Below are 72,089 nucleotides of genomic sequence, written 5' to 3'. Positions count from 1 at the left end.
ACAAGGAACAACAGACACGGGCAAAGATGTGGAGAAAGGGGAATCCTCTTGCACTATTGGTGGGAATGTAAACTGCTACAGCCATTGTGGAAAACAGTATGGAGGTTTCTCACAAAGTTAAAAATATGAGTATCCTACCATCCAACAATTGCCCTCCTAGGTATTTACCCAAAGAATACAAAACTGCTAATCCAAAGGAATACATGCACTCCAATGCTTAAAGTAACATTATCTATAATAGCCAAATTATGGTAACAGTCAATTATTTGCCCATAAACTGATGAATTGTTAAAGAAGAAATGGTATTTACATATACACAATGGAATATTACCCATTAAAAATGAAATCTTGCCCTTTACTAGGAAATGAATGGAACCAGAGAATATTATGCTAAGGGAAATAATTCAGAGAAAGATAAATACCATATGATGTCACTCATATATGGAATTTAAGAAACAAAACAAAAAGCAAAGTGGAAAAAAGAGAGGCAAACAAAGAAACAGACTCCTAACTATAGAGAACAAATGGATGGTTTCTAGAGGACAGGTGGGTGGGGGTATGGGTGAAATACAGGACGAGGATTAAGGAGTGTACTTGTGATGAGCACCAGGTGTTGTATGCAAATGTTGAATCACTATATTGTATATCTGAAACTAAGACTACACTGTATGTTAACTAACTTAAATTTAAACAAAAACTTTAAATAAAAGAAGTTGTGGTTTGTGTGTGTGTGCATACACACACACACACACACACACACACAATGGAATATTACATCACAATTAAAAAGAATGAAATCTTTCCACCTGCAGCAAGATGGACAGACCTAGAGGTTATAATAGTCTGTACAATAATTCAAAGAAAAATACCATATCATTTCACTCACATGTTCAATTTAAGAAACAAAACAAATGAACAAGAAAGGCAAATTAAAAAAACTGATCCCCAGGAGGGACAAGATGGCAGAAGAGTAGGGTCTCCAAATCACCTGTCCCCACCAAATTACCTAAAAGACCTTCAAATTATCCTAAAAATCTATGAATTCGGCCTGAGATTTAAAGAGAGAACAGCTGGAATGCCACAGTGAGAAGAGTTCACGCTTCTATCAAGGTAGGAAGACGGGGAAAAAAGAAATAAAGAAACAAAAGGCATCCAGGGGGAGGGGCCCCGTGAGGAGCCAGGCTAAGGCCAGGGCGAGTGCCCCCAGGACAGGAAAGCACCGTCCCAGAGAAGCAGGAGCTGCACCGAACTTCCCGGGCGGAAAGGCGCTCCCAGGGAGTTGGAGCAGGACCCCAGGAGGGCGGGGATGCCCTCAGGCTCCCTGGGACACTAACAGAGCAACTGCTCCCCAGAGAGAGTGCGCCAAGCTCCCTGAAGGGCTGCAGCGCGCACGGCGGAACCCGGGAGCAGCTCGGAGGGGATCCGGCAGTGGCTCCGCAGAGGGGGCTGTGCGGCCTGGAGCCCGAATCCAACAGCGCAGGCCCGGGAGCACTGGGCGCCGGAGACACAGCCCAGGATCCAGCCTCCCCCCCGGGGCAGGCAGAGGCCAGGAGGGCCCAGGACAGCAAGGACGCTCCTGCCCCAAGCTGAGCAGATCAGCAGCCCCGCCCCCGGAGCCTCCAGGCCCTGCAGAAGGAGAGCTCTGGAGTTACTGCAGGAGCTGAATCCAGGGCTCCAGAGCTGGCCCCCGCCACTGTGGTTGTTCCTCCTGCGGCCTCATGGGGTAAACAACCCCCGACTGAGCCCTGCACCACGCAGGGGGCAGAGCAGATCCCCCAAGTGTAACACCTGAAAATCAGCACAACAGGCCCCTCCCACAGAAGACCAACTAGATGGACAAGTTCCAGGGGAAGTTCCATTTTTAAAGTATACAGAATCAAAAGATACTCCCCCGTGGGTTATTTTTTCTTTTTCTTTTTCTTTTTCTTTTTTTTTTTTTTTTTTTTTGCTTTTTGAATTGTTTCCTTCCCCCACCCCTTTTTTCCCTTTCTTTCTTTTTCTTTCTCTTTTTCTTCTCTTTTTTTTCTTTTTTTCTTCCTTTTCTCTTTTTCTCCTTTCTTTCCTTCTTACTCTCCTCTCTTTTTCTCCTTTCCCAATGCAACTTGCTTTTGGCCACTCTGCACTGAGCAAAATGACTAGAAGGAAAACCTCACCTCAAAAGAAAGAATCAGAAACAGTCTTCTCTCCCACAGAGTTAAAAAATCTGGATTACAATTCAATGTCAGAAAGCCAATTCAGAAGCACTATTATACAGCTACTGGTGGCTCTAGAAAAAAGCATAAAGGACTCAAGAGACTTCATGACTGCAGAATTTAGAGCTAATCAGGGAGAAAAATCAATTGAATGAGATGCAATCCAAACTAGAAGTCCTAACGACGAGGGTTAACAAGGTGGAAGAACAAGTGAGTGACATAGAAGACAAGTTAATGGCAAAGAGAGAAACTGAGGAAAAAAGAGACAAACAATTAAAAGACCATGAGGACAGATTAAGGGAAATAAATGACAGCCTGAGGAAGAAAAACCTACGTTTAATTGGGGCTCCCGAGGGCACCAAAAGCAACAGAGGGCGAGAATATGTATTTGAACAAATCCTAGCTGAAAACTTTCCTAATCTGGGAAGGGAAACAGGCATTCAGATCCAGGAAATAGAGAGATCCCCCACTAAAATCAATAAAAACCTTTTAACACTTCGACATTTAATAGTTAAGCTTGCAAATTCCAAAGATAAAGAGAAGATCCTTAAAGCAGCAAGAGACAAGAAATCCCTGACTTTTATGGGGAAGAGTATTAGGGTAACAGCAGACCTCTCCACAGAGACCTGGCAGGCCAGAAAGGGCTGGCAGGATATATTCAGGGTCCTAATTGAGAAGAACATGCAGCCAAGAATACTTTATCCAGCAAGGCTCTCATTCAAAATGGAAGGAGAGATAAAGACCTTCCAAGACAGGCAGGAACTGAAAGAATATGTGACCTCCAAACCAGCTCTGCAAGAAATTTTAAGGGGGACTCTTAAAATTCCCCTTTAAGAAGAAGTTCAGCGGAATAATCCACAAAAACAAGGACTGAAGAGATATCATGGTGACACTAAAGTCATATCTTTCAATAGTAACTCTGAACGTGAACGGGCTTAATGACCCCATCAAAAGACGCAGGGTTTCAGATTGGATAAAAAAGCAGGACCCATTTATTTGCTGTCTACAAGAGACTCATTTTAGACAGAAGGACACCTACAGCCTGAAAATAAAAGGTTGGAGAACCATTTCCCATTCAAATGGTCCTCAAAAGAAAGCAGGGGTAACCATTCTTATATCAGATAAACTAAAATTTACCCCGAAGACTGTAGTGAGAGATGAAGAGGGACACTATCTCATACTTAAAGGATCTATCCAACAAGAGGACTTAACAATCCTCAATATATATGCCCCGAATGTGGGAGCTGCCAAATATATCAATCAATTAATAACCAAAGTTAAGAAATACTTAGATAATAATACACTTATACTTGGTGACTTCAATCTAGCTCTTTCTACCCTCGATAGGTCTTCTAAGCACAACATCTCCAAAGAAACGAGAGCTTTAAATGATACACTGGACCAGATGGATTTCACAGATATCTACAGAACTTTACATCCAAACTCAACTGAATACACATTCTTCTCAAGTGCACATGGAACTTTCTCCAGAATAGACCACATACTGGGTCACAAATCGGGTCTGAACCGATACCAAAAGATTGGGATCATCCCCTGCATACTCTCAGACCATAATTCCTTGAAATTAGAAATAAATCACAAGAAGAAGTTTGGAAGGACCTCAAACACGTGGAGGTTAAGGACCATCCTGCTAAAAGATGAAAGGGTCAACCAGGAAATTAAGGAAGAATTAAAAAGATTCATGGAAACTAATGAGAATGAGGAAACAACTAATCTTTGGGATGCAGCAAAAGCAGTCCTAAGGGGGATATACATCGTAATACAAGCATCCTTTCAAAAACTGGAAAGAACTCAAATACAAAAGCTAACCTTACACATAAAGGAGCTAGAGAAAAAACAGCAAATAGATCCTACACCCAGCAGAAGAAGAGAGTTAATAAAGATTGGAGCAGAACTCAATGAAATGGAGACCAGAAGAACTGTGGAACAGATCAACAGAAACAGGAGTTGGTTCTTTGAAAGAATTAATAAGAGAGATAAACCATTAGCCAGCCTTATTAAAAAATAATAAATAATAATAAAATAATAATAATAATATAATAAATTAATAAAATCATGAATGAGAAAGGAGAGATCACTACCAACACCAAGGAAATACAAACGATTTTAAAAACATATTATGGAGATCCCTGGGTGGCGCAGCGGTTTGGCGCCTGCGTTTGGCCCAGGGCGTGATCCTGGAGACCCGGGATCGAATCCCACATCGGGCTCCCGGAGCATGGAGCCTGCTTCTCCCTCTGTCTGTGTCTCTGCCTCTCTCTCTCTCTGTGACTATCATAAATAAATAAAAATTTAAAATAAATAAATAAATAAATAAAAACATATTATGAACAGCTATACACCAATAAATTAGTCAATCTAGAAGAAATGGACGAATTCCTGGAAAGCCACAAACTACCAAAACTGGAACAGGAAGAAATAGAACACCTGAACAGGCCAATAACCAGGCAGGAAATTGAAGCAGCCATCAAAAACCTCCCAAGACACAAAAGTCCAGGGCCAGATGGCTACCCGGGGAATTCTATCAAACGTTTAAAGAAGAAACCAGACCTATTCTACTAAAGCTGATTGGAAAGATAGAAAGAGATGGAGTACTTCTAAATTCGTTCTATGAGGCCAGCATCACCTTAATTCCAAAACCAGACAAAGACCCCATCAAAAAGGAGAATTACAAACCAATATCCCTGATGAACATGGATGTAAAAATTCTCAACAAGATACTAGCCAATAGGATCCAACAGCACATTAAGAAAATTATTCACCATGACCAAGTAGAATTTATCCCCGGGACACAAGGCTGGTTCAACACTCTTAAAACAATCAGTGTGATTCATTATATCAGCAAGAGAAAAACCAAGAACCATATGATCCTCTCATTAGATGCAGAGAAAGCATTTGACAAAATACAGCATCCATTCCTGATCAAAACTCTTCAGAGTGTAGGAATAGAGGGAACATTCCTCAGCATCTTAAAAAACACTTATGAAAAGCCCACAGCAAATATCATTCTCAATGGGGAAGCACTGGGAGCCTTTCCCCTAAGATCAGGAACAAGACAGTGACAGTCCACTCTCACCACTGCTTTTCAACATAGTACTGGAAGTCCTAGCCTCAGCAATCAGACAACAAAAAGACATTAAAGGCATTCAAATTGGCAAAGAAGAAGTCAAACTCTCCCTCTTTGCTGATGACATGATACTCCACATAGAAAACCCAAAAGACTCCACCCCAAGATTGCTAGAACTCATACAGCAATTTGGTAGCGTGGCAGGATACAAAAATCAATGCCCAGAAATCAGTGGCATTTCTATACACTAACAATGAGACTGAAGAAAGAGAACTTAAGGAGTCAATCCCATTTACAATTGCACCCAACAGCATAAGATACGTAGGAATAAACCTAACCAAAGAGGTAAAGGATCTATACTCTAAAAACTATAGAACACTTCTGAAAGGAATTGAGGAAGACACAAAGAGATGGAAAAATTTTCCATGCTCATGGATTGGAAGAATTAATATTGTGAAAATGTCAATGTTACCCAGGTCAATTTACATGTTTAATGCAATCCCTATCAAAATACCATGGACTTTCTTCAGAGTTAGAACAAATTATTTAAAGATTTGTGTGGAATCAGAAAAGACCCAGAATACAAAAGCAAAAATGAACTATTGGGACTTCATCAAGATAAGAAGCTTTTGCACAGCAAAGGATACAGTCAACAAAACTCAAAGACAACCTACAGAATGGGAGAAGATATTTGCAAAGGACATATCAGATAAAGGGCTAGTTTCCAAGATCTATAAAGAACTTATTAAACTCAACACCAAAAATTAAAAAAATAAAAAAAATAAAAAATAAAATAAACTCAACACCAAAGAAACAAACAATCCAATCATGAAATGGGCAAAAGACATGAACAGAAATCTCACAGAGGAAGACATAGACATGGCCAACATGCACCTGAGAAAATGCTCTGCATCACTTGCCATCAGGGAAATACAAATCAAAACCACAATGAGATACCACCTCACACCAGTGAGAATGGGGAAAATTAACAAGGCAGGAAACAACAAATGTTGAAGAGGATGCAGAGAAAAGGGAACCCTCTTACACTGTTGGTGGGAATGTGAACTGGTGCAGCCACTCTGGAAAACTGTGTGGAGGTTCCTCAAACAGGTAAAAATATACCTGCCCTATGACCCAGCAATTGCATTGTTGGGGATTTACCCCAAAGATACAAATGCAATGAAACGCCGGGACACCTGCACCCCGATGTTTATAGCAGCAATGGCCACGATAGCCAAACTGTGGAAGGAGCCTCGGTGTCCAACGAAAGATGAATGGATAAAGAAGATGTGGTTTATGTATACAATGGAATATCACTCAGCTATTAGAAATGACAAATACCCACCATTTGCTTCAACGTGGATGGAACTGGAGGGTATTATGCTGAGTGAAGTAAGCCAGTCGGAGAAGGAGAAACATTATATGTTCTCATTCATTTGGGGACTATAAATAATAGTGAAAGGGAATATAAGGGAAGGGGGAAGAAATGTGTGGGAAATATCAGAAAGGGAGACAGAACATAAAGACTGCTAACTCTGGGAAACGAACTAAGGGTGGTAGAAGGGGAGGAGGGCGGGGGGTGGGAGTGAATGGGTGACGGGCACTGGGGGTTATTCTGTATGTTAGTAAATTGAACACCAATAAAAAATAAATTAAAAAAAAAAAGAAAAGACCCAGAATAGCCAGGGGAATTTTAAAAAACAAAACCATAGCTGGGGGTATCACAATGCCAGATTTCAGGTTGTACTACAAAGCTGTGGTCATCAAGACAGTGTGGAACTGGCACAAAAACAGACACATAGATCAATGGAACAGAATAGAGAACCCAGAAGTGGACCCTCAACTTTATGGTCAACTAATATTCGATAAAGGAGGAAAGACTATCCACTGGAAGAAAGACAGTCTCTTCAATAAATGGGAAAATTGGACATCCACATGCAGAAGAATGAAACTAGACCACTCTCTTTCACCATACACAAAGATAAACTCAAAATGGATGAAAGATCTAAATGTGAGACAAAAATCCATCAAAATCCTAGAGGGGAACACAGGCAACACCCTTTTTGAACTCAGCCACAGTAACTTCTTGCAAGATACATCCTGGAAGGCAAAAGAAACAAAAGCAAAAATGAACTATTGGGACTTCATCAGGATAAGAAGCTTTGCACAGCAAAGGATACAGTCAACAAAACTAAAAGACAACCTACAGAATGGGAGAAGATATTTGCAAATGACATATCAGATAAAGGGCTAGTTTCCAAGATCTATAAAGAACTTATTAAAGTCAACAGCAAAGAGACAAACAATCCAATCATGAAATGGGCAAAAGACTTGAAGAGAAATCTCACAGAGGAAGACAGAGATATGGCCAACATGCACATGAGAAAATGCTCTGCATCACTTGCCATCAGGGATATACAAATCAAAACCACAATGAGATACCACCTCACACCAGTGAGAATGGCAAAATTAACAAGGCAGGAAACCACAAATGTTGGAGAGGATGCAGAGGAAAGGGAACCCTCTTACCCTGTTGGTGGGAATGTGAACTGGTGCAGCCACTCTGGAAAACTGTGTGGAGGTTCCTCAAAGGGTTAAAAATAGACCTGCCCTACAACCCAGCAATTGCACTGTTGGGGATTTACCCCAAAGATATAGATGCAATGAAACGCTGGGACACTTGCACCCCGATGTTTATAGCAGCAATGTCCACAATAGTCAAAAGGTGGACGGAGCCTCGGTTTCCATCGAAAGATGAATGGATAAAGATGTGGTTTATGTATACAATGGAATATTACTCAGCCCTTAGAAACGACAAATATCCACCATTTGCTTTGCTGTGGATGGAACTGGAGGGTATTATGCTGAGTGAAGTAAGTCAATCGGAGAAGGACAAACATTACATGTTCTCATTCATTTGGGGACTATAAATAATAGTGAAAGGGAATATAAGGGAAGGGAGAAGAAATATTTGGGAAATATCAGAAAGGTAGACAGAACATAAAGACTCCTAACTCAAAAAAAAAAAAAAAGACTCCTAACTCTGGGAAATGAACTAGTGGTGGTGGAAGGGGAGGAGGGCGGGGGGTGGGGGTGAATGGGTGACGGGCACAGAGGGGGGCACTTGACGGGATGAGAACTGGGTGTTATTCTGTATGTTGGTAAATTGAACACCAATAAAAAATAAATTTATTTTTAAAAAATAAAAAAATAAATATAAAAACTGATCCTTTTTTTTTATTCAGGAGACACAGAGAGGAGGCAGAGACATAGGCAGAGGGAGGAGCAGGTTCCCTGAGGGGAGCTTGATACAGGACTTGATCCCAGGACCCTGGGATCACCCCCTGAGCCAAAGGCAGATGCTCAGCCACTGAGCTACCCAAGTGCCCCGAAACCTGATTCTTAAATACAGACAGGAACCAATGGTTGCCAGGGGGGAAGTGCAGGAGATGGGTGAAATACATAAAGGGTATTAAGTGTACACTTATTGTGATGAGCACTGACTAATATATAGAAATGTTGAATCATTATATTGTACCTGAAAGTAATATAACACTGTATGTAATTATATTTAAATTAAAAGAAAAATTTTAAAAAGGAACAAGCTCAGAATTAAGTTTCATTCTCTCTGCTACCCTTTAAACTGGTCTTATCTTAGTCATACAGTCTTATCAAGTAATTATCTTGAGATCTTGAGCCACATATGCACATATAATGGCTTTAAGTCATTGCACATCTCTGAAAACTCGAAAGAACTAAAAATCCTTCCTGAAGAGGAAAAATAAACTGAGTGGAGCCTCATTCTTTGTCTATGCCAAACCAAGTGTATCAGCCAGTTAGTTCAGGAGGAAAAAAATGAAACTCTTACTAGCTAGTATTAATTATGTGAACCAATCAACTCACTCCAAGCCAACGCAGGCTGCATTGAAAGAGCCAATCCTCCCACCCACTTCTCCTTCATGGGACTTAGGTGAATGATAGGGAATAAAAGCAAAGTTACAAATTACACTATTGAGAAAATTGTGAATAGTGTTTCACCACACCTTATTTATATAAATTGGATTTAGTGAATCATCCCAACAGAATGACAAATCAGGACAATTAATTCTTTCAAATTCAGATATTTAGACTTTAAAGCCCTTTGGAGATGATGTAATCCAACTTCCTTATTTTGCAGGTATGTAACCTGAGGCCCAGTGGACCTATACAGCAAGCTAGTGGCAAAGCTCAGTTTAAAAGCCTAATTTTCAGAAAACTCATCCAGTGCTTTATTCAAGTAGTCTGCTCTCTGGATTTTTAGGACAGTTTCTTTTCTACTATTCTTGGGAAGACTGGTGCTTTGTGATTTAAATCTGAGGATAGCCATGGACTATCTTTCCACCTGCACCTCCAAAATGTAAATATGCAGTGTGACCACAATTTTGTATACATTGTCACAGTCTAAGAGACCTCAGATTAAGAACATTTGCCTCAAGGTATATTCTGATCCTTAACTGCTTCAACTTTCTGAGTCTATCTGGTGTTTTAGTTGGAAAATGTCAAGACAACTCTATCCCATTCCTGCTGTGCATCCCATTCTTAGCCCACCTAAATTGACTCTGATGTGGGCATATGTATTTGAAAAGAGCTTTACTAAATAAATTTTAAAAATGCAAAAAGGGAAAGGAAAAGCACAGACAGAAAGGAATCCTTGTTGTATGTACTTTTGAACCCAAGATGATATAAGTCTGGATGATTTGCTTGATGTAGGTTTCCAGATATAACAGTCTTGATTCTCACCTTGGAGAAACCTCAACCTACAAAAGTTGTCAATATTCAAGTTGCTGTAATAGATCCTAATAGGTTTTCCATTTCTCAAAATGAACACTTTCTCCCTATATGTAGAATCTGTTCATACCACTTCTTCCTTATCCATTCATCTGTTGATGGACATAGGGATGTTTCCATAAATTGACTATTGTAGATAATTCTGCTGTGAACATTGGAGTTTTATGTATCCTTTTGTATACTTTTGTATTCTTTGAGCAAATACCTAGTAGTGAAATTGCTGGATTCTAAGGTAGTTCTATTTTTAACTTTCTGAGGAACCTCCACATGTTTTCCACAATGGATGCATTTGTTTGCATTCCTACCAATAGTGCAAGGGGGTTCCTCTTTGCATACTCACCAACACCTGTTGTTTCTTGTGTTGTTGAATTTAACTATTCTGACAGGTGTGAGGTGATGTCTCAATGTAGTTTTGATTTGTATTTCCCTGATGATGAATGATGTTGAACATCTTTTCATGTGTCTGTTGGTCATCTGCATGACTTCTTTGGGGAAATATCTATTCAGGCCTTCTGCTCATTTTTTATTTGGATAATCCTTTTTTGAGGGAGTTGAGTTTTATAAGTTCTTTGTATATTTTGGATACTAACCCTTTGCCAGCTGTCATTTGCAAATATCTCCTCCTATTCCATAGATTGCCTTTTAGTTTTGTGGATTGTTTCCTTCACTGTGCAGAAGCTTTTAATTTTGATGTAGTCTTAATTGTTTATTTTTGTTTTTTTTTCCTGCTTGTATCAGGACACATATCTAGAAAGAAATTGCTATTGCTGATGTCAAAGAGGCTACTGCCTGTGTTCTTCTCCAGATTTTTATGGTTTCAGGTCTCAAATTTAGGTCTTTAATCCATTTTGAATTTATTTTTATGTATAGCATAAGAAAGTAGTTCAGTTTAATTCTGTTGTGTGTTGCTGTCCAGTTTTTCTAATAACATTTGTTGAAGAGATTGTGTTTTTCCCATTGAATAGTCTTTCCCGTTTTGTCAAAGATTAATTGACCGTACAGTTGTGGGTTCATTTTGGACTTTCCATTCTGCTCCATTGATCTACGGGTCTCTCTCTCTGCTTTTTAAGATTCTTTTATTTATTTGGGGTCTTTTGTGGTTCCATACAAATTTTAGAAATGTTTGTTCTAGCTGTTGACATTTTGATAGGGACTGCATTAGATGTATAGATTGCTTTGTATAATATAGGTATTTTGACAGTATTTATTCCAATCGGTGATCATAGAATGTTTTTCCATTTCTTTGTGTCATCTTCAATTTCTTTCATCAGTGTTTCATAGTTTTCAGGGTACAGGCAGGGTAAACCTTTTAGGTTTTCAGGGTAAACCTCTTAGGTTAGGTTTATTTCTAGCTATCTTATTGTTTATGATGCAACTGTAAATAGGATTGATTCCTTAATTTCTCTTTCTGCTGCTTTATTACTGGTGCATCCAACAATACATTAAAAAATCATTCAACACAATCTAGTAGGATTTGCTCCACTTCTGGGCTGCAAGAGTGGTTCAATATTTACAAATCAATGTGACACATGGAATTAAAAAAGGATAAGAACCATATATTTCAATAGATACAGAAAAAGTATTTTACAAAGTATAAAATCCATTCATGATAAAAACACTCAATGAAATAGGGCTAGAGGGAACATAGTTCAACATAATAAAGATCATTTATGAAACACCCACAGCTAATCCTTAATGGGGAAAACAGAGCTTTTCCTCTACAGTCAGGAACAAGACAGGCAGGTCCACTCTTTCCACTATTATTGAACATAGTACTGGAAGCACTAGCCACAGCAATCTGAAAACAAAAAGAAATATAGTGCATCCAAATTGGCAAGGAAGAAGTAAAAATTTTGTTATTTGCAAATGACATGATACTCTATATATAAAACTTCCAAGACTCCACCAAAAAACTGCCAGAACTGATAAAATCAGTAAATTCACAGGATATAAAATCAGTGTATGGAAATCTGTTGAATTTATATACACCAATAATGAAGCAACAGAAAGAAAAATTAACTATTTTTGTAGTAAAAATTCATGCAGTATAAAATTTGTCACCTTGATAATTTTTAAGTATACAGTTAAGTGACCTTAAGTTTATTCACGTTGTTGGGCAAACCTCACCACCTTCCATTTCTAGCATTCTTTTCATTTTGCAAAAATTTAAGTCTTATATTCTTTAAACAATAACTTTTCATCCTTCTTTCCACCCAGCCCTTGGCAACCACAATTCCACTTTTTTGTCTCTATAAGTGATTATTCTAGATACCTCATATAAGTAAAATAATACAGTATTTGTACTATTGTAACTGGCTTGTTCACTTAGCATAATGTCCTCAAGGTTCATCCATTTTGTTGCATGTGTCAAAATTTCCTTCTTTTTAAGGATGAATAATATTCCATTGTACGTATATACAGCATTTTGTTTTCCATTCATTGATCAATGTAAGTTTGAAGGTCTTCCACCTTTTTATTTTTATGAATAATGCTGCTGTAGACATTAGTGTACAAATGTTTAAGACCCTGCCTTTAATGCTTTGGGGTGTATATCCATAAGTAGAATTGATGGATTATATGGTAATATTATTTTTTAATTTTAAAGAAACCATCAAACTGTTTTTCCATTACCAGCTGTACCATTTTACATCCCCACCAACAGTAGTCAAGAGTTCCAATTCCTCTAAAACCTCATCAATACTTTTTTTTATAGTAGAGATTCTAATGGGTATGAAGTGGTATCTTATAATTTTGACTTGTATTTTCCTAATTAAGAGCGAGATTGAGCATGTTTTAATGTGTTGTCTGTCCATTTGTATATCTTCTTTGGAGAAGTTAATTGCTCATTTTTAAATTGGGCTGTTGTTTTATCATTGTTGAGTTGTAATAATTATTCATATATTGTGGATAAAACACATTATCGGCAAATATTTTCTTTCATTTAATGGATTACCTTTTCATTCTCTTGATTGTGTGCTTTGTGGCACAGGATTTTTTTTAACCATTTTATTTAGGTTTGATTGACACTCAAAAAGCTGTACGCATTAAATGTACACAACTTAATCAGTTTGAAGGTAAATACATATCCATGAAACCATAATCATAAGCTATATCACAAACATATATATCACCTCCAAAAGTTTACTCCTGCCCTTTTTATTTCTGTTGTTATTATTACTATATTGCTATTATTTTGTGATAAGAACACTTAACATAAGACCTACCCACTTTGCAAATTTTTAAGGTAGAATACAGTATTGTTTTCTATAGGCACTATGCTGTACAATAGGTTTCTAGGAGTTATTTATCTTACAAACTTAAAATTTGTACCCTTTGACTAATACTTTCCTGTTTCCACCTCCCAGTAGACCTAGGCAACTGTCATTTTACTCTGCTTTTATTACATTGACTATTTTAGATTCTTTATATAAGTAGCAACAAGTAGTATTTCTTCTGTGTTTATTTCATTTAGCATGTTAACCAGTTTCATTCATGTTGTCACAAATGGCAGGATTTCCTTTTTTAAAGGCTTAATTATCTATAAAAAAAGTCTATGGTATATACTAGAGGTTTCATGTTTTATACTTATATCTGTGATCCATTTTGAGTTTATTTTTTAGTGTGTGAGGAGTGTAAAATCTATTTATATTAATTTTTCACATGCCAATGTCCATTTTTTCCAACAATGTTGTTGAAAAGATATTTTATTATTTTCGATGCTATTGTAAATAGGATTTTTTCAATTTCCTTTTTAGATAATTTGTGGCATACAGAATCACAACTGATTTTTGCATGCTGACTTTTTTTATCCTAAACCTTTACTGAATTTATTCAATAGAGCTAACAGGTGTGTGTGTGTGTGTGTGTGTGTGTGTCTGTCTGTCTGTCTGCATGTGTGTGTGTGCGCCTGTGCCCACGTGCATGCATGTGTGGCATCTTTATCATTTTCTACATTTAGGATTATGACATTTGCAACCAGAAAATTTTACTTCTTTACAATTTGGATGCATTTTGTTTCTTTTGCTTTCTTAATTTATCTGACTAGAACTTGTAGTACTAGATTGAATGTAAACAGAAAAAGTGAACATTATTGTAATACTCCAGATATTAAAGGAAAAGCTTTAATGGCACCTGGATAGCTCAGTGGTTGAGTGTCTGCCTTTGGCTCAGGTCATGATCCTGGGGTCCTGAGATCAAGTTCTACATCAGGCTCCCCACAGGGAGCCTGCTTCTCCCTCTGCCTGTATCTCTGTCTGTGTATGTGTGTGTCTCATGCATAAATACATAAAATCTTTTAAAAATTAAAAAATAAAGGAAAAATTTTAGCTTTTAACCATTGAGTATAATATTAGCTGGGGACATTTCATATTTGGCCTTTGTTCTATTGAGGTGAGTTCATTCTATACCTAAATTGTTAAGTTTTTTTTTTTTAATCAAGAAAAGTGTATACTATTGTCAAATCTATTTCTGCATCTATTGAGGTGATAATGTGATTTTTGTGCTTCATTACTTTATTGTTGTGTATAACATTTATTGATTTGTATATATTGAACCATTCTTGAATTACAAGGATAAATTCTACTTGGTCATGGTGCCATGATCCCTTAATGTGTTGTTGAATTTTATTTTCTAATATTTTGTAGAGGATTTTTGCCTGGTATGTAGTTTTATTTTATTTGTATTTTTGTATGGCTTTGGTATCAGGGTGATGCTGACCTCACAAAATGGGATTATAATGATCCCATCTTCTATATTTTATAAGAATTTAAGGATTGATATTTCTTATCTTTAAATGTTAGGTAGAATTCACCGGTGGAACCTAAGGTCCTCGTCTTCTCCTTATTGAAAGGCTTTTAAAAAATATTTTATTTATTTATTTATGGGAGACACAGAGAGAGGCAGAGACATAGGCAGAGGGAGAAGCAAGCTCCCTGTGGGCAGCCCAGTATGGGACTCAGTCCCAGGACCTCAGGATCACACATTGAGCCAAAGGAAGACACTCAACCACTGAGCCACCCAGGTACCACAAAAGGTTTTTAATTATTCTTTAAATATCCTTTATTATTGATCTCTTCAGATTTTCTTTTATTTTCCATGATTCAATCTTGATATATGGTATATTTCTTGGAATTTATCCATTTCTTTTAGTTTATCCAATTTGTTGGCATATATTGCTCATTTTAGCCTCATGATCTTTTCTATTTCTGTAGCATCAGTTGTAATATCTCTTTAACTACTTTTTTAAGATTTTATTTATTTATTCATAAAAGAGGGAGAGAGAGAGAGAGAGAGAGGCAGAGACACAGGCAGAGGGAGAAGCAGGCTCCATGTAAAGAGCCGACATGGGACTCCATCCCTGGTCTCCAGATCCCGCCCTGGGCTGAAGGCAGCACTAAACCGCTAAGCCACCCGCGCTGCCCATCTCTTTAACTTCTAATTGTATTTATTTTAGTTTTTTTCCTTCCTGGTTAGTATAGCTAAAGGTGTTTTTTTTGTTTTTGTTTTTGTTTTTGTTTTTTAATTCAAGTATAGGGATGCCTGGGTGGCTCAGTAGTTGGGCGGCTGCCTTCAGCTCAGGTCGTGATCCCCGGATTCGGATCAAGTACTGCATCAGGCTCCCTGCAAAGGGCCTGCTTCTCCCTCTGCCTATGTCTCTGCCCCTCCCTCTGTCTCTCATAAAAAAAAAAATATATATATATATATATAAATCTTTAGAAAATAAATAAAATTCAAGTATAATTGACATACAGTGTTATATGAGTTTCAAGTGTAAAATGCAATGATTTGATAACTGTAGATTTCTCAGTGCTTATCAAGGTATGTGTACTCTTAATCCTCTGCTTATTTCACTCATTCCCCCACCGAACTGCCATCTGGCAACCACCAGTTCGTTTTCTGTATTTAAGAGTCTGAGATCTTTGCCTCTTTTTTGCCTTGCTTGTTAATTTTTTTTGTTTCTTAAATTCTACATATGAGTGAAATCATATACTATCTGTCTTTCTCTAATTCATTTCACTTAGCATTATATCCTCTAGGTTATCCATGTTACTGGAGATGGCAAGACCTCATTTTCTTTCATGGCTGAGTACGCACAAACCAAACATACACACCTCATTTTCCTTATCCATTCATCTCTCCATAGGCTCTTGGGCTGCTTCCATACCTTAGCTTTTTAAGTAATGTTGCAATAAACATGGAGGAATGTATATCTCTTTTTTTATTGGAGTTCAATTTGCCAACATATAGCATAACACCCAGTGCTCATCCCATCAAGTGCCCCCCTCAGTGCCAGTCACCCAGTCACCCCATACCCCCGCCCACCTTGGAGGTTGAGTTTAATAAGTTCTTTATAGATTTTGGATACTAGCCCTTTATCTGATATGTCCTTTACAAATATCTTCTCCCATTCTGTACGTTGTCTTTTAGTTTTGTTGACTGTTTCTTTTGCTGTGCAGGAGCTTTTTATCTGGATGAAGTCTCAATAGTTCATTTTTGCTTTTGTTTCCCTTGCCTTCATAGACGTATCTCGCAAGAAGTTGCCGTGGCCAAGTTCAAAAAGGGTGTTGCCTGTGTTCCCCTCTAATATTTTGATGGATTCTTGTCTCACATTTCGATCTTTCAACCATTTTGAGCTTATGTTTGTGTATGGTGTAAGAGAAAGGTCTAGTTTCACTCTTCTGCATGTGTCCAATTTTCCCAGCACCATTTATTGAAGATACTGTCCTTTTTCCAGTGGATATTCTTTCCTGCTTTGTCAAATATTAGTTGACCATAGAGTTGAGGGCCCATTTCCGGATTTTCTATTCTATTCCCTTGATCTATGTGCCTGTTTTTGTACCAATACAGTACTGTCTTCATGATCACAACTTTGTAATATGCAGCTTGAAATCCAGCATTGTGATGCCCCCGGCATTGGTTTTCTTTTTCAATATCCCTCTGGCTATTCGGAGTCTTTTCTGATTCCACACAAATCTTAAGATGATTTGTTCCAACTCTGTGAAGAAACTATTTCATAGGGATGTCATTGAAGGTGTAAATTTCCCTGGGTATCATAGACATTTTCAAAATATTTATTCTTCCAAACCATGAGCATGGAATGTTTATCCATCTTTGTGTCTTCCTCAATATCTTTCAGAAGTGTTCTGCAGTTTATAGAGTACAGATCCTTTACCTCTTTGGTTAGTTTTATTCCTAGGTATCTTATGGTTTTGGGTGCAATTGTAAATGGAATTGATTCTTTAATTTCTCTTTCTTCAGTATCACTGTTAGTATATAGAAATGCCACTGATTTCTGTGCATTGATTTTGTATCCTGTTTCATTGAATTATTTGTATTTTTAGTGTTGAATTGTGTAAGTTCTTTATATATTTTGGATATTAACCCCTTATAGGGTTTGTCATTTTTTTTTTTATTTTTCAAAGAAAACAAATCTTTGTGAATTTTTGCCATTGTTTTTCTTTTCTCTATTTTATTTATTTCTGCTGTAAGTATTATTATTTCCTTTATTCTGTTAATTTGGAGCTTAGTTCTTTTTTTTTCTTTCCTAGTTCCTTGAGGTTTAAAATTGTTTTATCTTTCTTCTTTTCAATGTAGTCTTTTATCACTACAAGCTGCTTTTTTATTTTTTATTTTTTTAAAGATTTTATTTATTTATTCATGAGAAACACAGAGATGTGTGTGAGAGAGGCAGAGACACTGGCAGAGGGAGAAGCAGGCTCCACGCAGGGAGCCCGATGTGGGACTCGATCCTGGGACTCCAGGATCACACCCTGGGCAGAAGGCAGGGGCTAAACCGCTAAGCCATCCAGGGATCCCACAAGCTGCTTTTTTAGCACTGCTTTTGCTGTACCTATAAATTTTGGTATATTGTTTTATGTGTTTTAGTTTTTCTCAAGATATTTTCTAATTTCTCTTTAATTTCTTCTTTGACCCAAAGAATGTTCAAGACTGTGTTGTTTATACAAAAAGAAAGAAAAAGAGAGTTAACTGTTTAATTTCCACAAATTTGTGACATTGTCTTTTGTTTTGTTTTGTTTTGTTGGTTCCAGATTTCCAGTTTTATACCACTGTGTAGTCAGAAAAGATACTTGCAATGATAATTTGATTTTCTTAAATTTTTTAAGGCTTGTTCTGTGACCCAACATGTGACCTTTCCTTGCAAAAGCTCTGTGTATATTTCAGAGAAATATATATTCTGTTACTGTTGGATGGAATGTTCTGTATATATTTGTTAGGGTCCATTTGGTCTACAGTGTTGTTCAAGTCTGCTGTTTCCTTATTCATTTTCTGTCTGGATGAATTATTTAAAAGAGAGTATTGAAATTTCCTGCTATTATAATATTGCTATGAAGAAATATTCATAGCAAGAAGTAGCAATACTGAAAGAAGAATTTCAGTTCTGTTATTATTTCTTTATTTAGGTGTTGTTTTGTTGGGTGCATATATATTTTAAATGGTTATATCTTCCTCTTGAACTGAACTTTTTATCATTTTGTAATGATATTTGTCTCCTACAGTTGTTTTTGGCATAAAGTGTATTTTGACTAATATGTGTATAGTCACCTCTATGTTTTTTGCTTTTTGTTTTTTGTTTTTGGTTTTGTTTTTTGGTGACTCTTGCATGACTCTTTTTACACCCATTCACTTTCAGCCTACATATGTACTTAAATCTAAACTGTATCTCTTAGTTGACAGAATATTGTTGGATCTTGTTTTTTTTTTTTTTTCCAATTTAGACAGTCTATCTGATCGGTGAATTTAGTCTACTGATATTTAAAATAATTATTGATAGGTAAGGTCTTGCTATTTCCATTATTGTTGATGGTTTCCTCTTTTTTTGGAGATCTCTTGTTATTCTCTTTCTCTCTTGCTATTTTCCTTTGTAATTTAATGTTTTTTTGTGGTAATATTCTTTAATTCTTTTTTTGTTATATTTTCTATCTATTCTAGGCTACTTTTGTGGTTACTATGAGATTTGCATAAAACTTACAATTACAAAAAACTATTTAAGCTGATAACAGCTTCAATTGCCTACAAATACTTTATACTTTTACTTCCCTCTCATTCTGTTGTTGATGTCAGAATCTATTTGGGTTTTTTAAAAATATTTATTCTTAATACTTTTTTTTTTTTAATTTTTTTATTTATTTATGATAGTCACAGAGAGAGAAAGAGAGGCAGAGACACAGGCAGAGGGAGAAGCAGGCTCCATGCACCGGGAGCCCGACGTGGGAATCGATCCTGGGTCTCCAGGATCGCGCCCTAGGCCAAAGGCAGGCGCCAAACCGCTGCGCCACCCAGGGATCCCTACTTTTTTCTTTTAACTTTTTTACATTTGTTTTTATTTAAGTTTGATTTGCTAACATATAGTATAAAACCCAGTGCTCATCCCATCAAGTGCCCTCAGTGCCAGTTACCTAGTTACCCATCTCCTCACCTACCTCCCCCTCCGTAACCCTTTATTTGTTTCTCAGAGTTAGGACTCTCATGGTTTCTCTCCCTCTCTAATTTTTCCCACTCAGTTCCCCTCTTTTCCTTCATAATCCCTTTCACTATTTCTTTTTTTTGTATATATTTTTTAATTGAAGTTCGATAGGTCAACATATAGCATAACACCCAGTGCTCATCCTGTCAAGTACCCCCCTCAGTGCCTGTCTTTTACCTTTTATAGTAGGGCTAAACATGATTCATGCACCACCATAATTAGATTATATTATTCTATATTTGACTACATATATTTATTTACCAATTGAATTTGTATTTTTATATGTTTTCCTTTGAGCAGCCCCTTTTGTACCCTTTTGTTTCAGCTTAAAGAAGCCCGTTTAACATTTTTTGTAAGTCAGGTCTACTGGTGATAAACTCTTTCAACTTTTGCTTGTCTGAGAAATTCTATCTCTTCTTCAATTCCAAGGGACAATTTTACTGAGGAGGGTATTCTTGATTGGCAATTTTTTTCAGCACTTTGGAAATATCGTGCCATTCTTTTCTGATTTAAAAAGTTCCTGCTGGGGATGCCTGGGTAGCTCAGCAGTTGAGTGTCTGCCTTTGGCTCAGCACATGATCCTGTGGTCCCAGGACCTAGTCCCATATCAGGTTCCCTGCATGGAGCCTGCTTCTCCCTCTGCCCATGTCTATGCCTCTCTCTCTCTCTCTCTCTCTCTCTGTGTGTGTGTGTGTGTGTGTGTGTTTCTCATGAATACTTTTGCATACTTTTCTGCCTTTTCTATTTCTTTTTTTTTTCTTTCTGGTACCCCTGGAGTGCAAATCTTTTCTGCTTTATATTGTCCCATAATTTCCTGTTATCTTGTTATATTCACTCCTTTTCATTCTTTTTTTTCTTCTCTGATTAGGTGAGTTCTTTAATTTTTTTCAGAGTGCACTTATTCATTATGCTCTATCTAATCTGCTGTTGAAAGCTTCTAATGTATTTTTCAGTTTATTCTAGAGTTCTGTGATTTGTTTGGTGTTTTTCCCGTATATTCTATCTCTGTTGAAATTCTCTCTTTATTCATGCATTGTTCTCCTGGCCCTGTGAGCATCTTTATGGTTGTTACCTTGAACTTGTTGTCATGTAAATAATTTAGTTCTATTTCATTAATATCTTTTTCTGAGATTTTATCTTGTTTCATTTGGAACATATTCTTCAGGGTGTTTTCCCCCTTGACAGTCTGTGTTGATTTCTATGCATTAGATAAAACAGCTACCTCTCTCACTTTTGACGAAATGGCCTTGTGTAGGACATCAACTGTATCCTAGCTATTAGTTTTCTCCCAAACTTTTGTGATTGTCCAAGCTTCATTGTTTATTCTTAGTGGATCCCAGTAGTTGAGGGTATGCCAAGACCTATAAATGTCCCAAACTCAAGGATCAGAGTCAGCACCTAGATTCAGGCTGAATGGAAACTGGACCCTTAGCAGGTTTTGACTTATGTAAATAAACCTCAATCGGGGGAAGACTGAGAAATGGACATTTCTGTATACTTTCCATACACTGGGAAATGTGGGGGGGATACAATTTTTTTCTTTGTTTGCCATCATCCCTTTATCCCAATAGAAAACAAATGCCCACTGGTCAAGAAAGGCAGGCTATTAAGGAACAAATCCTCTAGGAAGCATTCACAAATGTCAGGGTTCCAGACATGTGCACAAGCTCCTTTATAGGAAATATTAGTGTCCTAGAGTGAAGCAGAAGGAATTATAAAGATTGGGCCCATTGGCCTCTATAGTATTTGAAAAGTATTACAGTAGGCCTGTAGATGTTTGTTAAATTAGAAGCCTTCCCTTAACTCTGAATTTTTAAAATAAGCAAAAGATCTCTTTCACAGAGAAACTGGCGATTAATTCAAGTCTGTTCTCTATGTGCTATGCCCTGAAAGATACCTGGCTAATAACTACCTATGTTTGTAAAAGTCCTATGGGACATGTGAACATAAATCCTGCTTGCCACCAGAGTCATATGGTCAAGACAGTAGGCACAAAACATAGACATGAGACATGTGTACAACCTTCTTTTCAGGAGATACTGGTGACCTGGAGTAAGGCAAAGGTGAAAAGATGGCCCCTTATAGCCCTGCAGTCTGGAAGAGAGTATTTCAGTAAGACCCTAGATGTATATTAAATTAAATTCCTGCCCCTCAAGCTGAAGTTAAGATAAGCAGATAAGTCTCTTTCACAGAAAGTCTGGTTTTTTCAGTTGTCTGCCTCTGTGCTAGGGCTCAGGTGAGTCCAAGTGAGCACTTTAAGAACTCTTTCTCAGTTCACTATGGCTTATGGGCCTTGTGAATGGAAGACTTACTGTCTTTCGAATGTAGAAGCTTTGGGGTTCATTTCTTAGGTATATGACTTAAAGGTGGGATACCATATGTGGTGTTCAAACACTTTCCTCTTCAGGGAGAAGCTTGGGGTATTGAGTTTCCTTTCAACTATGGATTGCCACACTAGGGTGTGGGGTTTGTGATGAGATTGTGTATCAATCTCTTCTCCTCTTTTAATGCACGATGTTTTTTTTTTTAATTCACCAGATGTATAGGAGTCACTTGGCTAGATTTTTATTTCATTCAGATAATTTTTTTCCATATATAGTTGTAGACTTGGTGGATCTGAAGTAGCAAGTGAATTCAAGATTTTCATATGTTGCCATCTTGAAGCAGAACTCACTTTCCTTCATTTTAAAGGACATTTTGCTGGATATAGTATTCTTTGTTGAATTTTTTTCTTTGAACAGTTTGAATACATTATCCCATTCTTTATTGGTGCAAGGTTTTTGCTGATAAATCCACCAACAGTCTTATGGTCTTTTCCTTGTGTGTGATGAGTAGATTTTCACTTGTTATTTTCAACATTTTCTCTTTATCTTTACTTCTGACAATTTAGTTATAAAGTATCTCAGTGTAGACTTCTTTAGGTTTAAACTATTTGGGATTTTTTGGACTTCATAAATCTGGATTTCCATTTTCCTCCTCAGACTTAAAAATTTTTCTGCCATTATTTCTTGAAATAAGCTTTTTTATCTTTCTTTTTCTCATCCTCTGGTACTCCAATAATGTGTATATTGGCGTCCTTATGGTGTACTATATGTTCTGTAGGTTTTCCAAATTCCTTTTTATTACTTTTTTTCTTTTTGTTCTTCTGACTGTATAACTGAAAATGATCTGTATTCAAGTCCACTGATTCTTTCTTCCACTCAGCTGCATTGGTTATGAAATTTTCTATAGAATTTTTAGTTCAGTTATACGCATTTCCCCTAATGCCCTTATTGAAAATAATTTGCCTATATATACATGGTTTGTTTCTGAGGTCTTTATTTTATTCCATGGTCTAAATGCATGATTTTCTGCCAAACCACACTGTTTTGATTATGTAGCTTTTTGGTAAGTTTTGAAATCAGAAAATGTGAGACCTTTAACTTTGTTCCAGTGGCACTACTTGGCATAGGCAAAACAACTTTGTTCCCATGGCAAAGGCAATTTTATTCTTTTTAAGATTGTTTTGCCTATTTTTCCCTTGACCATCTATATAAACTTGGGGATGATATCTTCTATTATTGCAAGATTATTATTGGAATTTTGGTAGGGATTACATTGAATATGTAAATCACTTTGGGTAGTATTGACATCTTAACAATATTCAACCTTCCAATCCATGAATATGAATGTCTCCTTTTTCTGTCGTATTTTTTTTTTGGTTTTTTAGCAACATTTTATAGTTTTCACCGTGAATGTTTCCACTTCCTTGGTTAAACTTATTCCTATTTTACTCTTATTGATGCTTAGCTACTGTTTTGACGTTTAACTGATTTTTAAAGTTCCCGGTTTCATCACTACCATAACTCTTGTTAGAGGCCCCATAGAGATAAAAGAGGTAATTGGATGAGTACCTTCTGTTCCTTGGAAATAGCCACATCTATGCAATGCATTGTTTCTGCTCTGTATATAACAGGAGGGATTAATTCTTTGAGTGCAATGTGAGCACCATATCCAGGATGTGAGCGCTGAGTCCTGTTTGTAGCTTGCTACCCAGGGCAACCTTTTTTATCTGAGAAATTCCCCTAATCCCTCAGGAATTTTCCATTTTCCTTCTTTCCACTCTCCATTGTGGAGGTCAGGAAGTAGTTTTATGTACCCCTAGTAGCATATTTGGTTTCTCAAAGTGTTGTCATGGCAATCTTCCACCTTCTACAGTGACCACCTTGATGAAAGAAGCTGACAGTGGCCTTCTGCTTTTTTCACTTAAGATTAGCTTTATTTACAAAAGGTTCCCACTTCCTGCCTGCTTATTTATGGTGAGGGACCATGGGCTGAAAGAAAGGAAGACAATGGCAAAAAGATTACCTCTGGTTTTTAAGAGTATTTTGCCATTGTACCTTCCATCCACCTCCAAATCTCTTTAAAGAGCCACTAACAGTATCCTGAACAAGAGAGTGAATGATCCTTTTTGTTCTGGAGATTTCCAGATAAATCACAGGCAATCCACTCCCTATATCTCATGCCAATCACTGCAGGAGAATGAGAGTTGGCTTATTGCCAACCATTCTCTTGTTTGGGGTACAGGAAGATGCCTCCAGTCACAGAATAACTTGCTCAGTGGCAGCAACCTACAGTTGTATTTGCATAACTTGGGGATCTCCTGAAATATTTTTTCTTAAGGCTAGTAACTCCAGAGGGATCTTTAGGTTATGAATTATTTTAGGGGACTCTGAAGAAACATATCAAAATTAAAGGTTTTTGGTTATCTCTGTAGGAAATATGTTGGCAGGAAACTGCTTTTTCCAAGAGTAAAAAATATATGAAAAGCGGTATGGACAGAAGGCACAATGTAGTTCTGTCTTTATAGCTAAGATCTCATTATCTCAAACTTATTTTCTCTTATATTCATATATATTCATCTCATGCCTAGAAGTAAATGTCAGTCTCCTCTTGCCAAACTCTTTGTAGGCCCCAACTCCTTTTGAGAATATTTGCCTAAATGCCTTCTAGCTTCCAGGTCTTCTCTTCCAGTAACTGTAAACTCATTATCGTTTAAGGAGTCCATTCTATATCTAGATAACTCTGATTGTCAGAAAATTCTTTCTTATTTTCAGTTGAAATCCACCTCTGTGAACAGCTCATACCCATGGGTGCTAGCTCTTACTTTGAGAAAATAAGTACTACATCTATTTGTCTACTTTGTCTTTCCTGGCCAAATCCTACATTTTCTTGTCTCCAGGCTAAAAAAAACCCTCCCTTTTTCAACTATTTCTCAAGGGAACCACGTTTATTACTCTTTTCCCCATCTGTATCTGAATGTATGCTTCATTTTATCTGTGGTTATTTTAATGTATAACACTCAGAGGTAAAGTTGGACTTGGTAAGGTATGATTGGCCCTGGTAGTGTAAACATATTAATCCCTTTCTCAGAAATGCATACTATAGAAATGCAAACAGGTGCCATATTGCCATCTTGAGTCATCACATCACATCCTTACAGAAATCATAAAACCTATTCAGTCTTTTTATTCATTCCCTTGTTCTAGGTCACATTCCCCCACCTACCTCTGTACTTTCCCTTAATATCCATAGGGGAGCCTCCTTTGGCACTGGATCTTGCACACTCAATATTTCATGGAGCCCTTCCTTTTTATTAAGATTGTATTTATTTATTTGACAGACAACTAAGTTCAGGTGGGTTTCCTTCTGAGAACAGCTAGGCCTGAACTCAAAGTTTCACCTGACAAGGAGAGGTAGAAGCTGAACCTTAATGATCCCATCAAAAGATACAGGGTTTCAGACAGGAAAAAAAAGCAAGACTCATCTATTTACTGTCTACAAGACACTCATTTTAGACCTAAGGACACCTACAGCCTGAAAATAAAAGTTTAGAGAACCATTTACCATGGTCCTCAAAAGAAAGCAGGGGTAGGAATCCTCATATCAGAAAAATTAAAGTTTATCCCAAGGACTGTAGTAAGAAATGAAGAGGGACACTATCATACTTAAAGGATCTATCCAACAAGAGGACCTAACAACCATGACTATTCATCCCTCTAATGTAGGAGCTGCCAAGTATATCAATCAATTAATAACCAAAGTAAAGACATATGTGGATAATAGCACACATATACTGGTAGACTTGAAGATGGCACTTTCTGCAAATGAAAGATCTTCTAAGCACAACATCTCCAAAGAAACAAGAGCTTTAAATGATACACTGGACATTTACAGAACTTTACATCCAAACGCAACTGAATACACATTCATCTCAAGTACACATGGAACTTTCTCCAAATAGACCACATACTGGGTCACAAATTAGGTCTTAACCAAAACCAAAAGATTGGGATTGTCCCCTGCATATTTTCAGACCATAATGCTTTGAAACTTGAACTCAATCACAAGAAGAAATGTGGAAGAAATTCAACCACGTGTAGGTTAACGGCCATCCTGCTAAAAGATGAAAGGGTCAACCAGGAAATTAAAGAAGAATTAAAAAGATTCATGGAAACTAATAAGAATGAAGATACAACCATTCAAAATCTTTGGGATACAGCAAAAGCAGTCCTGAGAGGGAAATACATCACAATATCAGCATCCCTCAAAAAATTAGAAAGAACTCAAATACATAAGCTAACCTTGCACCTAAAAGAGCTGGAGAAAGAATGGGAAATAAAACCTACAAGCAGCAGAAGAAGAGAGTTAATAAAGATTCAAGCAGAACTCAATGAAATAGAGGCTAGAAGAACTGTAGAACAGATCAAAAAAAAACCAGGAGTTGGTTCTTTGAAAAAATGAATAAGATAGATAAACCAATAGCAAGCCTTATTAAAAACAAAAGAGAAAAAATTCTAATTAATAAAAACATGAATGAAAAAGGAGAGATCCCAACCAATACCAAGGAAATACAAACGATTTTAAAAACATATTATGAGCAGTTCTACATCAAAAAATTAGGGAATCTAGAAGAAATGGACCCATATCTGGAAAATCACAAGCTACCAAAACTGGAACAGGAAAAATAGAAAACCTAACAGGCTAATAACCGGGGAGGAAATTGAAGCAGTCATCAAAAACCTCCCAAGACATAAAAGTCCAGGGCCAGATAGCTTCCCAGAGGAATTCTATAAAACGTTTAAAGAAGAAACAATACTTATTCTACTAAAGCTGTTTGAAAAGTTAGAAAGAGTCGGAATACTTCCAAACTTGTTTTATGAGGCCAGCATCACCTTAATTCCAAAACCAGACAAAGACCTCACCAAAAAGGAGAATTACAGACCACTATCCCTGATGAACACAGATGCAAAAATTCTCAACAAGATACTAGCCAATAGGATCCAACAATACATTAAGATGATTATTCAGCATGAACAAGTGGGATTTATCCCTGGGATGGGAAGCTGGCTCAACACTCATAATGCAATCAATGTGATCATATCCACAAGAGAAAAACAAGAACCCTATGATCCTCTCAATAGGTGCAGAGAAAGCATTGGACAAAATACAGCATTCATTCCTGATCAAAACTCTTCAGAGTGTAGGGATAGAGGCAACATCCCTCAGCATCTTAAAAGCCATCTATGAAAAGCCCACAGCAAATATCATTCTCAATGGGAAACACTCAGAGCTTTTCTCCTAAGATTAGGACCACGACAGGGATGTCCACTCTCACCACTGCTATTCAACATAGTATTACAAGTCCTAGCCTCAGCAATCAGGCAACAAAAAGAAATAAAAGGCATTCAAATTGTCAAAGAAGAAGGCAAACTCTCCCTCTTTGAAGATGACATGATACTGTACAAAGAGAACCCAAAAGACTCCACCCCAAGATTGCTAGAACTCATACAGCAATTTGGCAGTGATTCAGGATACAAAATCAATGCCCAGAAATCAGTGGCATTTCTATACGCTAACAATGAAACTGAGGAAAGGGCAAATAAGGAGTCAATCTCATTTACATTTGCAACCAAAAGCATAGGATACCTAGGAAAAAACCTCACCAAAAGGGTAAAGGATCTATACTCTAAAAACTACAGAACACTTCTGAAAGAAATTGAGGAAGACACAAAGGGATGGAAAAATATACCATGCTCATGGATTCGAAGAATTAATATTGTGAAAATGTCAATGCTACCCAGGGCAATTTACACATTTAATGCAATCTCTGTCAAAATACCATGGACGTTCTTCAGAGAGTTGGAACAAATCATCTTAAGATCTATGTGGAATCAGAAAAGACCCCGAATTGCCAGGGGAATATTAAAAAAGAAAACCGTATCTAGGCTCATCACAATGCCAGATTTCAGGTTGCACTACAAAGCTGTGGTCATCAAGACAGTGTCGTACTGACACAAAGACAGACACACAGATCAAAGAAACAGAATGGAGAACCCAGAAATTGGCCCTCAACTCTATGGTCAACTAATATTCGACAAAACAGGAAAGAGTATCCACTGGAAAAAGGACAGTCTGTTCAGTCAATGGTGCTGGGAAAATTTTATAGCCACGTGCAGAAGACTGAAACTAGACCATTCTTTTACACCATACTCAAACACAAAATGGATGAAAGATCTAAATGTGAGACAAGATTCCATCAAAATTCTACAGGAGAACACAGGCAGCAGCCTTTTTCAACTTGGTCACAGTAACTTCTTGCAAGATATATCTATGAAGGCAAGGGAAACAGAATACAAAATAAACTATTGGGACTTAAGATAAAAAGCTTCTGCATAGCAAAAGAAACAGTCATCAAAACTAAAAGACAACCTACAGAATGGGAGAAGATATTTGCAAATGACCTATAAGATAAAGGGCTAGTATCCAAGATCTATAAAGAACTTATTAAACTCAACACCAAAGAAACAAACAATCCCTCATGAAATGGGCAAAAGACTTAAACAGAAATTTCACAGAGGAAGACATACACATAGCCAATAAGCACATGAGATAATGCTCTACATCACTTGCCATCAGGGAAATACAAATCAAAACCACAATGAGATACCACCTCATACCAGTGAGAATGAGGAAAATTAACAAGACAGGAAACAACAAATTTTGGCAAGGATGTGGAGAAAGGGGAAGGAACCCTCTTGCACTGTTTGTGGGAATGTGAACTGGTAATGTGCAGCCACTCTGTAAAACTGTGTGAAGATTCCTCAAAGAGTTAAAAATAGAACTACCCTATGACCAGCAATTGCACTGCTGGGGATTCACCCTAAAGATACAGATGCAGTGAAACACCGGAACACCTGCACCCCAATGTTTATAGCAACAATGTGCACAATAGCAAAACTGTGGAAGGACCTTGGTGTCCATTGAAACATGAATGGATTAAGAAGATGTAGTATATGTATACACTGGAATATTACTCAACCATTAGAAATCACAAATACCCACTATTTGCTTCAATGTGGATGGAACTGGAGGGTGTTATGCTGAGTGAAGTAAGTCAATCGGAGAAGGACAAACATTATATGGTCTCATTCATTTGAGGAATATAAAAAATAGTGAAAGGGAATAAAGGGGAAAGGAGAGAAAATGAGTGGGAAATATCAGAGAGGGTGACAGAACATGAAAGACACCTAACTCTGGGAAATGAACAAAGGGTGGTGGAAGGGAAGTGCATGGCGGTTGGGGTGACTGGGTGATGGGCACTGAGGGGGGCACTTGACGGAATGGGCACTGGGTGTTATGCTATATGTTGGCAAATCGTACTCCAATAAAAAATATACGAAAAAATAAACATTTGTTTAATCCTTTAGTCCTTTAAAAAAATAGAAAATCAATTTTATACTACATATTAAGATAACAAGGGGGAAATTATCTCAATAGATAAAGTAAAGTTTACATTAAAAACACTTTTTAAAAATAGGAATAGAAAAGAATTTCTCATCTTGATAAAGAATGTTTTGAATATTTTGAATATCTAGAAATTGAGAAGTTGGAAACTATAGTAATTGAAATGAAAATCATAGAGGGACTCAATGTCAGATTTGGATGAGAGATGAATCAATAAATTTAAAGACAGGTTAATTGACAGGTTAAAGACGGGTTAATTGAGTAAGAGAAAGAAAAAAGAAGAAAACTAAACAGAATCTTAGAAACGTGTAGGATGCCATCAAAGCTTCAGCATACATGTATTGAGAATCTCAGGAGGAGAGAATAAAAGGAGATAGAAACCTTCCCAAATTTATTGAGCTACACATCCAAGAAGTAAAAAAAAAAAAAAAAAGTCCAATAGGATAAAGTCAAATAGATTCACAACTAAAATAGCCAAACTACCAAAACACAAAAATTATTGAAAGCAGCTACAGTGACTCACCACATACAAAGGATCTTCAAAAAGAGCTACAGATGATATCTCAACAGGAACCATAAAGACCACAAGACATTGAACTCCTGAAAAAGTCAACGAAGAATTCTATACCCCCAAAACTATCCTTTGAAAATGAGTAAGAAGATTAACAAGTCAACTGAGTAAGAAGTCAGCTGGGATGGCAAAATAGGAGACATCTGAGCCCTCCTCCCACAGATGCACCAAATACAAAACTATACACTGAAAGGAGTTTCAGAAATTAGCTGACTTATACACATTGGGCAAATGAGAAAATGCCTACATTGAAACAGGGAAACCGCTAAGATACAGTCTAGCCATGAACCTTACCTGCAGCAAAACACTATACCACCAGGAGGGAACTTTCACTCTCTATGCAGTGAAGGTTTGAAACCGACAAATAGCACTTCAAATTTTAAGACTCACAATGTCCCACCCAAGGGACCCAGCTCTGAAACAGAACTGGACTTGTGTCCAGAAAAATGATAGTAAACAGTTCTTAGTGGACATATAAACATTTGTCCCAGTGATAAGTTCAGAACTCAGTACAGAGGAGGTAGTAAAAATGCCCATTTCCCTGTCTTCCCCTGAAAGGTTTATCGACATCCTTTAAAAGCAGCTGGCTGAAGGTCAGGTTTCTAATTAGCAGGTTGTTATCTTCCATGGAGAATGAAGAAGCCAGTGGACACCTCTCCTGCTCCAACAATAAAAGCAAGTCACCAGTGGCTTCCCTGAAGAGATATAATATATATGTCTGAAACTCCAGCATTTATGGCTGCTGTCCATGGAATGAGCCTCTGGTAGCCTGGCTCTGAGAACCAATAGGGCTGTGTTTACAAGTCCAATAGGATTGTAGAAATTAAAAAAAAACAAATGCAGGAGTACCCCCTACCCAACAGATATCAACTGAACTCAGCACAGAGGGAGCAGTCAATGAAGCTCATTTCCAAGTTTCTCCCTGGAAAGGAATTAACAACATACATTCCCAGTTACTGCCTGAGGGCCCTGGTTTAATCATTCTGATCTAAGTTCTGACATTAGTCCTCCCTTTGGGAAAATGATGGGTCTTGGCACATCCTCAAATACTGGGAGCCACTAAGAACAAAGAAGGTGGCCTGGACATTGCAAATGTTCAAGAGACAAGGAGAAGCTCAGACTCAGATGATTTACAAAGTTCATTTTCTATAGGAAATAACACTGAAAAGTGGGAGAAGTGGACATTTTATGTTATGTGCACAAACCAACAGAAAAAGAAGGAAAATGAAGAAACAAGGGGATTTGCTTTAGACAAAAGAATAAATTAACCTTCAGAAATACAACTTAATGAAATGAAGATAAGTTATTTTCCTGGACGAGTTAAAAATGCATCATAAAGGTATTCACTGAGGTCAGGAGATCAATGCACAAAAAAACATGAGAATTTTGACAAAGAAAATATTTTAAAAGTACCAGACTGAAATGATAGAGCTGAAGAATATAATAATTTACCAGGAATATTTGATAGAGGAATTCAAAAACAACTGGAACAAGCATATAAAAGGATCCATGAAGTCAAAAGCAGGGAAGTGAAATTCATCCAAACAAAAAGCAAAAAAATAAAATAAAATAAAATATTTTGGAGCATTTTCTCATGTGCTTGTTGGCCATGTGTATGTCTTCATCTGTGAAATTTCTGTTCATGTCTTTTGCCCATTTCATGAATGGATTCTTTGTTTCTTTGCAGTTGAGTTTAATAAGTTCTTTATAGATCTTGGATACTAGCCCTTTATCTTATAGGTCATTTGCAAATATCTTCTCCCATTCTGTAGGTTGTCTTTTAGTTTTGTTGACTGTTTCTTTTGCTGTGCAGAAGCTTTTTATCTTAATGATGTCCCAATAGTTCATTTTTGCTTTTGTTTCCCTTGCCTTCATAGATGTATCTTGCAAGAAGTTGCTGTGGCCAAGTTGCAAAAGGCTGTTGCCTGTATTCTCCTGTAGGATTTTGATGGATTCTTGTCTCACTTTTAGATCTTTCATCCATTTTGAGTATGGTGTAAAAGAATGGTCTAGTTTCAGTCTTCTGCACGTGGCTATAAAATTTTCCCAGCACCATTGATTGAACAGACTTTTTTCCAGTGGATAGTCTTTCCTCCTTTGTCGATTATTAGTAGACCATAGAGTTGAGGGCCCATTTCTGGGTTCTCCATTCTATTCCATTGATCTATGTGTGTTTCTGTGCCAGTCCCACACTGTCTTGATGATCACAGCTTTGTAGTACAACATGAAACGTGGCATTGTGATGCCCCCAGCTATGGTTTTCTTTTTCAATATTCCCCTGGCTATTTAGCTATTCAGGGTCTTTTCTGATTCCACATAGATCTTAAGATGATTTGTTCCAACTCTCTGAAGAAAGTCCAAGGTTAAATGTGTAAATTGCCCTGGGTAGCACTGACATTTTCACAATATTAATTCTTTGAATCCATGAGCATGGTATATTTTTCCATCTCTTTGTGTCTTCCTCAATTTCTTTCAGAAGTGTTCTGTAGTTTTTAGAGTATAGATCCTTTACCCTTTTGGTGAGGTTTTTTCCTAGGTATCTGATACTTTTCGGTGCGACTATTAATGGAAATTGACTCTTTAATTGCTCTTTCCTCAGTTTCATTGTTAGCGTATAGAAATGCCACTGATTTCTGGGCATTGATTTTGTATCCTGCATCACTGCCAAATTGCTGTATGAGTTCTAGCAATCTTGGGGTGGAGTCTTTTGGGTTCTCTTTGTACAGTATCATGTCATCTTCAAAGAGGGAGAGTTTGACTTCTTCTTTGACAATTTGAATGCCTTTTATTTCTTTTTGTTGCCTGATTGCTGAGGCTAGGACTTGTAATACTATATTGAATAGCAGTGGTGAGAGTGGACATCCCTGTCGTGGTCCTGATCTTAGGAGAAAAGCTCTGAGTGTTTCCCATTGAGAATGATATTTGCTGTGGGCTTTTCATAGATGGCTTTTAAGATGCTGAGGAATGTTGCCTCTATCCCTACACTCTGAAGAGTTTTGATTAGGAATGAATGCTATATTTTGTCCAATGCTTTCTCTGCACCAATTGAGAGGATCATAGGGTTCTTGTTTTTTCTCTTTCTGATATGATCTATCACATTGATTGTTTTACGAGTGTTGAACCAGCCTCCCATTCCAGGGATAAATCCCACTTGTTCATGCTGAATAATCATCTTAATGTATTGTTGGATCCTATTGGCTAGTATCTCGTTGAGAATTTTTACATCTGTGTTCATCAGGGATAGTGGTCTATAATTCTTTTTGGTGAGGCCTTTGTCTGGTTTTGGAATTAAGGTGATGCTGGGCTCATAAAATGAGTTTGGAAGTGTTCCATCCCTTTCTAACTTTTCAAACAGCTTTAGTAGAATAGGTATTGTTTCTCCTTAAATGTTTGATAGAATTCCCCAGGGAAGCCATTTGGCCTTGGACTTTTGTGTCTTGGGAGGTTTTTGATGACTGCTTCAATTTCCTCCCTGCTATCGGCCTGTTCATGTTTTCTATTTCTTCCTGTTTCAGTTTTGGTAGCTTGTGATTTTCCAGAAATGCGCCCATTTCTTCTAGATTCCCTAATTTTTTGATGCATAGCTGCTCATAATATGTTTTTAAAATCGTTTGTATTTCCTTGGTATTGGTTGTGATCTCTCCTTTTTCATTCATGATTTTATTAGAGTTTTTTCTCTTTTGTTTTTAAAAAGGCTTGCTATTGGTTTATCTATCTTATTCATTCTTTCAAAGAACCAACTCCTGGTTTTGTTGATCTGTTCTACAGTTCTTCTAGTCTCCATTTCATTGAGTTCTGCTCGAATCTTTATTAACTCTCTTCTTCTTTTTTTTTTTTTTGTTGTTTTATTTTTTTTTATTTATTTTTTTTATTGGTGTTCAATTTACTAAAATACAGAATAACACCCAGTGCCCGTCACCCATTCACTCCCACCCCCCGCCCTCCTCCCCTTCTACCACCCCTAGTTCGTTTCCCAGAGTTAGCAGTCTTTACGTTCTGTCTCCCTTTCTGATATTTCCCACACATTTCTTCTCCCTTCCCTTATTTTCCCTTTCACTATTATTTATATTCCCCAAATGAATGAGAACATATAATGTTTGTCCTTCTCCGACTGACTTACTTCACTCAGCATAATACCCTCCAGTTCCATCCACGTTGAAGCAAATGGTGGGTATTTGTCATTTCTAATAGCTGAGTAATATTCCATTGTATACATAAACCACATCTTCTTTATCCATTCATCTTTCGTTGGACACCGAGGCTCCTTCCACAGTTTGGCTATCGTGGCCATTGCTGCTAGAAACATCGGGGTGCAGGTGTCCCGGCATTTCATTGCATTGTATCTTTGGGGTAAATCCCCAACAGTGCAATTGCTGGGTCGTAGGGCAGGTATATTTTTAACTGTTTGAGGAACCTCCACACAGTTTTCCAGAGTGGCTGCACCAGTTCACAGTCCCACCAACAGTGTAAGAGGGTTCCCTTTTCTCCGCATCCTCTCCAACATTTGTTGTTTCCTGCCTTGTTAATTTTCCCCATTCTCACTGGTGTGAGGTGGTATCTCATTGTAGTTTTCATTTGTATTTCCCTGATGGCAAGTGATGCAGAGCATTTTCTCATATGCATGTTGGCCATGTCTATGTCTTCCTCTGTGAGATTTCTGTTCATGTCTTTTGCCCATTTCATGATTGGATTGTTTGTTTCTTTGGTGTTGAGTTTAATAAGTTCTTTATAGATCTTGGAAACTAGCCCTTTATCTGATATGTCATTTGCAAATATCTTCTCCCATTCTGTAGGTTGTCTTTGAGTTTTGTTGACTGTATCCTTTGCTGTGCAAAAGCTTCTTATCTTAATGAAGTCCCAATAGTTCATTTTTGCTTTTGTTTCTTTTGCCTTCGTGGATGTATCTTGCAAGAAGTTACTATGGCCGAGTTCAAAAAGGGTGTTGCCTGTGTTCTTCTCTAGGATTTTGATGGAATCTTGTCTCACATTTAGATCTTTCATCCATTTTGAGTTTATCTTTGTGTATGGTGAAAGAGAGTGGTCTAGTTTCATTCTTCTGCATGTGGATGTCCAATTTTCCCAGCACCATTTGTTGAAGAGACTGTCTTTCTTCCAATGGATAGTCTTTCCTCCTTTATCGAATATTAGTTGCCCATAAAGTTCAGGGTCCACTTCTGGATTCTCTATTCTGTTCCACTGATCTATGTGTCTGTTTTTGTGCCAGTACCACACTGTCTTGATGACCACAGCTTTGTAGTACAACCTGAAATCTGGCATTGTGATGCCCCCAGCTATGGTTTTCTTTTTTAAAATTCCCCTGGCTATTCGGGGTCTTTTCTGATTCCACACAAATCTTAAAATAATTTGTTCCAACTCTCTGAAGAAAGTCCATGGTATTTTGATAGGGATTGCATTAAACGTGTATATTGCCCTGGGTAACATTGACATTTTCACAATATTAATTCTGCCAATCCATGAGCATGGAATATTTTTCCATCTCTTTGTGTCTTCCTCAATTTCTTTCAGAAGTGTTCTATAGTTTTGAGGGTATAGATCCTTTACATCTTTGGTGAGGTTTATTCCTAGGTATAAAAAAGCAGGACCCATCTATTTGCTGTCTACAAGAGACTCATTTTAGACAGAAGGACACCTACAGCCTGAAAATAAAAGGTTGGAGAACTATTTACCATTCGAATGGTCCTCAAAAGAAAGCAGGGGTAGCCATCCTTATATCAGATAAACTAAAATTTACCCCAAAGACTGTAGTGAGAGATGAAGAGGGACACTATATCATACTTAAAGGATCTATTCAACAAGAGGACTTAACAATCCTCAATATATATGCTCCGAATGTGGGAGCTGCCAAATATATAAATCAATTATTAACCAAAGTGAAGAAATACTTAGATAATAATACACTTATACTTGGTGACTTCAATCTAGCTCTTTCTATACTCGATAGGTCTTCTAAGCAAAACATCTCCAAAGAAACGAGAGCTTTAAATGATACACTGGACCAGATGGATTTCACAGATATCTACAGAACTTTACATCCAAACTCAACTGAATACACATTCTTCTCAAGCGCACATGGAACTTTCTCCAGAATAGACCACATATTGGGTCACAAATCGGGTCTGAACCGATACCAAAAGATTGGGATTGTCCCCAGCATATTCTCGGACCATAATGCCTTGAAATTAGAACTAAATCACAACAAGAAGTTTGGAAGGACCTCAAACACGTGGAGGTTAAGGACCATCCTGCTAAAAGATAAAAGGGTCAACCAGGAAATTAAGGAAGAATTAAAAAGATTCATGGAAACTAATGAGAATGAAGATACAACCGTTCAAAATCTTTGGGATGCAGCAAAAGCAGTCCTAAGGGGGAAATACATCGCAATACAAGCATCCATTCAAAAACTGGAAAGAACTCAAATACAAAAGCTAACCTTACACATAAAGGAGCTAGAGAAAAAACAGCAAATAGATCCTACACCCAAGAGAAGAAGGGAGTTAATAAAGATTCGAGCAGAACTCAACGAAATTGAGACCAGAAGAACCGTGGAACAGATCAGTAGAACCAGGAGTTTGTTCTTTGAAAGAATTAATAAGATAGATAAACCATTAGCCAGCCTTATTAAAAAGAAGAGAGAGAAGACTCAAATTAATAAAATCATGAATGAGAAAGGAGAGATCACTACCAACACCAAGGAAATACAAACGATTTTAAAAACATATTATGAACAGCTATACGCCAATAAATTAGGCAACCTAGAAGAAATGGACGCATTCCTGGAAAGCCACAAACTACCAAAACTGGAACAGGAAGAAATAGAAAACCTGAACAGGCCAATAACCAGGGAGGAAATTGAAGCAGTCATCAAAAACCTCCCAAGACACAAGAGTCCAGGGCCAGATGGCTTCCCAGGGGAATTTTATCAAACGTTTAAAGAAGAAACCATACCTATTCTCCTAAAGCTGTTTGGAAAGATAGAAAGAGATGGAGTACTTCCAAATTCGTTCTATGAAGCCAGCATCACCTTAATTCCAAAGCCAGACAAAGACCCCGCCAAAAAGGAGAATTATAGACCAATATCCCTGATGAACATGGATGCAAAAATTCTCAACAAGATACTGGCCAATAGGATCCAACAGTACATTAAGAAAATTATTCACCATGACCAAGTAGGATTTATCCCTGGGACACAAGGCTGGTTCAACACCCGTAAAACAATCAATGTGATTCATCATATCAGCAAGAGAAAAACCAAGAACCATATGATCCTCTCATTGGATGCAGAGAAAGCATTTGACAAAATACAGCATCTATTCCTGATCAAAACTCTTCAGAGTGTAGGGATAGAGGGAACATTCCTCGACATCTTAAAAGCCATCTATGAAAAGCCCACAGCAAATATCATTCTCAATGGGGAAGCATTAGGAGCCTTTCCCCTAAGATCAGGAACGAGACAGGGATGTCCACTCTCACCACTGCTGTTCAACATAGTACTGGAAGTCCTAGCCTCAGCAATCAGACAACAAAAAGACATTAAAGGCATTCAAATTGGCAAAGAAGAAGTCAAACTCTCCCTCTTCGCCGATGACATGATACTCTACATAGAAAACCCAAAAGTCTCCACCCCAAGATTGCTAGAACTCATACAGCAATTCGGTAGCATGGCAGGATACAAAATCAATGCCCAGAAGTCAGTGGCATTTCTATACACTAACAATGAGACTGAAGAAAGAGAAATTAAGGAGTCAATCCCATTTACAACTCTCTTCTTCTGCTGGGTGTAGGTTTTATTTCCCATTCTTTCTCCAGCTCTTTTAGGTGCAAGGTTAGCTTATGTATTTGAGTTCTTTCCAATTTTTTGAGGGATGCTGATATTGTGATGTATTTCCCTCTCAGGACTGCTTTTGCTGTATCCCAAAGATTTTGAATGGTTTTATCTTCATTCTCATTAGTTTCCATGAATCTTTTTAATTCTTCTCTAATTTCCTTGTTGACCCTTTCATCTTTTAGCAGGATGGCCGTTAACCTACACGTGGTTGAATTTCTTCCACATTTCTTCTTGTGATTGAGTTCAAATTTCAAAGCATTATGGTCTGAAAATATGCAGGGGACAATCCCAATCTTTTGGTTTCGGTTAAGACCTGATTTGTGACCCAGTATGTGGTCTTTTCTGGAGAAATCTCCATGTGCACTTGAGAGTAATGTGTATTCAGTTGTGTTTGGATGTAAAGTTCTGTAAATGTCCAGTGTATCATTTAAAGCTCTTGTTTCTTTGTAGATGTTGTGCTTAGAAGAGCTGTCATTTGCTTTCTAGCACCGTCTTGAAGTCTAACAGTGTATGTGTACTATTATCTACATATGTCTTTACTTTGGTTATTTTTTTTTAAATTTTTTTATTATTTATTTATGATAGGCACACAGTGAGAGAGAGAGGCAGAGACACAGGCAGAGGGAGAAGCAGGCTCCATGCACCGGGAGCCCGACATGGGATTTGATCCTGGGTCTCCAGGATCGCGCCCTGGGCCAAAGGCAGGCGCCAAACCGCTGTGCCACCCAGGGATCCCTTTACTTTGGTTATTAATTGATTGATATACTTGGCAGCTCCTACATTAGAGGGATGAATATTCATGGTTGTTAGGTCCTCTTGTTGGATAGATCCTTGAAGCATGATAGTGTCCCTCTTCGTCTCTTAGTACCATCTTTGGGATAAACTTTAATTTATCTGATATGAGGATTCCTACCTCTGCTTTCTTTTGAGGACCATGGTAAATGGTTCTCTAAACTTTTATTTTCAGACTGTAGCCCTTGGGGCTAAAATGAGTCTCTTGTAAACAGCAAATAGATGGGTATTGCTTTTTTATCCAGTCTGAAACCCTGCGCCTTTTGATGGGATCATTAAGCCCATTCAAGTTCAGAGTTACAATGGAAAGATATGAATTTGGCATCATCATAATACCTATTCAGTCTCTGTTTTTGTGCATTTTTTCTTTGGACTTCCTCTTTCTTTTACTGAGTCCCTCTTAATATTTCTTGTAGAGCTGGTTTGGTGGTCACACATTCTTTCAGTTTCTGCCTATCTTGGAAGCTCTTTATCTCTCCTTCTATTCTGAATGAGAGCCTTGCTGGATAGAGTATTTTTGGCTGCATGTTCCTATCATTTAGGACCCTAAATATATCCTGCCATCCCTTTCTGGCCTGCCAGGTCTCTGTGGAGAGTTCTGTTAATCTAGTAGTTCTCCCCATATAAGTTGGGGATGTCTTGTCTCTTTTTGCTTTAAGGATTTTATCTTTATCTTTGGTATTTGCAAGTTTCAGTGTTAAATGTCGAGGTGTTGAATGGGTCTTATTGGTTTAAGTGGGGGATCTCTCTATCTCTTGGATCTGAATGCCTGTATCTCTCCCCAAATTTGGGATGTTCTCAGCTATTATTTGTTCAAATATGCTTGCTGTTCCTCTTTCCCTCTCGGTGCCCTCTGGAACCCCAATTAAACATAGATTTTCCCTTCTGAGACTGTCATTTATTTCCCTTAACCTTTCCTCTGGGTCTTTTTTTTAAAGATTTATTTATTTATTCATGATAGAGAAAGAGAGAGAGAGAGGCAGAGACACAGGCAGAGGGAGAAGCAGGCTTCACGCTAGGAGCCCGACGTGGGACTTGATCCTGGGACTCCAGGATCGCGCCCTGGGCCAAAGGCAGGCACTAAAGCACTGAGCCACCCAGGGATCCTTCCTCTGGGTCTTTTAATTGCTTTTCTATTCTTTCCTAGCTTCATTCCTTGCCATCAACTTGTCTTCTATGTCACTCACTCTTTCTTCTGCTTCATTTACCCTCGTCATTAGGACCGCCAGTTTGGATTGCATCTTATTTAATTGAGTTTTAATTTTGGCCTGATTAGTTCTAAATTCTGCAGTCATGAAGTCTCTTGAATCTTTTATGTTTTTTTTCCAGAGCCACCAGTAGCTTTATAATTGTGCTTCTGAATTGTCTTTCTGACATCGAATTGTAATCAAAATTCTGTTACTCTGTGGCAGAGAGTACTGTTTCTGATTCTTTCTTTTCTGGTGAGTTCTTTCTGCTCATTTTGCTCAGTGCAGAGTGGCTAAAAACGAGTTGTACTGTAAAAAGGAAGAAAAAGAAAAAACTAAAACTAAAACAAGCAGGGGTATGCTCTGGTTCTCTATACTGTAAATCCTGGACTTCCCCTGGAGCTTTCCAGCTGCTTGGCCAAGAACTTGCTCTTCCCCTGTCGTTCCAGCTGATCTTCTGGGGAAGGGGCCTGCTGTGCTGGCTCTCATGTGTCTGCACCTGGGGGAGTTGCCTGCCCCCTGCCAGGTTCACAGCTTGGTGGGAGCTGTTTATCCTGTGAGGCCCCTGTTCCCTGGCAGCCCCACTCTGTCCCAGGCACAGGGTGACACCAGGAGGAACAACAACACTCGTGTTGGCCAGCTCCTCAGCTCTGGAGTCAGCACCCGCAGTTACAACTGCAGTCTACCAGTCCACACTGGCCCGGATGCTTCAGGGCTAGAGTGCTGATCTGCACAGCTTGGGGTGCCTGGTGGCAGGAGCGTCCTTGCTGTCCTGTGCCCTCCCTGCCTCCCTCTGTCCCAGGGGGACTGCAGGATCCTGGGCTTTGCCTGCTCGGAGCCCTGAGATCCGGGTCCTGTGCTGCTGGTATCGGGCTCTTGGGGCCACAGCTCCCCAAGGCAGCAGGGCACAGCCCCCTGTGCCCGGAGCTTCCCCCTGAGCGTTCTCAAGGCCCTGCTCGGCAGGCTCCAGCCCTTTATAGAGCTCAGCCTGGTGGTCTGTGGCGTTCTCTCCCTCGGGGCATACTTCCTCTGTTAGTAACCCCGGGAGACTGCAGGCTGCACTACCCCTCCTGCGGCGCTGCCTGGTTTCCCTGCTAAGCGCCTTTCCATATGGGATCAATCCAGTGTGGATTTTCAAAAAGTTCCTGCTTCTCTAGGACTGGGCTTTCCTGTCTTGAGGCTTTTGCTGCCTGGCCTTAGCTGGCTTCTCCCTGGGGTCCCACCCCACTTGAGTCTTTTTTTTCCTGCCTTTGTACCTTGTTAGAAGCCTAAACTCTTTTCTCTGTAGTGTTCCAGCTGTTCTCTCTTTAAATCATAGGTCGAATTGATAGGTTTTCAGGATTATCTGAAAGTTATTTAGGTAAGTTGGTGGGGACAGGTGACTTGGGGACCCTACTCCTCTGTCATCTTGGCCCGCCCCCTGCCATTTCTTTTCTTGCTTTTTTGACTGGTTAGAATTTCCAGCACCACGTTGAATAAGAGTAGGGAGAGCATACAACCTTGCTTCATTCCCTATCTTCAGTGGAAAGCATTGCCTTTCACGGCTAAGATGTTAAATACAGATTTTTTTGTAGATATTTAATATTTACCTAAGAAAGTTCCCTTCTGTTGCTACTTTTCTGAGAATTTCTATCATGAATGAGTTTTGAATTTTGTCAAATGTTTTCTCTGTGTCATTAAATATGATCTGTGTGATTTTTCTTCTTGTTCTGTTAATATGGTAAATTAAATTATTTTTTCTTATATTAAACCAGTCTTTCATCAAAGGTCCCAAATTTATGTGTATAGTTGTTTGTAATACTTCCTTATTATCTTTTTGATGTCTATAGGATTTGTAGTTAAATACTATTTTAAATTCTTGATATTGGTAATTTGTGTCTTCCCTTTTTTTAAGATTTTATTTAATTATTCATGAGATACATGGAGAGAGAGGCAGAGACATAGGCAGAGGGAGAAGCAGGCTCCATGAAGGGTGCCTGATGTGAAACTCCATCCCCAGACTCCAGGATCGTGCCCTGAGCCGAAGGCAGAAGCTTAACCTCTGAGCTACCCAGGTATCCCACCATCTCTCTCTCTCTCTTTTTTTGTCTAATTTTATTGAAGTTCAATTTGCCAACATATCGCATAACACCCTGTGCTCATCCCATCAAGTACCCCCTTCAGTGCCCATCACTCTAGCTAGAAATAATAAAGTTATATTTTACTACTATATTTCCCTGAAGCTTAATAAACATTGTACTCTTTTTTATTTTTAATTTATTTTATTTTTTTGTCTTTTTTTTATATTTTTTATTTATTTGACACAGAGAGAGAGAGCACAAGTAGGGGGGAGTAACAGAGGGATAGGTAGAAGCAGGCTCTCAGCTGAGCAGGGGTACTGAAGGGGGGCTCCATCCCAGGGTCCTGGGATCATGACCTAAGCTGAAGGCAGATGCTTAACTGACTGAACCACCCAGGCGCCACATTGTACTCCTTTTAAAGTACTTTTTAGCCCCATTGTCTGCTTACCAATCCCTAGTCTTTCTTTAATTTTTCAAACTTTGGGGACACCTGAGTGGCTCAGTGTTTGAGTGTCTGCCTTTGGTTCAGGGTGTGATTCCAGGGTGCTGGGATCAAGTCACACATCAGGCTCTTTGCAAGAAGCCTGCTTCTCCCTCTGCCTAGGTCTCTGCCTCTCTCTGTGTGTCTCTCATGAATAAATAAAGTCTTTAAAAATACTTTATAATTTTTCAAACATTAGTATATATCTCATTTCCTCCAAAAGTCTTTTTCTTACCTAATGCAATGAACATTGCCATTGCAATGGCCTTATCCTAACTCCTGGCCACAGCTATCATAACAATAGTCCAAAAATATCCTTCAAGTCATATTACTCCAATGTTCAAACGCTTTCACTGGCTTCACACTACCATTAGGAAAAAAGCAAATAACTCATCCTGTAATTCAGTGGTCTTCCAAAATCTAGTAGTCTAGTAAATCTTGCCCCCTCCCTTTTCTCTTACTATCTAAATCTTACATCTATCCTTTAAGAAATAGCTAAAATTATATCTCTTCTATAAGGTCCATCATAAATCCTCCTCTTCTCCATTACTTTATATTTCTTTTATTCTATAAACTGTAATAGGATTTTTGATTAGTGCTTGCAAAATGTGTCATTTTTAGATCTTTTTTCAATTTCAACATTTGTTTATATTTAAAAGAGACTTTCTTAAAGACATCATACATTTGCATTTGCTTTTTAAAAAAATCCTGTCTGTCAACCTTTGCCTAGCCAGAGTAATTTATTTTTAATTTTTTCATGATTCTTAAGATTATCTAGCTTGTACAGTAGCAATACAGTTAAGATTTCTGAATTTTAATTAAGTGTTAGTTATTATTCTAAATATTTTATATATTTTTTAAAATATGTGTTTATTTGAAAGAGAGACAGCGTGAGTGAGGGGAGGGGCAGAGGGAGAGAATATCAAGCAGATTCCCTGCTTAGCATGGAGCCTGATTCCGGGCTTGATCCCTGACTCTGGGCTTGATCCCACAATCCACAAGATCATTACATGAGCTGAAACCAAGAGTCAAATGTCCAACCAACTGTGTCACCCAGGCACTGCTTATATATATATATATATATATATATATATATTTTATTATATATATATAATGTCCCTACAACCACCTCATGAGGTAGGTATTATCATTATCCCCATTTTACAGGTAAATAATTCAAGGCTTGAGAACTTGAGATAGTAAGTATTTTGCTCAATTATACAAAGTCAAGTGATTGGATGCCTTGGTGGCTCAACCGTTGAGCATCTGACTTTGGCTCAGGGTGATCCCAGATACAGGGATCAAGTCTCAAATCGGGCTTCCTGTGAGGAACCTGCTTCTCCCTCTGCCTGTGTCTCTGCTCCCCGCCCCCCGTTCTCTCCCTATGTCTCTCATGAATAAATAAATAAAATATTTTTTAAAAAAGTCAAGTGAGTTTCCCAATATAGCATAAATTTGAAGGAAAAGAAGCTGCTAAGACTTGTTACTTTTGCTTGTGTCATGCTCCATGTCTGGACTACCATGCCTGTGTATGGGCCAATCTACACTTTAATCCAAACCTACCTTCGAAATCCTCACACCATGGCTTTAAGCTGGGACCAGGAGGGGAAGATATGAGTATGACTTTCCTGTGAGTGATAGGCAGGAAGAATGTGGAAATATTAGAACAGGTAATGATTTGATGGTGGGATTTCTACTGGGCAGAACTCATGTCTTGGCTCCTTTACTTCCTGGCTATGTAAGCTTTGTCTTCATCTATGCTGAGCCTTAGGATTTAAACTGGAATGTTAGAGTGGAATTTTTTTTTTTAATTTCACAGACCACAGATCTGGGGCACCTGAGTGACTCAATCAGTTGATCATCTGATTCTTTATATGGCTCAGGTCTAGATCTCATAGTTCTTAGTTCGAGCCCCATGTTGGGCTCCATACTGGGCATGAAGCCTACTTAAAAGAATTCAAAGACCTGTCAAGAGAAATCTGTCATTTTGTGTCTATATTTGTATTGGAATCCACATCACTCTTGCTACTACATCTGATCTGCTGTGCAGCCATGAACAAGGCCCTTTCTTCTGGACATCACTATCCATACCAGTGAAGAAGTTCAACTGGATATTTTCTAAATGGCCCTTACACTCTGATACTTTGTGAGGGGAAAAAAAAATGAGACAGTCATTTGTTTTCCAGAAAGAAGCCAGTGGGCACTTTGGGAGGCTTCCATCATGGTTGTTTCTTTCCTTAGCCTGGGAAGGAATAAATAGTGTCATTAATCATCATTATTATTATCATTATCAATGATCACCAAGAAACAATTTCTGTGGCATATTGTACATGACCTATGGTTAAGAAGATTCATATTTGACAACAATATATGTATAATACCTACTTAATAATTGGTTGCAATTATACAACTCATGAAAATGTGTGAAATATTTACATCTATTAATCTCATTTTATCCCCATAGCAATTTGTTTAGGATGATACCTATTCTTATTCCCATTTTCCAAATGACAAACTAATAGTGTAGTTGAGGAAGCAAGACAAACATATTGATGAAAAGTGCCAAATGAGTCATACACAGTGAGAGTAGAGGAAAGGGAAAGATCCCTGAAAGGACACAAGGGAAATACTCCTTTGAAAAAGAAAGATTTTTATTGGGCCTTGTGGAAAGTTTGGATAGGATGAAAAAAAAGGTGGTAAGCCTTCCAAACAGGAAGAGAAATGTGAGATGCAGAAGAAAAAGTTGTCCAAGTCATTTTTAAGGAATGAGTAAATACGTTTAGTTGGGGCCAGCTGATTTGACAGGGAAACATTTAAACATTTGAGTGAGTCTAAGTGTTAGAAGGCCTGGAATGACAGGTTTTTAACTCTCATGAGACCTAGTATTCAATTACTCTGTGAGGAAGACCATGAAATGGTCATGCAAATTGCTAAAAACACATATTCTATCATGGATCCATGGGAGAGCTAAGATATGACCATGACTTTTTTCTTCACAGCAGGTACTCTTTCCAACAAAATGCAGGTTCCACAGTCTTGCCTATTTCAGGGACGGCAGCAAGCAATGATTTTTACCAAACCAAGGTGTGTGGAAAATTTTTATTATGATTTTTTAAAGATTTTATTTATTTATTCATGAGAGACAGAGAGAGAGAGAGGCAGACACAGGCAGAGGGAGAAGCAAGCTCCACCCAGGGATCCCGAAATGGGACTTGATCCCAGGTCTCCAGGATCCGGCGCTGGGCTGAAGGCTGTGCTAAACCGCTGAGCCACCCAGGCTGCCCTATTATCATTTTTTTTTCCAAAACACCTGGTGAGTAATCCTTTTTCCTTCTTTGGAGAAATTGAGAGGATGCATGTCAGCATTACCTCCCCAACTCTTCCTCACATTAATATGCAATTAAGGTACTTCCTGAGTCCATCTTCAACACTATCTAGATTCAGTAAGGACTAGGGAGTACCTCAAGAAAATAAGACCCAGACTATGACAAATGGAAAGATTGGGTACCAACTGTAATAAGACAAGTTAGAACATTTTCTCCTTTTTTAAGACCATATTTCACCTTGATGGCTTTTTTAAATTTTAAAATAAATGTCAATTTGAAAAATGAGAGTAGTTACTTTGCCCATAGCAGAATCACTCTTGAAGTCCCAGGAATCATCATTGTTTGTTGCCTCTTTTGCTTTTACTCTTAGTTGCCTGGTGCCTTTTTTCTCTTCTTGTTCCTTTCCCTTTCCTAGTCTCTAGATTCCCAGAAGTTCATCCACTAATGCCCACTTTGTTAGCAAACCATAATAACTAATAAATCACTAGAGTTTGGGGTTCAACACTATCAGAAATTTTATCTTAACTATAGGGCTTGTGTGTATGTCTGGCTACTGATTGACTGAAAAATATCTTTCCTCACCACTAATTGAAGTTTCAGAATGAACAAATTAAAATGGCCTCATAGAATCTGTCCTTAACTTGGAGAGGAACCAAAGAACCAAACTGTTCTTCTGACATGGATGAAAGGACTCATCTCAAAAATATCTGAACCCACTCAAAATTTCAAAGGAACATGAGCTCAGAGCCCAAGCCCTGGGAGATATCTTCTGCAAAGGCAGTTGGAGAGCTACAGGGAAAATACAAAATCCTTATCCATTTTCATTTAATCCTATGCAGATCTAATCTCATCCTTCAAGAAACCCATCCTTTAATAAATTCTGTGTAAATAAAGGCGGGGAGAAAGCACCTCAAACACAATTGTGTTTTATTTTTAGCTCAATTAACTTCCAGAGCCATTAACTGGTTTGTCACTTCAGGATTTACCTAGAGAAGAGCTCAAGAGCCTCCTCAGTCCAAGCCCCCTATCCTTTAGCTGAAGTGGTCTTGGGCTCAGAGCTCCAGAAGTCTGACAGCTTTGAACTGGCTACTGTAAGACAAGTCTAATTTTTGCATAGTAAAGATTAATTTTTAGACAGAAATAACTTTTGGAAATTATAATTATAGCCACCATTCTCCTTCTCAACATTCCTTTAGTTATATTTGTGAAATTGAGGAAGCCACATTCCCTTTCTAGCTCTCAGTTACCCTTTATATAAAATGACAGAAAAGAAAGGTGGATTAAATAAATGGTTTTCAGATTTTATGGTAGATCAGAAATACTGGAGGAGCATGTTAAAAATATACATGCCTAAACATTAGCCATATTGATTCTGATTTATTAGACCTGGGGTATAGCTCTAGGAGCTAAATTTTTTTATAAGTTTTCTAGGTCTCTAAATTTCCATTCCTATCTAAAAACAAAGAAATTTTTATCTCCTGAAAAAATGCTGGATTACAAATGTGCATTCAGTTCACTAAGAACCTCAGACACCTTACTTAGTACATTTAAAGTGGCCAGAGCTCTAAAAGTCTTAGCTAATGAGAAGGAATGTGACTAAAACATGAAAAAGATCCATAAAACTCAGGAATGAAATGCAGGTCTAGTCATATGAGTAAAATCAGGAAATACCATAGTCTAGAGCTCTTCCATAAGATCTTCGATTCTGAACAACCTTCAGTATCCCACTGACTTAGAAGTAGAACATGTAGGGTTTTCAATATAAGTAAAAGGATTTAGATGAAAGTCACCTAGAAAAACAGAGAGAAGTATTGGATTAAAGTATTTTAAATGTCCCAGTTATGGCTCCTAAGTGACAAGAGATCTACATGAGGCTCCTAGTCTCTGACTACCACACATCCAAGGGCTGCCTGATAGCATGCCGTAATCTAAACCCTATCAAGAGTTCTTAAAATCAAATCTGATGCATAAACTGTGCCTGTCCAAGCATAATAGACCCGAGACTTCTGCTCTTATCTGGAGTGTTCTAACCAACACAGTTTGTTTCCAGGACAACCCTGGTTTGGCTCACCCTGAAGATTAGATTGTTATCATTGCATTGATAAGCAGAGGTGAGATATACCATATGGAGAAGGTTCTTAATCCAAACACCAACAGAGTCAACAAGAAGCCATGTTTGTTCCCCTTATGAAGACATCCTTGTAGCCCATAGAATGCATGTTCTAAGCAGGCCCTACAAGGTGCCTATGGCTTTCCTCCCTGCTTCCCCAATCTTCACTGCCTGAGTGTTTTAGAAGCTTGAACTTGTAAAGACCCAACAAAACCGCTCACCTCATTCCATGGGCATACTTGAGGTTGCCCCATGTGACAGTGCTTTTATTTATTTTTTATTTTATTTTATTTTATTTTATTAATTAATTAATTTAGTGACTGTGCTTTTAGATGCATAGTAACATTTATTACATGCAAGATGGTTTGTCCTGGTCAAGAGCAGTTTTTAATGGTAGAAACTGATCCAATAAGTGGCAATCACAGGAACACAGATTTTAGCAAAAAGTATAGGGGAAGGTATGCAATATTTACTGGGTGTACACTATGTGTCAATCCCTGTAGAAGGTACTTTATATATCTGTTCTTGTTTAATCTTTGAGACATTATAAGAAATGTATTAACCAGGCCATTGCACAGTTGAAAAAAAAAAAAGACCCAACGTTGGAAGAAGTGAAGTAATTGACAATAGGTCACTCAGCTGGTAAGGAGCAGAACCAGAATTCAAACCCAGGAAAAGGGCTAGTGTCCAAGATCTATAAAGAACTTATTAAACTCAACACCCAAGAAACAAGCAATTCAATCACAAAATGGGCAGAAAACATGAACAGAAATTTCACCAAGGAAGACCTACACATGGCCAACAAGCACATGAGAAAATGCTCCGCATCACCTGCCATCAGGGAAATACAAATCAAAATCACAATGAGATACCACCTCACACCAGTGAGAATGGGGAAAATTAACAAGGCAGGAAACCACAAATGTTGGAGAGGATGTGGAGAAAGGGGAACCCTCTTGCACTGTTGGTGGGAATGTGAAGTGGTACAGCCACTCTGGAAAACTGTGTGGAAGTTCCTCAAAGAGTTAAAAATAGAACTACCTTACGACCCAGCAATTGCACTGCTGGGGATTCACCTCAAAGATACAGATGCAGTGAAACGCCAGGACACATGCACCCCAATGTTTATAGCAGCAATGTCCACAATAGCCAAACTATGGAGGAGCCTTGGTGTCCATTGAAAGATGAATGGATAAAGAAGATGTGACATATATATATATATATATATATATATAATATATATATATATACACATATATAATGGAATATTACTCATCCATTAAAAATGATGAATACCCACCATTTGCTTCGACGTGAATGGAAATGGAGTATTATGCTGAGTGAATTAAGTCAATTGGAGAAGGACAATCATTATATGGTTTCACTTATATGGGGAATATAAAAAATAGTGAAAGCGATTATAGGGGAAAGGAGAGAAAATGAGTGGGAAAAATTAGAGAGGGTGACAAAACGTGATAGACTCCTAACTCTGGGAAACAAACAAGGGGTAGTGGAAGGGAAGGTCGGGGGGATGGGGTGACTGTGTGACAGGCACTGAGGGGAGAATTTGACAGGATGAGCACTGGGTGTTATACTATATGTTGGCAAATCGAAGTCCAATAAAAAATATTTTAAAAAGAAACACAGACTTCTGAGTACAGAGGTTTTCTTTTCCATTTTATTCTAAAATACTATAGTTTTATATTTCAGTGCATGTCCTATTTTAATTATTTTTGTATCAAATGTGATGTTTAAGTCAAGATTCACAGTAAGTCTTTTTTAGTTCCTCTCTATATTTTTTTTGAGCATCAGTATGAACTCACAAAATTTTATGTATCTGAGTTACTATTATTGAACACCATGTTTGGTTTTTGCTTGTTTGTTTACAATACGTCTTTTTAAAATATATAGAGGGGAACTTTAAATATATAAAGATATTAAATATATAGAGGTTCTGGGACGAAGAGGTTGAAGTACTAAGGAGCCAAATTACCTTGGCATAATCATGTGAAGTCTTGCCATCACCAGAAGGCCTGAGTTACATATCTTCAGAGATGATTATTATATTTGACCAGAGGTAGGAGAGTTCTAGCACTCTAGGGACAATGAGACATAAGGAAATTCCTGTGTTTGGAGAAGAATAATATATTCAAAATTATCTTATCTGTGTAAAGTGATCTAGCTTCTTGGAGTAAGTGACCTTGCCTGAACTCTTTTCATTTATCCCTCCAAATAAAAAACATGTCCACACAAAAACCTGTGTATAAATGTTCACAATAGTCCCAAGCTAGAAACAACCTGTATTCATTTGCTAAGGCTGCCATAACAAACTTTTACAAACTGGGTGCCTTAAAATAACAAAAATTTATTGTCTGGAAGCTGTAACTCCAAAATCAGCAGGACTGGTTTTTTTTCTGAGGGCTCTGGGGGAGAAACTGTTCTATGTGTCTTCATAGATTCTGGTGACTTGTTGGCAATCTTCGGTATTTTTTGGCCTAGAGATGCATCACTGAAATCCTCCAACTCCACGTGGCATTCTCCCTGTGTCTTGTCACATAGTCTTCCATGTGTCTAAATTTCCCTTTTGAAAAGAACACCAGACATACTGGATTATGGCCCATGATAATGATCTCATTTCAGCTATCTTTACCTTTGTAAAGACCCTACTTCCAAATAAAGTCACATTCTCAGAAACTGGAAGTTAGAGCTTCAGCATATCTTTTGGAGGACACAATATAATCCATAATACAGCCAAAATGTCTTACAACATAAGATGGTTAAACAAAATATGGTGCATACAAACCATTGAATTCTACTCAGTAACAAAAAGAGTGAACTATAGATACACACAATTTGAATAGATCTTATGTGCATTATTTGAATGGAATAAAAAGTAAATACTATAGAACTCCATTATCCATGGTTTTACTTTCCACAGTTTAGTTAATTGTGGCCAATCGAGATCCAAAAGATCTTTCTGATCTCATCATCAGATCAATAATAGCCTAACACCAAATCATAATGTCTATATTATTCACCTCATTTCGTGCCATCATGGTGGCATTTTATCATGTCACATCACCACAAGAATAATTAGTACAATATAATAATATACTTTGAGAGCAAGACATTCACATAACTTTTATTATAGTATATTGTTACACTTGTTCTTTTTTATTAGTAGTTTTTGTTAATCTCTTACTTCACCTAATTTATAAATTAAACTTATCATAGGTATGTATTATAGGAAAAAGCATAGGATATATAGGCTTTGATACAGCTAGTTTCAGGGATCCACTGGGAGTCTTGAAACATACACACACACACCCCATGGATAAGGGAGGACTACTGTATTGGAGGGTCACAAACTGTGTGATCCCATTTATATAAAATTTTCAAAATGCAAAAATTATAAAGATGTAACATAAACTAATGATTTCTGGTGCTTAGAGATGGTGTGTTGGAGTAGATTAAGTGTGATTTTAAAGAGGTCACATCAAAGAAATTTTAGTGATGGTGGAACAGTTTTGTATCACAATTGCAATGATGACCACATGAGTTTACTCGTGCAATATAATGGCATAGAATTATACACACACATTGTGCTAGTGCTAATTTCCTGGGTTTTATGTTTTTCTGTAGTTATATAAAATATTATCATTTGAGGAACTGAGCAAAAGGTACATGAGGCCTCCCTGTAATTTCTTGTATAATTATTTCAAAATAAAAAATCTTTCTGTTGGTTTTATTTATTTATTCTCTTTTTAAAATTCATGTATAATTAATGTACAGAGTTATATTAGTTTCAGGAGTGCAATATAATGATTCAACAATTCTATGCATTACTTGAAGGTGAGTTTACTCTTCATTCTCTTTATCTATTTCACCCACTCCCCACCCAGCCATCTCCTTATGGTAATTACCAGTTTATTCTCTGTATCTTTTTTAAGATTTATTTATTTTAGAGAGCAAGAGAAAGAAAGAGAGCAGAGGGGGAGGGGTAGAGAGAGTCCTACACAGACTCCATGCTGAGTGCAAATCCCAGTAGGGGGGTTTGACCTTATGATTCTGAGATCACAACCTGAGCCAAAACCAAGAGTCAGAGGCTTAACTGCCAGGAGCCCCTGTTGTCTGTATTAAAGAGTCTGGTTTTTTGTCTGTCTCTCTTTTTCTTTTCTTTTTTTTTTGTTAATTTACTTTGTTTCTTAAATTCCACATATATGTTAAATTTTACAGTATTTGTCTTTCTATGACTTATTTCACTTAGGATTACACACCCTGGATCCATTCATGTTGATGCAAATGGCAAGATTTTATTCTTTTTAATGGCTAAGTAATATTATCTATATTATATATAGATATAGATATAGATAGATATAGATATATATCACATCTTTCTTATCCATTAATTTATTGATGGGCACTTAGGTTGTTTCCATATCTTGGATATTGTCCACAATGCTGCAATAAACATAGGGCTGAATATGTCTTTTAGAATTAAAGTCTTTTTGGGTAGGTGGGGGGAAATATTCAGTACTGGCATTACTGGATCATAATATGGTAATTCTATTTTTAATTTTTTGAAGAGCCTCCACACAGTTTCCCACGGTGGCTGCACCAATTTGCATTCCCATCAACAGTGCACAAGTTTCCTTATTCTTTACATTCTCCCTCAAAAATTCAAAGTGGTTGACTTTTCCTTAAAAAAAAAAAAAAAAAAACAGCAACAACAAAACAATCCTCTCAAAATTTTGAAGCTTCTTACTTTTCTGTTAACCATTACTTAGTCAGAATCCACACTGAGAACAGTGGACAAGAGAGTAAAAATACGGTGGGTTACTTAGGTGTAAGTAGACCAGTGGAGTCTGCTAAATGAGGGACTGGGATTCCCAAAAAAATGACAACAGACACCAGAACTGAAGTGGATGACAGAGCTGCAATGGGACCTGGCAGGAGAATTGTTTGAAAGAATATTTGAGGAATGTTCCCTCTATCCCTATACTCTGAAGAGTTTTGATCAGGAATGGATGCTGTATTTTGTCAAATGCTTTCTCTGCATCTAATGAGAGGATCGTATAATTCCTGTTTTTTCCATTGCTGACATGATCAATCACATTCATTGCTTTAGGAGTGTTGAACAGCCTTGCATCCCAGGGATAAATCTTGGTCATGGTGAATAATCTTCTAAATGTATTGTTGGATCCTATTGGCTCTTATCTGGTTGAGAATTCTTGCATCCATGTTCACCAGAGATATTGGTCTATAATTCTCCTTTTTGGTGGGGTCTTTGTCTGGTTTTGGAAATAAGGTGATGCTGGCCTCATAGAATGAGTTCAGAAGTATTCCAACTCTTTCTATCTTTCTGAACAGCTTTAGTAGAATAGGTATGGTTTCTTCTTTAAACGTTTGATAGAGTTCGCCTGGGAAGCCATCTGGCCCTGGACTTTTGTGTCTTGGGAGGTCTTTGATGACTGCTTCAATTTCCTCCCTGGTTATCAGCATCTTAAAAGCCATCTAGAAAAAGCCCACAGCAAATATAATTCTCAATGGGGAAACATTGGAAGCCTTTCCCCTAAGATCAGGAACAAAACAGGGATGTCCACTCTCACCACTGCTAATCAACAGAGTACTAGAAGTCCTAGCTTCAGCAAGCAGGCAACAAAAAGAAATAAAAGGCATTCAAATTGGCAAAGAGGAAGTCAAACTCTCCCTCTTCTTGATGACATGATACTGTACATAGAAAACCCAAAATACTCCACCCCAAGATTGCTAGAACTCATACAGCAATTCGGCAGTGTGGCAGGATACAAAATCAATGCCCAAAAGTCAGTGGCATTTCTATACACTAACAATGAGACTGAAGAAACAGAAATTAAGGAGTCAATCCCATTTACAATGGCACCCAAAAACATAAGATACCTAGGAATAAAGCTAACGAAAGAGGTAAAGGATCTATACCCTTAAAACTACAGAACACTTCAGAAAGACATTGAGGCAGACACAAAGAGATGGAAAAATCTTCCATGCTCATGGATTGGCAGAATTAATATTGTGAAAATGTCTATTCTACCCAGGGCAATTTACACATTTAGTGCAATCCCTATCAAAATACCATGGACTTTCTTCAGAGAGTTGGAACAAATCATCTTAAGATTTTTGTGGCATCAGAAATGACCCCAGATAGCCAGGGGAATATTAAAAAAGATAACCAAAGCTGGGAGCATCACAATGCCAGATTTCAGGTTGTACTACAAAGCTGTGGTCATCAAGACAGCGTGGTACTGGCACAAAAACAGACACACAGGTCAGTGGAACAGAATAGAGAATCCAGAAGTGGACCCTCAACTTTATGGTCAATTAATATTCGACAAAGCAGGAAAGACTATCCACTGGAAAAAAGACAGTCTCTTCAATAAATGGTGCTGGGAAAATTAGACAGCCACATGCAGAAGAATGAAACTAGACCATTCTCTGACACCATACACAAAGATAAACTCAAAATGGATGAAAGATCTAAATGTGAGACAAAAATCCATCAAAATCCTAGTGGAGAACACAGGCAACATCGTTTTTTGAAGTTGGCCACAGCAACTTCTTGCAAGATACATCCATGAAGGCAAGAGAAAGAAAAGCAAAAATGAATTGTTGGGACTTCATCAAGATAAGAAGCTTCTGCACAGCAAAAGAAACAGTCAACAAAACTAAAAGACAACCTACAGAATGGGAGAAGATATTTGCAAATGACATATCAGATAAAGGGCTAGTTTCCAAGATCTATGAATAACTTATTCAACTCAACAGCAAAGAAACAAACAATCCAATCATGAAATGGGCAAGAGACATGAACAGAAATTTCACAGAGGAAGACATAGACATGGCCAACAAGCATATGAGAAAATGCTCCGTATCACTGGCCATCAGGGAAATACAAATCAAAACCACAATGAGATACCACCTCACACCAGTGAGAATGGGGAAAATTAACAAAGCAGGAAACAACAAATGTTGGAGAGGATGTGGAGAAAGGAGAACCCTCTTACACTGTTGGTGGAAATGTGAACTGGTGCAGCCACTCTGGAAAACTGTGTGGAGGTTCCTCAAAGAGTTAAAAATAGAACTTCCCTACAACCCAGCAATTGCATTGCTGGGTATTTACGCCAAAGATTCAGATGCAGTGAAACGCTGGGACACCTGCACCCCAATGTTTATAGCAGCAATGTCCACAATAGCCAAACTGTGGAAGAAGCCTCGGTGTCCATCGAAATATGAATGGATAAAGAAGATGTGGTTTATGTATACAATGGAATATCACTCAGTCAATAGAAACGACAAATACCCACCATTTGCTTTGACGTGGATGGAACTGTATTATGCTGAGTGAAATAAGTCAATCGGAGAAGGACAAACATTATATGGTCTCATTCATTTGGGGAATATAAAAAATAGTGAAAGGGAATAAAGGGGAAAGGAGAAAAAATGAGTGAGAAATATCAGAAAGGGAGACAGAACATGAGAGACTCCTAACTCTGGGAAACGAACTAGGGGTGGTAGAAAGGGAGGTGGGCGTGGGGTGACTGGGTGATGGGCACTGAGGGGGGCACTTGATGGGATGAGCACTGGGTGTTATTCTATATGTTGGCAAATTGAACACCAATAATAAATTTATTTAAAAAAAGATGATGTGGTCTATGGATGCAATGGAATATTACTCAGCCATTAGAAATGACAAATAACCTCTATTTGCTTCAACGTGGTCGTACCTGGAAGGTATTATGCTGAGTGAAATATGTCAATAGGAAATGGACAAACATTATGTAGTCTCATTCATTTGGGGAATATAAAAATTAGTGAAAGGGAATAAAGGGAAAGGAGAGAAAATGAGTGAAAATATCAGTGAGGGTGACAAAACATGAAAGACACCTAACTCTGGGAAATGAACAAGGGGTAGTGGAAGGGGAAGTGGGTGGGGGATTAGGGTGACTGGGTGATGGGCACTAAGGGGGGCACTTGGTGGGATGAGCACTGAGTGTTATGCTATATGTTGGCAAATTGAACTCCAATAAAAAATTTTAAAAAAGAATATTTGAGCTATACCTTAAAGATACGCAGAAATACTTGTAGGATTTGTGTGAAAGAAGCATATTTTACGAGGATTTGAAGTCCTTATATGAGAAGGTAGGGGCAAAAGCAGTGTAATGACGGTTATGTGACCCTATATGACCCATAAGTTGATAAAGCCTGGAAAAACCAAAATTTAATACAATGTCATAAGTCCTATAAAAGAGTTGACAACAAAGTGCTATGGAATCTCAGAGAAGAGAATATCTAACTGATTTAGGTTGAGAAAGACTTCATGTAAGAGATAGTATTCAATTTTGCAATGTTAGGATTTCATTACGCAGAAAAAATAACATACAAAGACAGAAAAATATTAGTGAACGTAAGAAATTACAAATGGTCTGTTGGTGGATAAATGGATACAAAAAATCTATTTCTGTATATGTCATCTGTCTATCTATAGATACACACACATACGCACGTACATGCAAATCATACAGGAATATTGACTATAGTTATCATTTTGTACATTACATCCCCAGTACTTATTTACCTTATAAATGGAAAATTTTACCTTATGACTGTCTTTATACAATTCCCCCTTCCCCTAACCCCCACCTCTGGTAACCACAAAGTTGATCTCTTTTTTATATGAGATTATGGTTTTTTTCTTAAGAGTCCACACATGAGTGAGATCATATAGTACATGTCATTCTTGCCCTCAAGGCCCATCTGTGTTGTTTCATATCACAGGATTTCCCTTTTTTATGGCTAAATAACATTTATTTTTTTTTATTTTTTTAAAAATAACATTTCATTGCGATTACGTGTGTGCATGCATATCGAGTGTGTATCTCATCACTTCCTGTCTATTCATCCATTAATGAGAACTTGGGTTGTTTCTGTGATGTGGTTATTATAAATAATGCTGCTATAAATATTGGGGTGCAGACATCACCTTCACATATTTTTGTTTTCTTTAAACATATTCCACGAAGTGGAATTTCTGTATCATATGGTAGTTCTATTTCTAACTTATTGAGGAAACTCCATGTTGTTTTCTACAGTGACTATAACAATTTATAATATCACCCACAGTGCACTAGGATTCTTTTTTCCACATTCTCACTAACAGTTGTTTTTTTCTTGTCTTCTTGATGATAGTCATTCTAACAGTGTGAGGTGGTATCTCATTGCAGTTTCGATTTGCATTTTCATGATGATAAGTGATATTGAGCACTGTTTCTTGGACCTGTTGGTCATTGTGTACATCTTTAGACAACAGTCCATTCCCATCCTTTGCCCATTTTTAAATTGGGTTATTCATTTTGTATGGTCTTTTTGCTATTGAGTTGTATTACTTCTGTATATATTTGGTTATTAACCCCTTATCAGATATATGATTTGAATTTTTTCCATTTTGTAACTTTTTCTTTTGCTTATTGTTTATTTGCTTATTTTTATTTTGTCACATGTTTTGCATGTAATAAACTCAAAAATCATTACAAGAATCATGTTAAAGACATTTTCCCTTATGCTTTCCTCAATAAATTTTATGGCCCCTCTTCTTACATTTAAGTCTTTTAATTCATTTAGAGATGATTTTTGTCAGTACCATAAGTTGAGGGTAGTTTTATTTTTTACATGTAAATATCCAATTTTCCCAATACTATTTACTAAAGAAATTTTTTCCCATTGAGTGTTCATGGCTACCTTGTCAAATATTAGTTGGCCATATATGCATGGGTTTATTGATGGGCTCTAAAGTCAGTTCGTTTGTTTTAAGTGTCTGTACCACACTGTTTTGATTACTGTAGCTTAGTTATATAGCTTGAAATCAGGAAGTGTGATGCATCATGTTTTCTTTCATCAGGGTTACTTTGACTATGTGGAATCTTTTGTTTTTCCATATAAATTTTGGAATTTTAAAAATACTTTATAAAGGGAATAGGACTCTTAATAAGGATTGCATTAAATTGAATATATAGGTGGCTTTTGGTAGAATGAACATTTTAACAATATTCATTCTTTCAATCTATGGACACAGGACTTCTTTCCATTTTTGTCTTGCTTGATTTCTTTCATCAATGTCTTGTAGTTTCCCATGTAGATATTTTCCACCTCTTGGATTAAATTTACTATTAAGTATTTCGTTGTAATTGATGTTATTATAAATGGGATAGTTTTTTATTTTTTCAAATAATCCATTGTTAGAATAAGGAAATGCTATTCATTTTTCTTTTTTTCTTTTCTTTTTTTAATAATAAATTTATTTTTTATTGGTGTTCAATTTGTCAACATACAGAATAACACCCAGTGCTCATCCCGTTAAGTGCCCCCCCTCACTGCCCATCACCCATTCACCCCCACCTCCCTTCCTCCTCCCCTAGTTGGTTTCCCAGAGTTAGGAGTCTTTATGTTCTGTCTCCCTTTCTGATATTTCCTACCCATTTCTTCTCCCTTCCCTTCTATTCCCTTTCACTATTATTTATATTCCCCAAATGAATGAGACCATATAATGTTTGTCCTTCTCCGATTGACTGATTTCACTCAGCATAATACCCTCCAGCTCCATCCACGTTGAAGCAAATGGTGGGTATTTGTCATTTCTAATGGCTGAGTAATATCCCATTGTATACATAAACCACATCTTCTTTATTCTTTTTTATCCTGCAACCTTACTGAATTTATTGATTAGTTATAACAGTTTTTTGGTGGGGTCTTTAGGATTTTCTATACATAAAATCATGTTAACTAGAAACAGAGGCAATTTTACTTCTTCTTCTTCAATACTGATGTCTTTTATTTATTTTTCTTTCCTGGTTGCTATGGCTGGGACTTTCAGTACTCTGTTGAATAGTACTGGTGAGAATGTGCGCATTTATCTTGTTCCTGATTTTAGAGGAAAATATTTCAACCTTTCATCATTGAATATGATGTTCTCATGGATTTCTCATATATGGCCTTTATTATGTTGAAGTTCATTCCTTCTACACTTAATTAGTTGAGAATTTTCATCATAAATGATTATTGAATTTTGTCACATGTATTTTCCATGTCTATTAAGATGAATATGTGATTCTTTTCTTTCATTTTATTAATATTATGAAACACATTTCTTGATTTGTATATTGAGGCATTCTTGCATCCCAGAGGTAAATCCCATTTTATCATGGTAAATGATCCTTTTAATGTGTTGCTGAATTCAGTTGCTAGTATTTTATTCAGAATTTCTGCATCTATATTCATCAGGGATATTGGCCTATAGTTTTCTTTTCTTATTGTACCTTTTCCTGACTTTGGTATAAGGATAATGTTGGCTTTATAGAATGTTTTGGAAGTACTCCCTTATCTTTGATTTATTGGAAGAGTTTGAGAAAAATTGCATTAATTGTTCTTTAAATGTTTGGTAAAATTCACCAGTGAAGCCATCTGGTCTTAGGCTTTAATTTGTTAGGAGGCTTTTGATTACTGACTCAATTTCTTTGCTGGCTTTTCTTTTGGGGGAGTCTTTTGATTATTGATTAATTATTACTAGAAATTGGCCTACTTAGATTTTACCTTCCTAATTCAGTCTTGAAGGACTATGTTTCTAAAAATTTTTCCATTTCTTCTAAGTAGTTCAATTTGTTGAAGTATAGCTGTTCATATTCTCCTCTTATGATCTGTGGTGTTAGTTCTAATGTCTCCTTTTTAATTTATAATATTGTTGATTTTGGTTCTCTCTGTTCCTTGGATAGTCTAGCTATAAAGTTTTATCAGTTTTGTTTATCTTTATAAAGAGTCAATATCCAGTTTCTTAAATATTTTCTATTATTATCACGTTTTCTATTTCATTTACTTCTGCTTTATTATTTCCTGCTAATTATTATGTCTGCTAATTTGAAGCTCAGTTTATTCTTCTTTTACTAGTTCTTTGAGGCATAGAATTAGGTTGTTTATTTGAGATCTTTCTTTGCTTCCAGTTACTGGAAAAATAATTTTCATATTACTGTATAAATTTAAGGTGTACAGCATGATGGTTTGATTTACTTATATTGTAAAGTGGATACCAATGTAGGTTTAGCTGTCATCTTCTCATATAAATACTATTTTAGAAAAAGAAAAGAAAAAGGGCATTTTTTTGAGAACAAAAGATTTACTCTCCTAATATCTTTTCTATATAACATAGAGTAGTGTCACTTATAGTCGTCATCTTGTATATTACACCCTTACTACTTAGTTATCTTATCTTGTATATTACACCTCTACTACTTAGTTATCTTATAATGGGATGTTTGTAACTTTTGACCACCTTCCTCCAATGTCCTCCTCCCCCCCAACCTGTGCCTCTGGTAACCACAAATCTGATGTCTATTTCCGTAACTTTGAGGTTGTTTTTTGTTATATTCCACATCTAAGTGAAATCAATCAGCATTTGTCTTTCTCTGTCTGATTTATTTCACTTAGCATAATGCTTTCAAGATGTATCCATATTGTTGCAAATGGTAGGATGTCCTCATTTTTATGGATGGATAATATTCCATTGTCCATATATATCACACTTCTTTATCCATTTATCCACTAATTGACAGTTGTTTCCATGTCTTGACTCTTGGAAATACTGCTGCTAAGAACATGGAGGTAAAGATATTTTTTTGAGTTTTTTTGTTTCTTTTGAATATATTCTTGGAAGTGAACTTTCTTGATCATATGGTAATTTTGTTTTCATTTTTTAGAATACTTTATATTGTTTTACATAGTGCCTTTACCAATTTACAATAGCAATGGTGTATAGGGTTTTCTTGTCTATGCACGCATTACTTATCTCTTATCTTTTTGACAATGGTCATTCTAACAAGTGTGAGGCAATATGTCATTGTGGTTTTAAATTGCATTTTCCTAATGACTAGTGACATTGAACATCTATTCATGTACCTGTTTGCCTTTTGTATATCTTCTTTGGATAAATGTTTATTCAGCCCCTTAACCTTTTTAAAAATCAGGTTATTTGTTTTTTGCTATTGAGCTGTATGAGCACTTTATATACTCTGGGTATTAACTTCTTATCAGATATATGGTTTGCAAATAATTTTTCTCCCTCAATAGGTTGACTTTGCACTTTGTTGTTGGTTTCTTTTGTTGTACAGGCTTTATTTTATTTTATTTTTTTCATTTGATTTTATTGATGTTCCATTTGCCAACATACAGTATAACACCCAGTGCTCATCCCATCAAGTGCCCTTCTCAGTGCTGTACAGGCTTTTTAGTTTGATGTTGTCCTACTTGCTTATTTTGTATTATGTTTCTTGATTTAAGTGTCATATCCAAGAAATTATTACAAAGGTCTATGTCAAGGAGATTTATTCCTATATTCTTCTAGAAGTTTCATAAATTTAGACTTTATATTTAAGTCTTTAACTCATTTACAGTTAACTTTCATGAGTAGCATAAGATATGGGTCCAGCTTTATTCATTTACATATGAATATCCAATTATCCCAGTACCATTTATTGAAGAGACTGTCTCTTCTCCATTGTTTTGGACTCCCTTGCCAAATAATGTTTGGTGGCACATGCTTTTGTTTGTTTCTGATTTCTCAATTCTGCTTCATAGATTCATTTTGTCAGTTTTTACACCAGTACTATACTGTTTTGATGCCTATATATGTTTATAGTGTATCTTGAAATCAAAAACTATAATGCCTCCTGCTTTGTTCTTCTTTCTTAGTATTTGTTGGCTTTTCTGGGTCTCTTGTGGGTCTATATAAATTTTAGGAGTCCTTTTTATTTCTAATTCTACAAAATTACAATTTGAATCTTATCAGGGATTGCATTTAATCTATAGATGGTGACTGACATTTCAACAATATTAATTCTTCCAATTTATGAATAATAAGATATCTTTCTATTTATTTCTTTGATTTCTTTCATCAATATATTTTAGCTTTCAAAAAAGAAATCTTGTGCAACCTGGTGGTACAGTGGTTTAGCGCCGCCTGCAGCCTGGGTTGTGGTCCTGGAGACCTGGGATCGAGTCCCGCATCGGGCTTCCTGCATGGTGCCTGCTTGTCCCTCCGCCTGTGTCTCTGCCTCTGTGTGTGTGTGTCTATGAATAAATAAATAAAATCTTTAAAAAATAAATCTTTCATTTCCTTCGTTAAATATATTAAACCTATATTATTGTTTTTGATGCCATTGTAAGTTAGATGGTCTTCATTATTATTTTTAGGAGAAATTTGTTACTGATGTATAGAAATAGCATTGTTTTGAGGGACACTAGGGTGGTTCAGTTACTTAAAGGTCCAACTCTTGATCTCAGCTCAGATTGTGATCTCAGGGTCATGAGTTCAAGTCTCACATAGACTCCATGATATGCATGGAACCTACTTTAAAAAGAAGTAACATTGATTTTTTAATGTTACTAACTTACTAAATTCATTGATCAGATCTAATGTTTTTTTGCTTGAATCTTTAGGCTTTCTCTGTATAAATCATATCATTTAGAACTAGAAATAATTTTACTTCTTTGAAATTTTTCAAAAAAAAATTTATTTATTTATTTATTTATTTATTTATTTATTATTAGAATTCCAATTTCCAGCAATACTATAACACCCAGTGCTAATCCCGTCAACTGCCCCGCTCAGTGCCCACCACCAAGTCAACCCATCGCCCTGCCCACCAACCCTTTCAATACCTCTTATTCCTTTCCCAGAGTTAGGAGTCTCTCATGTTTTTCACCCTCTCTGATTTTTCCACTCATTTTCTCTCCTTTCCCCTATACTCCCTTTCACTATCTTTTATAATCTGCATATGAGTGAAACCATATAATGAATGTCCTCCAATAGACTTATTTCACACAGCAAAATACCCTCCAGTTCCATCCACATCAAAGCAAATGGTGGATATTTGTCGTTTCTAATAGCTGGGTAACATTCCATTGTATATATATACCACTTCTTCTTTATCTATTCATCTTTTGATGGACACTGAGGTGCCTTCCACAGTTTGGCTATTGTGGACATTGCTGCTATAAACATTGGGGTTCAGGTGTCCTGCCATTTCATTGCATCTGTATCTTTGGGGTAAATCCCCAACAGTGCAATTGCTGGGTCATAGGGCAGATCTATTTTTAACTCTTTGAGGAACCTCCACACAGTTTTCCAGAGTGGCTGCACCAGTTCACATTTCCACCAACAGTGCAAGAGGGTTCTCCTTTCTCCACATCTTCTCCAACATTTGTGGTTTCCTGCCTTGTTAATTTTCCCCATTCTCACTGGTGTGAGGTGGTATCTCATTGTGGTTTTGATTTCTGTTTCCCTGATGGCAAGCGATGCGGAGCATTTTCTCATGTGCTTATTGGCCATGACTATGTCTTCCTCTGTGATATTTCTGTTCATGTGTTTTGTCCATTTCACGATTGGATTTTTTGTTTCTTTGCTGTTGAGTTGAATAAGTTCTTTATAGATCTTTGATACTAGCCCTTTATTTGATATGTCATTTGAAAATATATTCGCTCATTCTGTACATTCTCTTTTAGTTTTGTTGACTGTTTCTTTTGCTGTGCAGAAGCTTTTTGTCTTGATTAAGTCCCAATAGTTCATTTTGGTTTTTGTTTCCCTTGAGAACATAGATGTGTTGGGAAAACAGTTGCTGTGGTCAAGTCAAAAAAATGGTGTTGCCTTGTTCTCCTCTAGGATTTTGATGGAATCTTGTCTCACGTTTATATCTTTCATCCATTTTGAGTTTATCTTTGTGTGTGGTGTAAGACAATGGTGTAGTTTCATTCTTCTGCATGTAGCAGTCCAATTTTCCCAGTATCACTTTTGAAGAGACTGTCCTTTTTGGAGTGCATAATCTTCCTGCTTTGTCAAATATTAGTTGACCAGAAAGTTGAGGGCCCATTTCTGGATTCTCTATTCTGTTCCACCGATCTATGTGTCTGTTTTTGTGCCAGTACCACACTGTCTTGATGATCACAGCTTTGTAGTACAACATGAAATCTGACATTGTTTTTTCCCCAGATACGGTTTTCTTTTTCAAAATTTCCCTGGCTATTCAGGGTCTTTTCTGATTCCACACAAATCTTAACAATCTTTGTTCCAAATCTCTGAACATAGTCAATGGTATTTTGATAGGGCTTGCATTAACGTGTAAACTGCCCTGGGTATCATAAATATTTTCACAATATTAATTCTTCCAATCCATGAGCAGGTGAAATTATCCCATCTTTTTGTGTCTTCTGCAATTTCTTTCAGAAGTGTTCTGTAGTTTTTAGGGTATAGATCCTTTAGCTCTTTCGTTAGGTTTATTCCAAGGTACCTTATGCTTTCGGTGCAATTGTAAATGGGATTGACTCCTTCATTTCTCTTTCATCAGTCTCATTGTTAGTGTATAGAAATGCCACTGATTTCTGGGCATTGATTTTGTATCCTGCCACACTGCGGTATTGCTGTATGAGTTCTAGCAATCTTGGGGTGGTCTTTTGGGTTTTCTATGTAGAGTATCATGTCATCTGCGAAGAGAGAGAGTTTGACTACTTCTTTGCCAATTTTAAATGCCTTTTATTTCTTTTTGTTGCCTGATTTCTGAGGCTAGGACTTCTAGTACCATGTGGAATAACAGTCATGAGAGTGGACAGCCCTATCATGTTCCTGATCTTAGGATAAAGGCTCCCAGTTTCCCCATTGAGAATGATATTTGCTGTGGGCTTTTCGTAGATGGCTTTTAAGATGCTGAAGAAAGTTCCCTCTATCTCTACACTCAAGAGTTTTGATCAGGAATGGATGCTATATTTTGTCAAATGCTTTCTCTGCATCTATTGAGAGGATCATACGGTTCTTGGTTTTTCTCTTGTTGATGTGATCTATCACGTTGATTGCTTTACGAGTGTGGAACCAGCCTTGCATCCTAGGGGTAAATCTCACTTTGTCATGGTGAATAATCTTAATGTACTGTTGGATCCTATTGGCTAGTATCTTGTTGAGAATTTTTGCATCTGTGTTCATCAGGGAGATTCGTCTATAATTCTCCTATTTGGTGGGTGTTTGTCTGGTTTTGGAATCAATGTGATGCTGGCCTCATAAAATGAGTTTTGAAGTTTTCAGTCCCTTTCTATCCTTCAGAATAGCTTTAGTTGAATAGGTATTATTTCTTCTTTAAAAGTTTGATAGAATGCCCCTGGGAAACCATCTGGCCCTTGGGAGGTTTTTGATGACTGCTTCAATTTCCTCCCTGGCTATTGGCCTCTTTAGGTTTTCTATTTCTTCCTACTTCAGTTTTGGTAATTTGTGGTTTTCCATAAATGCATCCATTTTTTCTAGTTTGTCTAATTCTTTTGGCGTACAGCTGCTCACAATACATTTTTAAAATCATTTTTATTTCCTTGGTATTGGTTGTGATCTCTCCGTTTTTATTCATAATTTTATTAATTATTAATAAAATTAATTATTATTATTATTATTATTTTATTAATTAAGGCTGGCTAATGGTTTATCTATCTTCTTAATTCTTTCAGAGAACTAACTCCTTTTGTTGATCTCTAAAGTTCTTTTGGTCTCTCTTTCAGTGAGTTCTGCTCAAATCTTTATTATCTCCCTTCTGGTTCATGGAGGCTTTATTTGCTGTTCTTTCTCCAGTTCCTTTTGGTGTGAGGTCAAGTTCTGTATTTGAGTTTTTTCCAAGTTTTTGAGGGATGCTTGTATTTCAATGTATTTCCCTCTTAGTACTGCCTTTGCTGTATCTCAAAGATTTTGAATGGTTATATTGTCATTTTCATTAGTTTCTGTAAATCTTTTTAATTCTCTAATTTCCTTGTTGACCCTTTCATCTTTTAGGAGGATGCTCCTTAACCTCCATGTATTTGAGTTTCTTCCAAATTTCTTCTTGTGATTGCGTTCTTGTTTCAAAACATTGCGATCTGAAAATATGCAGGGGACAATCCCAGGGCTTTGGTACAGGTTGTGACCTCATTTATGACCCAGTATGTGGTCTATTCTGGAGAAAGTTCCATTTGAATTTGATTAGAATGTGTATTCAGTTGCATTCGGATGTAAAGTTCTGTATATATCTGTGAAATTCATCTGGTCCAGTGTTTCATTTAAATCCCTTGTTTCTTTGGTGATGTTGTGCTTAGAAGATCTGTCATTTGCATAAATTACTGTGTTGAAGTCTTCTACTATTAGTTTATTTTTATCTAAGTATGTCTTCGCTTTGTTTATTAATTGATATACTTGGCAGCTTCCACATTAGGGACATAAATATTCATGACTGTTAGGTCTTCTTGTTGGATAGACCCTTTAAGCATGATATAGTGTCCCTCTTCATCTCTTACTACAGTCTTTGGGATAAACTTTAATTTATATGATATGGTATTGCTACTCCAGCGCTGTTTGAGGATCATTTGAATAGTAAATGTTTCTCAAACCTTTCATTTTCAGGATGTAGGTGTCCTTAGGTCTAAAATGAGTCTCTTGTAGACAGAAAATAGATGGGTCTTGCTTTTCACCCAGTCTGAAACCCTGCATCCTTGGTGGCATCATTTAGCCCAATCACATTCAGAGTAATTATTGAGAGATATGAGTTTAGTGTCATTGTAATACCTATTTTTCCCTGTTTTTGTGGATTATTTCTTTGGATTTCCTCTTTCTTTTATAGGGTCCCCCTTAATATTTCATGCAGAGCTGGTTTGGTGGTCATGTATTCTTTCAGCTTTATGCCTATCTTGCAAACTCTTCATCTCTCCTTCTATTTTGAATGACAGCCTTGTTGGATAAAGTATGCTTGGCTGCATGTTTTTCTCATTTTATACACTGAATATAGTACGCCAGGCCTCTCTGGACTGTAAGGCCTCTTTGGAGAGGTCTGATGTTAATATATTTCTCTGTATATAGGTTAAGAATCTCTTGTTTCTTGCTACTTTAAGGAATTTCTCTTTATCTTTGCAAGTCTCACTATTGAATGTTGAGGTGTTGAATGGTTTTCATTGATTTTGTTGGGGGACCTCCTGGTCTGAATGCCTGTTTTCCTCCTCAATTAGGGAAGTTCTTAGCTATGATTTGTTCAAATATGCTTCCTGGACCTTTGTCCCTCTCTGCGTTTTCTGGAACCTCAATTATATGTAGATTCCTCCTTCTCAGGCTCTCATTTATTTCTCTTAATCTTTCTCATCATCTCTTGTTTTTCCCTTTTTTCTTCAGCTTCCTTTTGCCATCAACCTGTCTTCTATGTCACTCACTCTTTCTTCCACGTCATTAACCCTCATTGTTAGGACATCCAGTTTGGATTGCATCTCATTTAATTGATTTTTAATTTTGGCCTGATTAGTTCTAAATTCTGCAGTCATGAAGTTTCTAGAATCCCTTATGCCTTGTTTCCAGAGCTACCAGAAGCTTTATACTTGTGCATCTGAGTTGGCTTTCTGTCATCGAATTGAAATCTATATTCTGTAACTCTGTGGCAGAGATGACTGTTTCTGAGTCTTTCTTTTGGGGTCAGTTCTTCCTTCTAGTCATTTTACTCAGTGAAGAGCTGCTGTATGAGCAGAGTGAGTCAAGAATATCAGCCACAACCTAAATAAATTTCACCCTAGATGATTCTGCCAAGGTCAGAGACTGGAAATTGAAGACAAAGATTAGAACAAAATAAAACACAAGGACCACTAAAGTGAAAAACAAATTTTAAAACAAAGTGGTTATAAATAAAAGTTCAAGCATCCCAAAGAAGAAGAAAAAAAGAAAAAAGAGAGAGCAAAAAAAGGGAGAGGATACTGGGGGGTGGTGGTGGTGATGAAGTTGTAGCAGCGTGGGAATGTAGTCTACTGGAGTTGTCCTAGAGGGTGATCCTCTTGTTTCTGAGTGTATTAAGTTCTGTGTTAGAAGATGCTCAGTCTCAAATTTATATAAACCAGAAATAATTGTAGAAAGCCCCAACATCGACCACCAAAACATAAATGAGATAAAAGAGATAAATAAGACACGTATTTGTAGAAATATGAAAGTCAAAAAGGAAGAAACTTAAAATTGAAGAGTTGGTAAAATATTGTAGTTAAGGTGGAAAAAGAAAAAATATTGGAAATTTTTAGTCTGATTCAAAAAGAAGTTTACTGGAAAAAGGGGAAAAGGGGGGTTACCGTCTAGTTCTATATACTATAAATCCCTCAACTTCCCCTGGAGCTTTCCAGCGCTGTTTGGTCAAGAACTTGCTCTTCCCTGGTTCTTCAAGCTGGTCTTCTGGGGGAAGGATCTGCTGTGCTGATTCTCAGGTGTGTGTGCCTGGACAGAGATGCCCCACCCTCTGCCAGGTGCTGGGCTCAGTGGGAGCTGCTTACTTACTGAGGCCTCTGTTCCCTGGCACCCCACCTCTCCCAGACACAAGGTGAAACAAAGAGGAAAAACAACAATGGCGGTGGCCAGAATTCCAGCTCTGGAGTCAGCTCCCCACTAGTAACTAATGCAATCTCCCTGTCCGCACTGGCCTAGATGCTCCCAGGCCAGCGTGAGTGTACTGATCTGGACAGTTTGCAGAATGCCTGGTGGCAGGAGAGTTCTTGCTTTCCTGTGCCCTCCCTGCCTCTGCCTGTCCCAGGGGGAGTGTAGGATCCTGGGCTTTGCCCCCTTGGTGCCCTGGGATCCAGGGCCCTGTGCTGCTAGAACCATGCTCCCAGGGTTGCAGCTCCCGAAGGCAGCAGGGCACGTACACCTCTGTCTCGAGCCCGGCCACCGAACCGACTGGCTTCTCCCAAATGCCCCGCCGGCTGTGCTCTAGCCCTTTTCCGAGACCAGTCCACGTTTTGTGGCGCACTTTCCCCGGGGTGCACTTCCTCTATTAGTGACTCCGTGAAACTGGAGTTTTCACTGCCCCTCCTGAGATTCTGCCTGATTTCCCTGCTAAGCACTTTTCCACTCGGGAAGAATCCGGTGCGGATTTTTAAAGTTCCCGCTTCTCTGGGGCTGGGATTTCCTGGCCTGGAGGCTTTTGCCCACGGTTTTAGCCCAGCTCCTCATGATGCCCCTCCCCCACTTGATTCTTTTTTATTTTATTTTTTTTAGCCTTCCTGCCTTGCTAGAAGGGAAAATCCTTCTCTCTGTAGCGTTCAGCCGTTCTCTCTTTAAATCTCATGTCGTGGGGCTCCCTGGGTGGCTCAGCGGTTTAGCGCCTGCCTTCAGCCCAGGGTGTGATCCTGGAGTCCGGGTATCAAGTCCCATGACAGGTTCCTTGCAAGAAGCCTTCTTCTCCCTCTGCCTGCGTCTCTGCCTCTTTCTCTCATGAATAAACAAATAAAATCTTTAAAAAAAATCTTATGTTGAATTCCAATTTTCACAAATTTTAATCTTTTTCTTCCCTGAATGCTCTTGCTTGAACTTTTTTAATCCATTTATTTTATTTTTTAATTTTAATTCCAGTGTAGTTCCCATACAGTAATATTAGTATTATATTATATTAATATTATATTAATGCTCACCATGACAAGTGTACTCTTAATCCTCTTAATCTATTTAACCTGTCCTCCCACCAATCTTCCCTCTGGTAACCATCAGTTTGTTCTCTATATTTAAGAGTCTATTTCTTGGTTTGCCTCTCTCTCTCTTTTTCCCCTTTCCTTATTTGTTTTGTTTCTTAAATTCCACTTATGAGTGAAATCATACGGTATTTGTCTTTTTTGGACCGACTTCACTTAGCATAATTGTCTCTAATTCTATCCAGGTCATTTTAAATGGCAAGGTTTCATTCTTTTACATGGTTGACTAATATTCTATTTTATATATATATGTAATTGTGTATAAAAACATACAAAATTCTATTAAGTATGTAAATACAATATAATTCTATTATACTATATTTATATGTATATTATATATAAATTTCATATTATATATTATAGTTATAAATTTTATATAATATATTATATATAAATGTTATGTTATATTTATAACATTTATATGATGCATTTTATTAATTAATATACTACATATTAATAATATGCTATATTAAATTTATATACTTAAGTATATTGATTACAGATGTTGTTATATTTATAGATAATATATTTATTATATTGTACATATATACTATATGTTGTATACATGTGTACATATACACACAAGATTTATATACAATATATGTATACAATAGATTATACATTACATATATACAATATATAATGTACAGTATAATTAATATGTAACATATATTAATATATATACCACCTTTTCTTTATCCATTCATCTATCAATAGACACTTAGGCTGTTTCCATAATTTGGCAATTGTAGATAATGCTGCTATAAACATCAGGATGCATGTATCTCTTTGAATTAGCAATTTGTATTTTTTTTTTTAATCATGAGACAGAGAGATAGGTAGAGACAGAGGCACAAGGAAAACCAGTCTCCCTGTAGGGAACCCGATGTGAGACTGGATCCCAGGACCCCAGGATCACTCCCTGAGCTGAAGACAGACTCTCAAACACTGAGCACCCAGGAGTCCCCATTTTTTGTATTCTTTGGGTAAATATCTAGCCCCACAATTGCTAGATCATGGGGTAGTTTTATTTTTAACTTTTTTGAGGAATTTCCATACTGCTTTTCACAGTGGCTGCACCACTTTACATTCCTACAAGTAATGCAGGAAGGTTCACCAACACCTGTTGTTTCTTGTGTTATTGATTTTAGCCATTCTGAGAGGTGTGAGGTGATATCTCATTGTAGTTTTGAGATATATCTAGAAGGAAGTTGCTATGGCTCATCCTTTCATTTTTGACAGTTTCATTATAATGTGTCTTGGTGTAGCTGTGTTTGGGTTCAAAACTTTTGGGATTCTTTGAACCTCATAGATCTGGATATCCATTTCTTTCCCCAAGGCTTGAGAAGTTTTCAGCCATTATTGCTTTAAATATATATTCTGTCCATTTCTTTTGCTTTTCCTTCTGGTATTCCCACAATTAGAATATCATTATTTTTCATTGTTTCCCATATTTCCTACAGGCTTTCCTCATTCCTTTTCATGCTTTTTCCTTTTCCATCCTCTGACTGGGTAATTTGTAATATCCTATCTTCCAAGTTGTTGACTCTTTCTTCTGCATGATCAAGTTCAGAGAATGAAGAGACCTCAGTAATCATCTTTTCCCTTGTACAGGCAGGGAAATTGAGGCACTAAATAAAAAAGGACTTTGCTTAAGTGCACATGATAACTAAGTGATAAGGCTGGTACTAAAGACCAGGATTCCTAACTCCTATACCAACTGCAATTTTCACTAGAAAATAATGAATCTAATTGTGAATTCCTATGTACTGTAACACCATAGTAAGAGAAATCCTTTAAGATGATGATTGGGTTATACTTTCTGATACATTTCAAACCACATAATACAGGAAGAAGGCTACTTTAACAGAAGCAGCCTACCATAGCGAAAATATTACAGGCGTTGGATCAAAGATACCCTTGTTTAAATACATTTTAAGTACTCAACAAATTGCAGCTATTATTACTGCATCCCAGGCATGGTTTATTCTCCCTACAAAACTCATAGAGGAGTTTTAGTATGGTGGAATCTTGGTCCCTGGGAAAAAAATGACAACTTTTCTCTCCACCACTATATTCTGGCTTAGAAAGAGAAAAACAACTGAAGTTATTCTTAGGCCAACCCAATGTGCATCTTTCTGGTACTAAAGAACACAGCTCCTCCACAGAGAACTGGAAAAACTAGAATTGGAAATAAGTCTCTGGGATAAAAAATACTTTTAATCCCTTTATTTACACCGAGGAAGAGGTGAGCAGTGGCATTATAATAGCACATCAGTGTAAATATCTAGGAGGCAGTAACATGCTCTTCACCAAGTCAGCTGGAACAAGAAAAAAAAGTCAGTAAAAGACAGTGTAAACAACAGACTAATTAATTGGTTCAGAAAACCTCGGTTTGAGACCTGGAGAAGTCACTTATAAGCTATGTAATTTTTGGTAAGTTACTTTATCCCAAAGGATCTCAATTAGCTCATTATTAGAATGTGGAGGTTGGACAACATAGCAATAATGATCAATTACATCTGTATTGTACTTTATTGCAAAGCCTCCAAAATAATACTAACACTTCCATCTAGTTCTAACTTTCTATGATCCTCAAAAAGAAATTACACTGGGAGTAGAAGGAATCGAGATATAAGCAAAGAAAGTATCCAAAGTGTGGAAGTTTACATTTCCTTGATGATGAGTGATGTTGAATATCATTTTGTGTGTCTGTTGGCCATCTGGACGTCTTCAAGCAGAAGTGTCTGTTCATTTTTTCCTGCACGTTTTTAATTGGAT

Source organism: Canis aureus, chromosome X (genome assembly GCF_053574225.1).
Source record: "Canis aureus isolate CA01 chromosome X, VMU_Caureus_v.1.0, whole genome shotgun sequence".
Classification (NCBI taxonomy): Eukaryota; Metazoa; Chordata; class Mammalia; order Carnivora; family Canidae; genus Canis; species Canis aureus.
The sequence above is the reverse complement of the archived record's forward strand: the minus strand, read 5'-3'. Positions refer to the sequence as shown.